This window comes from Wyeomyia smithii, chromosome 2 (genome assembly GCF_029784165.1).
Source record: "Wyeomyia smithii strain HCP4-BCI-WySm-NY-G18 chromosome 2, ASM2978416v1, whole genome shotgun sequence".
NCBI classification, from domain to species: domain Eukaryota; kingdom Metazoa; phylum Arthropoda; class Insecta; order Diptera; family Culicidae; genus Wyeomyia; species Wyeomyia smithii.
Genome location: NC_073695.1, coordinates 74,250,126 through 74,322,214, shown reverse-complemented (window position 1 = coordinate 74,322,214; position 72,089 = coordinate 74,250,126). Strand labels below are relative to the sequence as shown.

Below are 72,089 nucleotides of genomic sequence, written 5' to 3'. Positions count from 1 at the left end.
TAATTCATCTTCACAAAATGCAAACTGTTACTAACACTTCTAAAGAAGTGCAATCGTATTTATATACGAAAACAGATATTATGAATATTGGTAGCGTACTTTACAGGAAGGTAGTGTTGCACGACAAACATATTTTTTTATAAAACATTCGGCAAAGGAGAACATGTAGGTAGGCTAAGGTACAGCACCTGAGTTATTTATAAAATCGTTCTGTTGTCAAAGAATGAATTGTATATTTTTGATCAAGCAGTCCAATAAACGTATGGTTTTTGCTGGAGAACTACGGACAAATTAAGAAAAACGTGTATTTTCCTAAATTTTAATAATTTTCCGAGATTAAATTAGAAATAACTCGAAAACCAATGCCTTTAGAAAGTTAACTACCAAGAGCTTTTTGATTTAAAATGACTCTCTGCATCTTTTAAAATCATCAGAATATATTTTTTTTGAAAAATGTTTGAATTATTATTTTTATAAAAAAATCAATCTACCATTAAAACCATTTTTCATTTCTCCATCTTGGACTTTTTTTAAAGTTGCGTTTTAACGTCAAGTTTATTTAAAAAAAAAATAAAAAAAAATCATTTTATTTTAAATTGAAATTTAATGTTTATTTTAAATTTTTTTTGGTCAAAACAATTTTTTTTGTACAGTGTATAATTTTTTATGGTGCATTTTTAATTCTCTACAACTCATTCTCAGACAGTTTCTCTATACAACCAACGCCAAAAGACATACGCCCTTTTAGAATGTATCTCATGGGCGTAAAAAATCTTTCCATCTGTGAAAAATGCTCAGTTTGCTAATCCAAATACGTGTGCAAAGTTTCATTCAAATCAAAAATGGTCGATATTCGGCCATCGGTCGTTTGGCGCGATTTGTCTTAATACAGAAGGCTTACGTTTGAAAACGGTGTTAATGTTTTACTAGGTACAATTTTTGAAAAATTAAATCCTAAGAGCATTAATCTCTACTGAAATCTTATCTATGGACAAGTTGTAGAATTTTTCGAAATAAAATTTTTCAATGAATTTTTTCTACTGAAACTGATTCTTTTTGTAAAAAAATACTTGAATTGAAATGGTCCCATTTCCTGTGGAATTTCCTTAATATTGAAATGCTTAAAGTGCTATAGTCACGATCTCACAAATATTTAAATTAAAAAACCTGAAACCATTAGCCCATTTGCTATTTTACTTACGTATTTACACATTTAAACGATGTTTTGTGTATCGGTAATATTTTTTTGTCCTTATTTTCGAGGCTTTCAGCCTGCGACTGGTTTGTCTTATATCACAAGTAATGGGTAACAACTAAAAATTTGTATTTTTTTCTACTGCTGTCAAAAAAGGTGGATGAACTTAAATGATAAATTTACATTCATTATGAATCAATAAAAAAAATTGAACATTTGAGGAACTTCCGTTACCTGCCGATCAAGGTTTCTTATGATGCCGGAACAAGAGCGTTGTACGGCCTTCAAGTCTGCTTTTCGAATGCAACTTACTGTTTTAAATTCGTTGATCTCCAGTTATTTTTGCACCAAAAAAACTTAAAGTCCCAAAGAAATCTTCGATTGGACGACACTGAGGTAGATTCGTTGGGTTGCGTATTTGGGGTGACAACTAAAAATTTGGAATTTTTTAGAGGCTCTCTTGATGCACAAAAACATGCTCAGAGAGAAATGAGAACATGTATATGAAAGCTCTCTCTCTCCTTTTCATGCCAGCATTTTTTGTTTTGTTTATGCGTGTCCAGTTCTGTTCAAAATGGCATAAAAACAAGGGGCTTCATGCAAGCGTATTGTAAGTTCCCGATCAGGAAGAAAAAACAAAAATGTAACAGAAGTTGTTATTTTGTTACGGGAAAAACTTTACAGGCTGTGTTTTCAATTTGGTCCCGTTAGGTGTTAAAGAAACAGAAATTATAACAGAAATGATTCCACTAGTATCAAACACATATCAAAATTTGTTACTAATGTATCAGCTTTCTAACAAAATAAGATAGTATATAGAACAATATAATAACAAACATTGTTAGAAACAACAGGTTTTGATGAAAACGAAAAATTAGTTAGACTTGTTTCAGAACTACTTCATTTCACGTTTTGTTATTATAACTCATTCAGAAACAATTTTGTTATCAAAATTATATGGAAAAATACAAAATTTTATCAAAATATGTTATTTGTATCTCACGTTGATAGAATTTTGTAATTTTTTAGTTATGCTCTTCTGATCGGGTTGCTATGAACTGCACAACAATTTTGGTAAAAAGTTCACGGTAAACCATGTTGAAAGCGAGAATTTTCCCGTTTTTGTTGTATATGATTGCAAATCTCAACTTTAATCCGTCAAGAAGGTAATTATCAAAAAACTAACAAAACGTTCCGGATATTATTTTAAATTTCCTTTTTTTAAGAAAGTGCGAAATATCGCAAAATGTCGAGTTTTCCACCATATTGATTTTTTTTTCAGAAAAAGTGTTTTTTGAATAGGTGTTAACACACCTTCTCCTAAACTTCTTCCACAATCAGAAACTTCATACTTTTCTACATAAAATATGTTGAAATCAGAGATGTATGTCGTCTAAAACAAGAATTATATTAAAATTACCAAACCTGTTCGATTCGACCGTTCGTTTCTCGTTGAATTTTATTTGACTAAAATTGCTGTAACACAAGATATTCTTCATAAAACATTTTCAACCGACACATCATTGGGAAGGGAATGAAAAGTACATTATTTTGTTTATTTATATACACACACAAATTTTATCAAAGTTTCTTTGATATATTTTATTTGTATTGCTTGTACGGTCTTATCTCTATAACTGAGAGCGATGTGCATGGATCGTTGACTCCAGTCAGACGTGAACAACTTAGTTTTATGCTACGTAACTGTTTTTTGACCTTTGACTATAAGAGCCCCTGACTGGTCGAAATAAATGTTGTTCACTTGCACATTTATGTTTACACCAGCGTCTTCCTTCGATTAAAGCTTTTCCGAATCGGTAAGGTCTTCCAGGGATAACGCTGCATCTACTTCTCCTTCTACGTGCATCTGCTTGCACAGCAAACCCTCCCAGATGATGCTTGCAAAAGAAGGCCCTATTTTTTCCCTTTCCAATGATATCTTGGTTTAGATAATTGATTAACCTATACAATTTTTAACTTATTCATTCAGCATGGGCTTTCTAACAAACATAACATAAATCGTTCCCAAATCTTCATGAAAATAGTGGGCCGTCCTCAACAAGAGTTGCTTTCATTTCAACCTAGGTTCGGGGTTGCTCCAAAGTTTTATTGCAGACCCCGTTTGATTTTGACAAAACGCCCGAATATTTTATGATGTAAAAATCAAACTGTTGGCCACGACGGCCTGTGCGCACCTCCTATAAAGAACATAGGTTATAGAATGCTGCTGTACCTAAATGACAGCAGAACGACGTATGACAGTATGCTGCTTGACCGACCGGACAGTAGAATGACATATTTGTCAAAGGTGTAATGAATCAGCACAAATAGCAACGCTAAGTTGATTTTGCTACGATCTACAGGTTTACTTAAAATTATTGAGTTCTTATTAAAATATTATCAAAATTATTACCATCTAACGCTAAGTGAAGGTTTAAGGAGAATTGTTTCGAATTAAAGGTTGATTAAACAAGTAAGCTAAAATCTAAATAAAAACTGAAAGTTCTAATCTCTAATAATAATTGTAAAAACTAGGAAACATCGTATTGATCCAGCTTTCTACTTTTCTACTTCAAAGTTCATGAGTTGCATTACCATAGGTTTACAGTCACTTATTATAAAGTAATCTTCGAGGCAAATATTCACGTAGAATTTATATAAAGAAGACGAAACGTGGGTAATGAAAAAGATCTAAAAATTAACCTATATTAAGCTGAATCTAACAGTATTATTATTTGTCAGCATGATACATATTTTAGGTAAATTATATTCGCTTATGACCGGAGACTGCGTTTTATTTATTACCGGCTGAGAATATAGTTTCGAAAATCGTTCTTCGTCGAAATCTATTCAGAAATTTCAACATCATATAATTTACGTTTTTGGTTCGTACGAAACCGTCGGTTTGCCTTGAAATGCCGGGTCGTGGTGATAAAGCGAGGAGTGAAAACGAGGTCTCAGAAAACGCGTTACAGTGTGGTTTGGCGGATGCTGGTGATGGTGATCTGAATGTGGGAGCACTGGCGAAAACCTTGTAGGTTATGCCTGCAGAACTTGTCATGAACCTGACACCGAAGAGATGGTTCAGTGCGATCTGTGTGACGGAGGGCACCATTTTTCCTATGTAGGTGTATCGGAGGAAGTTGCAAATAAGAGCTGGAGTTGCACAAACTGCGTAACTGCGAAATGGGTCCAGCGAACTAAGGCAGCTTCAGACGAAGCATCAATAAGAGAGGACGTCGGCGATGACGGGAAAGCATTGCACAGTTTCAATATCGAGAAGATTGTGACAAGTACCCGTAGCAATCCAGTGATGCCACCCTTTATGCAAAAGACCACCGAACTGCTAACAATTCCGTCGAGATGTTCGAAAGTTAGTCAACGAAAATCATCCAAATCGCTAAATGTTTCGGCGACCAATCAGCAGCTAGTCCCTCCGATCCTAGTACCCAATCAACAGTTATCAGATGTACCGCCGAGCAGGCAAAATCCTGCGCACGAAAAGCCTGCAGCAGATATAAACATTCCGTCGGGTATCCTATCCGTGATTGACGGAGTGGAATCGCTTTCAGAAGTGTCTATCTCATCTTCGCAAAGATCTGCTCGCAATCGCGCCAGGCTTCAACTACTTAGGTTGGAGGAGGAGCGAGCTTATCAGCAGCAACAAGAAGATCGCCGAAGACAAGAGACAAAAAGAGCAGCACAGGAGTACAAGGCATATCTGGACAACAAGTACAGAATCCTAGAGGAGTTGGCAAGTGAAAGAGGATCGAGTCGAAGATCCGATGCTTCCCGGAGACGGACAGAAGAGTGGCTTCAAACAACGAATGGTGCGCCGGGAGAGACCATTTACTCAGTCGAACGGGAACCAACTACATCTCGTATACCGAAAGAGACAAATACCCATGACCCGCAAGAGCAAGTGCGTCAAGATCAGTTGATGGAGCAACAACGGTTGCGAGCGGAACGATTACACCAGCAACAGCAGAAACAGTTGGAGAGAGAACAGCAATTTCGAGACTACGAGCAACAACAGCGGCAGAAGCTTGCGGCACAGGAGAAGCAGCTAAAAGAGCAACAAGAAGCGCTACGAACCGAATCAGATGCCATCCATCGGATATGGGAACAGCAATTGGAACACCAGAGGCATCCAAAATCAACACGGATTCATCCAAGAGACTCAGATATTTCCCCAAGGCTTACTGCGAACACAGGTAGACAGTCAACACTAAATCCGTCGATTGAAAACGACTACGGCGATGATCAGCTTCAACTCTCCCGCTCCCAGATTGCTGCTCGACAAGCGGTTTCAAAAGATTTACCTATATTTTCTGGAGATCCTGAAGAGTGGCCCGTTTTTATATCAATGTACAATCGCACAACGACGATGTGTGGGTTTACAGAGGATGAAAACATAGTTCGCCTCCAGAAAAGTCTTAAAGGAAAAGCCTACGATGCCGTGAAAAGTCGGTTGATGCATGCCGAAAACGTTGTTGGCATACTGTCAACCCTGAAAATGCTGTTTGGGCAACCCGAAATCATCATACAGTCACTGATAGGGAAAGTGGAATCTTTACCATCAATTCGAGAAGACAGACTAGAAACGTTAGTGTTAGTGGACTTTGCAGTGCATGTTCAAAACTTCTGCGCTACTGTAACTGCGTGCGGAATGCAGGAATACATGTACAATGTAACTCTACTGCACCAACTCGTTGGTAAGCTATCGCCATCGATCAAGCTCAACTGGGCGCAACATCGCCTGGCAAGACCAACGGTCAACCTGGCGACCTTCAGTGATTGGATTTACACCCTGGCAGAAGCAGCAAGCATTGTTGTATTTCCAACACGTGATGGAAAGCCTACTAGACAAGATCCACGAGGTCCCAAGAAAGGAAACGCCTACCTCAACACTCATTCCGAAACCGTTCGTTGTAAAGAAGACGACAGCAGTGATGCTGAGGAACAATCCAGCATAGCACCACCGCCGTTAAACGAAACTTGCCCGCTGTGCAAAGGAAGTTGCAAGTCAGCCGAAAAATGCAAACGCTTCCTGGGGTTATCCAGGGAGTCGCGATGGGCTGTTATCAGAGAGTTTGGGTATTGTCGCACTTGTTTACGCATTCATAAAGGATACTGCAAAGCCAAACCGTGCGGCAAGGATGGGTGCACTTGCCGACACCATGAGCTCCTGCACAACGATATGAAGGTGAAGCCAAAGGGCACTGGGACTACAGCTGAACGCGAAAAATCTCCCCAACCAGGAACCAGTAAGTCCGGCTGCAACACTCACCAGACAACCGTCAGTTCCGTCTTGTTCCGCTATCTGCCAGTAGTGCTTTACGGGAATAAAACAGCGATCCGTACGTACGCATTCTTGGACAAGGGCTCCGCACTTACTTTGCTTGACCAAGATCTTGCTGACGAACTGCAGCTTGATGGTGTTAGAAGCCCTTTGTGTCTTCGCTGGACTGGAGGAACCGAACGGCAGGAGGTTGGCTCTCGCATCTGCAGTCTCCACGTTGCTGGTGCCAAAAACGAAAGCAAGAAATTCCTCATGAGCGACGTCAGGACGGTTAGGGAGCTGCTACTGCCCCAGCAATCGATGGACATGACCGAGCTATCGAAGCTATACCCTCACCTCCGCGATTTACCGATCGAATCGTATCGCGACACTCGCCCACGAATACTAATAGGGATGAAGCATGGCCAACTAAGCCTTGGACTAAAGAGCCGCGAGGGAGAAATTGGGCAACCGTTAGCCGTGAAGACTCGCCTTGGATGGACCGTGTGTGGTGGTTGGAGTTCTGAAAACGATGCAAGTTTTCATCATTATACCTTCCATATTTGTCCCTGTATAGCGCAGCCAGATGAGGACTTACATCGAGCAATGAAGGACTACTTTTCGCTGGACAGCCTAGGGGTGACTAAACCGGATAACGTGCTGTTATCAGTCGAAGATCAACGTGCTTTATCGACGCTTCAATCGCTTACTCACCGCAAGGATGGCCGATTTGAGACGGGTCTAATTATTCGACACGATGATGTACGCTTGCCTGACAGTCGATCGATGGCGCTACAGCGGTTCCAGTGCCTAAAGAAGCGGATGGAGAAGGACCCGGAGCTGGCAAGAACTCTTCGAACTAAGATTTCCGAGTACGTGGAGAAAGGATACATTCGGCAGCTCACCGATGAAGAAATCAACCGTAAGGTTCCGCGGCGCTGGTATTTGCCAATATTTCCCGTAACCAACCCTAACAAACCTGGAAAAATACGGATTGTATGGGACGCAGCGGCATTCGCCCACGGTGTTTCATTGAATTCGGCGCTGCTAAAAGGTCCAGATCTGCTGAGCTCACTACTTATGATCCTTCTTCAGTTTCGAGAACGCCGCATCGGCCTGACCGGTGATATTAGAGAAATGTTTCACCAGGTTTTAATACGAGCTGAAGACCAAATGTGCCAGTGCTTCTTCTGGGTGGACGCCAAGGGAACTACCATAGTATATGCGATGCAGGTGATGACGTTCGGGGCATGCTGCTCACCTAGCACAGCTCAATTCGTGAAAAATAGCAATGCCGAGCAATTCGCGGATAAGTATCCAGCTGCTTACGATGCCATTACCAAGTCTCACTACGTAGATGATATGCTAGTCAGCGTCGATACTGAAGAGCAAGCTATTAAACTGGCGAAGGACGTAAAGCATGTGCATAAGCAAGGTGGGTTTGAAATACGCAACTGGGTTTGCAATTCTCCGAAGGTGCTGGCAGCGCTGCATGGTGCAGAAACTGACGAAAAAAGCCTCAACTTGTCACTGGAGGTGGCCACCGAAAAGGTGTTGGGGATGTGGTGGAATACGATTGACGATGTATTCACCTACAAGGTGGGATGGAGCCGTTACGACTCGGCTTTGTTGGGAGGTCAACGCCGTCCCACTAAGCGAGAGGTGCTGCGTGTCTTAATGACAATCTTCGACCCACTTGGCCTGATCTCACACTTTCTGTCATACCTAAAGATTCTGCTCCAACAAATCTGGCGATCCGGTATACAATGGGACCATGAAATCGACCATGATGCGTACGGCAAATGGATAAAATGGCTGCAAGGTTTACCTCGGGTTGAAAACGTTCGAATTCCTCGGTGTTATAACTCCAAATACACTCCGACGGAGGCCGATGAAATCCAACTCCATACGATGGTGGATGCCAGCGAGAACGGCATGGCCGCCGTCTGCTACCTGCGTTTCATCAAGTCCGGAGCCATTAGCTGTTCCATCGTTGCCGCCGAAACAAGAGTCGCACCACTAAAGTTTACATCGATTCCAAGAATGGAACTGGCAGCTGCTGTCCTTGGCGCTCGTTTGGCTCGCACCGTTGAAGAAGCTCTGTCATTTCGGATATCCAGCAAACTGTATTGGTCAGATTCCAGAGACGTTCTATGTTGGATCAACTCGGATCATCGACGACACACCCAGTACGTCGGCCACCGAATTAGCGAGATTCTGGAGATTGCGGAAGCACATGAATGGCGATGGGCTCCGAGCAAACTGAACTGCGCTGACGACGGAACCAAGTGGAACAGCTTACCAGACATGCCTTCCGATCACAGATGGTTTAAAGGAGCAAACTTCCTCTGGCACACTGAAGAAAATTGGCCACCGTCTCTAACTCTGAAGGGCTCGACAGGAACAGTGCTTCTTCTGGGTGGACGCCAAGGGAACTACCATAGTATATGCGATGCAGGTGATGACGTTCGGGGCATGCTGCTCACCTAGCACAGCTCAATTCGTGAAAAATAGCAATGCCGAGCAACTCGCGGATAAGTATCCAGCTGCTTACGACGCCATTACCAAGTCTCACTACGTAGATGATATGCTAGTCAGCGTCGATACTGAAGAGCAAGCTATTAAACTGGCGAAGGACGTAAAGCATGTGCATAAGCAAGGTGGGTTTGAAATACGCAACTGGGTTTGCAATTCTCCGAAGGTGCTGGCAGCGCTGCATGGTGCAGAAACTGACGAAAAAAGCCTCAACTTGTCACTGGAGGTGGCCACCGAAAAGGTGTTGGGGATGTGGTGGAATACGATTGACGATGTATTCACCTACAAGGTGGGATGGAGCCGTTACGACTCGGCTTTGTTGGGAGGTCAACGCCGTCCCACTAAGCGAGAGGTGCTGCGTGTCTTAATGACAATCTTCGACCCACTTGGCCTGATCTCACACTTTCTGTCATACCTAAAGATTCTGCTCCAACAAATCTGGCGATCCGGTATACAATGGGACCATGAAATCGACCATGATGCGTACGGCAAATGGATAAAATGGCTGCAAGGTTTACCTCGGGTTGAAAACGTTCGAATTCCTCGGTGTTATAACTCCAAATACACTCCGACGGAGGCCGATGAAATCCAACTCCATACGATGGTGGATGCCAGCGAGAACGGCATGGCCGCCGTCTGCTACCTGCGTTTCATCAAGTCCGGAGCCATTAGCTGTTCCATCGTTGCCGCCAAAACAAGAGTCGCACCACTAAAGCTTACATCGATTCCAAGAATGGAACTGGCAGCTGCTGTCCTTGGCGCTCGTTTGGCTCGCACCGTTGAAGAAGCTCTGTCATTTCGGATATCCAGCAAACTGTATTGGTCAGATTCCAGAGACGTTCTATGTTGGATCAACTCGGATCATCGACGATACACCCGATACGTCGGCCACCGAATTAGCGAGATTCTGGAGATTGCGGAAGCACATGAATGGCGATGGGCTCCAAGCAAACTGCACTGCGCTGACGACGGAACCAAGTGGAACAGCTTACCAGACATGCCTTCCGATCACAGATGGTTTAAAGGAGCAAACTTCCTCTGGCACACTGAAGAAAATTGGCCACCGTCTCTAACTCTGAAGGGCTCGACAGAAAACGAACTCCGTCCTTCACTAATGGCGGATCACGTACCATCGAAACCTGTCATCAGAGTCATTGACTACTCTAACTGGAAAAAGCTGATCAGAATTGTAGCGCTCGTTTATCGTCTCGCGTATAACTATCTTCGGAAGCGCGCCAAAAAATCGATTTTCACGGGACCACTAACAGCAAACGACCTTCTGGTCGCTGAGCGGGCGCTGATACGACTTGCGCAGCGGGAATCGTACCCCGACGAAGTTGCTGCTCTCCAGAAATTGTCACAGACTGAGTCTGTTACTAACAGAATTCCTAAAACCAGCTCGCTATACCAGTTAACTCCAAAACTGGACGAACACGGGATCATGCGCATGAGAACTCGCATCGCCGCTTGTCATTACGCCACTGAAGACGCCAAGCAACCGATTATATTGAACCGGAAACACCACATCACCACTCTGATTGTAGCACACTACCACTCCAAGTACCACCACCAGAACCACGAGACTGTAATCAACGAGATCAGGCGAAAATTCCGTATCCCCCAAATACGCGCCTGTTTTAATCAAGTGCGAAGGGAATGTCAGCAATGCAAGATCCATCATGCCACACCTAAGCCACCGTTTACGGCCGACCTTCCTTTAGCCCGCCTCGCTGCTTTCTCACGACCGTTCACGCACGTGGGAGTGGATTATTTCGGGCCGATTGAAGTCGTCGTCGGAAGGAGAGTGGAAAAGCGGTGGGGAATGTTGGTCACTTGCTTAACGGTTCGGGCCGTTCACATCGAGGTCGTGCATTCACTCACTACTAGCTCGTGTGTCATGGCCATCCGAAACCTTATCGCACGGCGTGGAATTTCACAGAAAATATATAGTGACCGTGGTACAAACTTTGTGAGTGCCAATCGGGAGCTAAAGCAAGCCATCAAAGCAGTCGATCAATGTGAACTAATGACGGAGTTCGCCACAAATGGCGTCGAATGGGTATTCAACCCACCATTATCTCCGAACATGGGCGGCAGCTGGGAGAGGTTGATTCGGACCGTCAAGAATAACCTGATGACTGTCTGCTCCTCGCGGAGGCCGACAGATGAAGTTCTTCGTAACCTACTGACCGAAGTGGAGAATACGGTAAACTCTCGACCGCTGACGCACGTGCCGATTGACGATGATTCGGCCCCAGCATTGACCCCAAATCACTTCCTGCTTGGTTCATCAAACGGCTTAAAACCACTCAGCACTCTTGACGATAGCGCCATGGTCTTACGACAGAATTGGCACACGTCACAGATCCTAGCAAATCAGTTCTGGAAACGTTGGTTATCAGACTACCTGCCAGAGATGACCCGCCGCACCAAGTGGTTCCATCACGCCAAACCAATCACCGTTGGCGACATAGTGGTCATCACCGACCGTAGCATGCGTCATCAACACCAAGGTCAGCAAGAATGGCCAGGTCCGCTCCGCAACCGTGAGGACGAAGAATGGAGTTTACGACCGTCCAGCCTCAAAGCTCGCCGTGTTAGACGTTCGGTGCGACGGTAAGTAAGCCAGTCACTACGGCTGGCGTACCCCGGGGGAGTGTTGGCCACGACGGCCTGTGCGCACCTCCTATAAAGAACATAGGTTATAGAATGCTGCTGTACCGACATGACAGCAGAACGACGTATGACAGTATGCTGCTTGACCGACCGGACAGTAGAATGACATATTTGTCAAAGGTGTAATGAATCAGCACAAATAGCAACGCTAAGTTGATTTTGCTACGATCTACAGGTTTACTTAAAATTATTGAGTTCTTATTAAAATATTATTAAAATTATTACCATCTAACGCTAAGTGAAGGTTTAAGGAGAATTGTTTCGAATTAAAGGTTGATTAAACAAGTAAGCTAAAACCTAAATAAAAACTGAAAGTTCTAATCTCTAATAACAATTGTAAAAACTAGGAAACATCGTATTGATCCAGCTTTCTACTTTTCTACTTCAACGTTCATGAGTTGCATTACCATAGGTTTACAGTCACTTATTATAAAGTAATCTTCGAGGCAAATATTCACGTAGAATTTATATAAAGAAGACGAAACGTGGGTAATGAAAAAGATCTAAAAATTAACCTATATTAAGCTGAATCTAACAGTATTATTATTTGTCAGCATGATACATATTTTAGGTAAATTATATTCGCTTATGACCGGAGACTGCGTTTTATTTATTACCGGCTGAGAATATAGTTTCGAAAATCGTTCTTCGTCGAAATCTATTCAGAAATTTCAACATCATATAATTTACGTTTTTGGTTCGTACGAAACCGTCGGTTTGCCTTGAAATGCCGGGTCGTGGTGATAAAGCGAGGAGTGAAAACGAGGTCTCAGAAAACGCGTTACAGTGTGGTTTGGCGGATGCTGGTGATGGTGATCTGAATGTGGGAGCACTGGCGAAAACCTTGTAGGTTATGCCTGCAGAACTTGTCATGAACCTGACACCGAAGAGATGGTTCAGTGCGATCTGTGTGACGGAGGGCACCATTTTTCCTATGTAGGTGTATCGGAGGAAGTTGCAAATAAGAGCTGGAGTTGCACAAACTGCGTAACTGCGAAATGGGTCCAGCGAACTAAGGCAGCTTCAGACGAAGCATCAATAAGAGAGGACGTCGGCGATGACGGGAAAGCATTGCACAGTTTCAATATCGAGAAGATTGTGACAAGTACCCGTAGCAATCCAGTGATGCCACCCTTTATGCAAAAGACCACCGAACTGCTAACAATTCCGTCGAGATGTTCGAAAGTTAGTCAACGAAAATCATCCAAATCGCTAAATGTTTCGGCGACCAATCAGCAGCTAGTCCCTCCGATCCTAGTACCCAATCAACAGTTATCAGATGTACCGCCGAGCAGGCAAAATCCTGCGCACGAAAAGCCTGCAGCAGATATAAACATTCCGTCGGGTATCCTATCCGTGATTGACGGAGTGGAATCGCTTTCAGAAGTGTCTATCTCATCTTCGCAAAGATCTGCTCGCAATCGCGCCAGGCTTCAACTACTTAGGTTGGAGGAGGAGCGAGCTTATCAGCAGCAACAAGAAGATCGCCGAAGACAAGAGACAAAAAGAGCAGCACAGGAGTACAAGGCATATCTGGACAACAAGTACAGAATCCTAGAGGAGTTGGCAAGTGAAAGAGGATCGAGTCGAAGATCCGATGCTTCCCGGAGACGGACAGAAGAGTGGCTTCAAACAACGAATGGTGCGCCGGGAGAGACCATTTACTCAGTCGAACGGGAACCAACTACATCTCGTATACCGAAAGAGACAAATACCCATGACCCGCAAGAGCAAGTGCGTCAAGATCAGTTGATGGAGCAACAACGGTTGCGAGCGGAACGATTACACCAGCAACAGCAGAAACAGTTGGAGAGAGAACAGCAATTTCGAGACTACGAGCAACAACAGCGGCAGAAGCTTGCGGCACAGGAGAAGCAGCTAAAAGAGCAACAAGAAGCGCTACGAACCGAATCAGATGCCATCCATCGGATATGGGAACAGCAATTGGAACACCAGAGGCATCCAAAATCAACACGGATTCATCCAAGAGACTCAGATATTTCCCCAAGGCTTACTGCGAACACAGGTAGACAGTCAACACTAAATCCGTCGATTGAAAACGACTACGGCGATGATCAGCTTCAACTCTCCCGCTCCCAGATTGCTGCTCGACAAGCGGTTTCAAAAGATTTACCTATATTTCTGGAGATCCTGAAGAGTGGCCCGTTTTTATATCAATGTACAATCGCACAACGACGATGTGTGGGTTTACAGAGGATGAAAACATAGTTCGCCTCCAGAAAAGTCTTAAAGGAAAAGCCTACGATGCCGTGAAAAGTCGGTTGATGCATGCCGAAAACGTTGTTGGCATACTGTCAACCCTGAAAATGCTGTTTGGGCAACCCGAAATCATCATACAGTCACTGATAGGGAAAGTGGAATCTTTACCATCAATTCGAGAAGACAGACTAGAAACGTTAGTGTTAGTGGACTTTGCAGTGCATGTTCAAAACTTCTGCGCTACTGTAACTGCGTGCGGAATGCAGGAATACATGTACAATGTAACTCTACTGCACCAACTCGTTGGTAAGCTATCGCCATCGATCAAGCTCAACTGGGCGCAACATCGCCTGGCAAGACCAACGGTCAACCTGGCGACCTTCAGTGATTGGATTTACACCCTGGCAGAAGCAGCAAGCATTGTTGTATTTCCAACACGTGATGGAAAGCCTACTAGACAAGATCCACGAGGTCCCAAGAAAGGAAACGCCTACCTCAACACTCATTCCGAAACCGTTCGTTGTAAAGAAGACGACAGCAGTGATGCTGAGGAACAATCCAGCATAGCACCACCGCCGTTAAACGAAACTTGCCCGCTGTGCAAAGGAAGTTGCAAGTCAGCCGAAAAATGCAAACGCTTCCTGGGGTTATCCAGGGAGTCGCGATGGGCTGTTATCAGAGAGTTTGGGTATTGTCGCACTTGTTTACGCATTCATAAAGGATACTGCAAAGCCAAACCGTGCGGCAAGGATGGGTGCACTTGCCGACACCATGAGCTCCTGCACAACGATATGAAGGTGAAGCCAAAGGGCACTGGGACTACAGCTGAACGCGAAAAATCTCCCCAACCAGGAACCAGTAAGTCCGGCTGCAACACTCACCAGACAACCGTCAGTTCCGTCTTGTTCCGCTATCTGCCAGTAGTGCTTTACGGGAATAAAACAGCGATCCGTACGTACGCATTCTTGGACAAGGGCTCCGCACTTACTTTGCTTGACCAAGATCTTGCTGACGAACTGCAGCTTGATGGTGTTAGAAGCCCTTTGTGTCTTCGCTGGACTGGAGGAACCGAACGGCAGGAGGTTGGCTCTCGCATCTGCAGTCTCCACGTTGCTGGTGCCAAAAACGAAAGCAAGAAATTCCTCATGAGCGACGTCAGGACGGTTAGGGAGCTGCTACTGCCCCAGCAATCGATGGACATGACCGAGCTATCGAAGCTATACCCTCACCTCCGCGATTTACCGATCGAATCGTATCGCGACGCTCGCCCACGAATACTAATAGGGATGAAGCATGGCCAACTAAGCCTTGGACTAAAGAGCCGCGAGGGAGAAATTGGGCAACCGTTAGCCGTGAAGACTCGCCTTGGATGGACCGTGTGTGGTGGTTGGAGTTCTGAAAACGATGCAAGTTTTCATCATTATACCTTCCATATTTGTCCCTGTATAGCGCAGCCAGATGAGGACTTACATCGAGCAATGAAGGACTACTTTTCGCTGGACAGCCTAGGGGTGACTAAACCGGATAACGTGCTGTTATCAGTCGAAGATCAACGTGCTTTATCGACGCTTCAATCGCTTACTCACCGCAAGGATGGCCGATTTGAGACGGGTCTAATTATTCGACACGATGATGTACGCTTGCCTGACAGTCGATCGATGGCGCTACAGCGGTTCCAGTGCCTAAAGAAGCGGATGGAGAAGGACCCGGAGCTGGCAAGAACTCTTCGAACTAAGATTTCCGAGTACGTGGAGAAAGGATACATTCGGCAGCTCACCGATGAAGAAATCAACCGTAAGGTTCCGCGGCGCTGGTATTTGCCAATATTTCCCGTAACCAACCCTAACAAACCTGGAAAAGTACGGATTGTATGGGACGCAGCGGCATTCGCCCACGGTGTTTCATTGAATTCGGCGCTGCTAAAAGGTCCAGATCTGCTGAGCTCACTACTTATGATCCTTCTTCAGTTTCGAGAACGCCGCATCGGCCTGACCGGTGATATTAGAGAAATGTTTCACCAGGTTTTAATACGAGCTGAAGACCAAATGTGCCAGTGCTTCTTCTGGGTGGACGCCAAGGGAACTACCATAGTATATGCGATGCAGGTGATGACGTTCGGGGCATGCTGCTCACCTAGCACAGCTCAATTCGTGAAAAATAGCAATGCCGAGCAATTCGCGGATAAGTATCCAGCTGCTTACGATGCCATTACCAAGTCTCACTACGTAGATGATATGCTAGTCAGCGTCGATACTGAAGAGCAAGCTATTAAACTGGCGAAGGACGTAAAGCATGTGCATAAGCAAGGTGGGTTTGAAATACGCAACTGGGTTTGCAATTCTCCGAAGGTGCTGGCAGCGCTGCATGGTGCAGAAACTGACGAAAAAAGCCTCAACTTGTCACTGGAGGTGGCCACCGAAAAGGTGTTGGGGATGTGGTGGAATACGATTGACGATGTATTCACCTACAAGGTGGGATGGAGCCGTTACGACTCGGCTTTGTTGGGAGGTCAACGCCGTCCCACTAAGCGAGAGGTGCTGCGTGTCTTAATGACAATCTTCGACCCACTTGGCCTGATCTCACACTTTCTGTCATACCTAAAGATTCTGCTCCAACAAATCTGGCGATCCGGTATACAATGGGACCATGAAATCGACCATGATGCGTACGGCAAATGGATAAAATGGCTGCAAGGTTTACCTCGGGTTGAAAACGTTCGAATTCCTCGGTGTTATAACTCCAAATACACTCCGACGGAGGCCGATGAAATCCAACTCCATACGATGGTGGATGCCAGCGAGAACGGCATGGCCGCCGTCTGCTACCTGCGTTTCATCAAGTCCGGAGCCATTAGCTGTTCCATCGTTGCCGCCGAAACAAGAGTCGCACCACTAAAGTTTACATCGATTCCAAGAATGGAACTGGCAGCTGCTGTCCTTGGCGCTCGTTTGGCTCGCACCGTTGAAGAAGCTCTGTCATTTCGGATATCCAGCAAACTGTATTGGTCAGATTCCAGAGACGTTCTATGTTGGATCAACTCGGATCATCGACGACACACCCAGTACGTCGGCCACCGAATTAGCGAGATTCTGGAGATTGCGGAAGCACATGAATGGCGATGGGCTCCGAGCAAACTGAACTGCGCTGACGACGGAACCAAGTGGAACAGCTTACCAGACATGCCTTCCGATCACAGATGGTTTAAAGGAGCAAACTTCCTCTGGCACACTGAAGAAAATTGGCCACCGTCTCTAACTCTGAAGGGCTCGACAGGAACAGTGCTTCTTCTGGGTGGACGCCAAGGGAACTACCATAGTATATGCGATGCAGGTGATGACGTTCGGGGCATGCTGCTCACCTAGCACAGCTCAATTCGTGAAAAATAGCAATGCCGAGCAACTCGCGGATAAGTATCCAGCTGCTTACGACGCCATTACCAAGTCTCACTACGTAGATGATATGCTAGTCAGCGTCGATACTGAAGAGCAAGCTATTAAACTGGCGAAGGACGTAAAGCATGTGCATAAGCAAGGTGGGTTTGAAATACGCAACTGGGTTTGCAATTCTCCGAAGGTGCTGGCAGCGCTGCATGGTGCAGAAACTGACGAAAAAAGCCTCAACTTGTCACTGGAGGTGGCCACCGAAAAGGTGTTGGGGATGTGGTGGAATACGATTGACGATGTATTCACCTACAAGGTGGGATGGAGCCGTTACGACTCGGCTTTGTTGGGAGGTCAACGCCGTCCCACTAAGCGAGAGGTGCTGCGTGTCTTAATGACAATCTTCGACCCACTTGGCCTGATCTCACACTTTCTGTCATACCTAAAGATTCTGCTCCAACAAATCTGGCGATCCGGTATACAATGGGACCATGAAATCGACCATGATGCGTACGGCAAATGGATAAAATGGCTGCAAGGTTTACCTCGGGTTGAAAACGTTCGAATTCCTCGGTGTTATAACTCCAAATACACTCCGACGGAGGCCGATGAAATCCAACTCCATACGATGGTGGATGCCAGCGAGAACGGCATGGCCGCCGTCTGCTACCTGCGTTTCATCAAGTCCGGAGCCATTAGCTGTTCCATCGTTGCCGCCAAAACAAGAGTCGCACCACTAAAGCTTACATCGATTCCAAGAATGGAACTGGCAGCTGCTGTCCTTGGCGCTCGTTTGGCTCGCACCGTTGAAGAAGCTCTGTCATTTCGGATATCCAGCAAACTGTATTGGTCAGATTCCAGAGACGTTCTATGTTGGATCAACTCGGATCATCGACGATACACCCGATACGTCGGCCACCGAATTAGCGAGATTCTGGAGATTGCGGAAGCACATGAATGGCGATGGGCTCCAAGCAAACTGCACTGCGCTGACGACGGAACCAAGTGGAACAGCTTACCAGACATGCCTTCCGATCACAGATGGTTTAAAGGAGCAAACTTCCTCTGGCACACTGAAGAAAATTGGCCACCGTCTCTAACTCTGAAGGGCTCGACAGAAAACGAACTCCGTCCTTCACTAATGGCGGATCACGTACCATCGAAACCTGTCATCAGAGTCATTGACTACTCTAACTGGAAAAAGCTGATCAGAATTGTAGCGCTCGTTTATCGTCTCGCGTATAACTATCTTCGGAAGCGCGCCAAAAAATCGATTTTCACGGGACCACTAACAGCAAACGACCTTCTGGTCGCTGAGCGGGCGCTGATACGACTTGCGCAGCGGGAATCGTACCCCGACGAAGTTGCTGCTCTCCAGAAATTGTCACAGACTGAGTCTGTTACTAACAGAATTCCTAAAACCAGCTCGCTATACCAGTTAACTCCAAAACTGGACGAACACGGGATCATGCGCATGAGAACTCGCATCGCCGCTTGTCATTACGCCACTGAAGACGCCAAGCAACCGATTATATTGAACCGGAAACACCACATCACCACTCTGATTGTAGCACACTACCACTCCAAGTACCACCACCAGAACCACGAGACTGTAATCAACGAGATCAGGCGAAAATTCCGTATCCCCCAAATACGCGCCTGTTTTAATCAAGTGCGAAGGGAATGTCAGCAATGCAAGATCCATCATGCCACACCTAAGCCACCGTTTACGGCCGACCTTCCTTTAGCCCGCCTCGCTGCTTTCTCACGACCGTTCACGCACGTGGGAGTGGATTATTTCGGGCCGATTGAAGTCGTCGTCGGAAGGAGAGTGGAAAAGCGGTGGGGAATGTTGGTCACTTGCTTAACGGTTCGGGCCGTTCACATCGAGGTCGTGCATTCACTCACTACTAGCTCGTGTGTCATGGCCATCCGAAACCTTATCGCACGGCGTGGAATTTCACAGAAAATATATAGTGACCGTGGTACAAACTTTGTGAGTGCCAATCGGGAGCTAAAGCAAGCCATCAAAGCAGTCGATCAATGTGAACTAATGACGGAGTTCGCCACAAATGGCGTCGAATGGGTATTCAACCCACCATTATCTCCGAACATGGGCGGCAGCTGGGAGAGGTTGATTCGGACCGTCAAGAATAACCTGATGACTGTCTGCTCCTCGCGGAGGCCGACAGATGAAGTTCTTCGTAACCTACTGACCGAAGTGGAGAATACGGTAAACTCTCGACCGCTGACGCACGTGCCGATTGACGATGATTCGGCCCCAGCATTGACCCCAAATCACTTCCTGCTTGGTTCATCAAACGGCTTAAAACCACTCAGCACTCTTGACGATAGCGCCATGGTCTTACGACAGAATTGGCACACGTCACAGATCCTAGCAAATCAGTTCTGGAAACGTTGGTTATCAGACTACCTGCCAGAGATGACCCGCCGCACCAAGTGGTTCCATCACGCCAAACCAATCACCGTTGGCGACATAGTGGTCATCACCGACCGTAGCATGCCTCGTAACTGTTGGCCGATAGGAAAGGTCATCAACACCAAGGTCAGCAAGAATGGCCAGGTCCGCTCCGCAACCGTGAGGACGAAGAATGGAGTTTACGACCGTCCAGCCTCAAAGCTCGCCGTGTTAGACGTTCGGTGCGACGGTAAGTAAGCCAGTCACTACGGCTGGCGTACCCCGGGGGAGTGTTGGCCACGACGGCCTGTGCGCACCTCCTATAAAGAACATAGGTTATAGAATGCTGCTGTACCGACATGACAGCAGAACGACGTATGACAGTATGCTGCTTGACCGACCGGACAGTAGAATGACATATTTGTCAAAGGTGTAATGAATCAGCACAAATAGCAACGCTAAGTTGATTTTGCTACGATCTACAGGTTTACTTAAAATTATTGAGTTCTTATTAAAATATTATTAAAATTATTACCATCTAACGCTAAGTGAAGGTTTAAGGAGAATTGTTTCGAATTAAAGGTTGATTAAACAAGTAAGCTAAAACCTAAAAAAAAACTGAAAGTTCTAATCTCTAATAACAATTGTAAAAACTAGGAAACATCGTATTGATCCAGCTTTCTACTTTTCTACTTCAACGTTCATGAGTTGCATTACCATAGGTTTACAGTCACTTATTATAAAGTAATCTTCGAGGCAAATATTCACGTAGAATTTATATAAAGAAGACGAAACGTGGGTAATGAAAAAGATCTAAAAATTAACCTATATTAAGCTGAATCTAACAGTATTATTATTTGTCAGCATGATACATATTTTAGGTAAATTATATTCGCTTATGACCGGAGACTGCGTTTTATTTATTACCGGCTGAGAATATAGTTTCGAAAATCGTTCTTCGTCGAAATCTATTCAGAAATTTCAACATCATATAATTTACGTTTTTGGTTCGTACGAAACCGTCGGTTTGCCTTGAAATGCCGGGTCGTGGTGATAAAGCGAGGAGTGAAAACGAGGTCTCAGAAAACGCGTTACAGTGTGGTTTGGCGGATGCTGGTGATGGTGATCTGAATGTGGGAGCACTGGCGAAAACCTTGTAGGTTATGCCTGCAGAACTTGTCATGAACCTGACACCGAAGAGATGGTTCAGTGCGATCTGTGTGACGGAGGGCACCATTTTTCCTATGTAGGTGTATCGGAGGAAGTTGCAAATAAGAGCTGGAGTTGCACAAACTGCGTAACTGCGAAATGGGTCCAGCGAACTAAGGCAGCTTCAGACGAAGCATCAATAAGAGAGGACGTCGGCGATGACGGGAAAGCATTGCACAGTTTCAATATCGAGAAGATTGTGACAAGTACCCGTAGCAATCCAGTGATGCCACCCTTTATGCAAAAGACCACCGAACTGCTAACAATTCCGTCGAGATGTTCGAAAGTTAGTCAACGAAAATCATCCAAATCGCTAAATGTTTCGGCGACCAATCAGCAGCTAGTCCCTCCGATCCTAGTACCCAATCAACAGTTATCAGATGTACCGCCGAGCAGGCAAAATCCTGCGCACGAAAAGCCTGCAGCAGATATAAACATTCCGTCGGGTATCCTATCCGTGATTGACGGAGTGGAATCGCTTTCAGAAGTGTCTATCTCATCTTCGCAAAGATCTGCTCGCAATCGCGCCAGGCTTCAACTACTTAGGTTGGAGGAGGAGCGAGCTTATCAGCAGCAACAAGAAGATCGCCGAAGACAAGAGACAAAAAGAGCAGCACAGGAGTACAAGGCATATCTGGACAACAAGTACAGAATCCTAGAGGAGTTGGCAAGTGAAAGAGGATCGAGTCGAAGATCCGATGCTTCCCGGAGACGGACAGAAGAGTGGCTTCAAACAACGAATGGTGCGCCGGGAGAGACCATTTACTCAGTCGAACGGGAACCAACTACATCTCGTATACCGAAAGAGACAAATACCCATGACCCGCAAGAGCAAGTGCGTCAAGATCAGTTGATGGAGCAACAACGGTTGCGAGCGGAACGATTACACCAGCAACAGCAGAAACAGTTGGAGAGAGAACAGCAATTTCGAGACTACGAGCAACAACAGCGGCAGAAGCTTGCGGCACAGGAGAAGCAGCTAAAAGAGCAACAAGAAGCGCTACGAACCGAATCAGATGCCATCCATCGGATATGGGAACAGCAATTGGAACACCAGAGGCATCCAAAATCAACACGGATTCATCCAAGAGACTCAGATATTTCCCCAAGGCTTACTGCGAACACAGGTAGACAGTCAACACTAAATCCGTCGATTGAAAACGACTACGGCGATGATCAGCTTCAACTCTCCCGCTCCCAGATTGCTGCTCGACAAGCGGTTTCAAAAGATTTACCTATATTTTCTGGAGATCCTGAAGAGTGGCCCGTTTTTATATCAATGTACAATCGCACAACGACGATGTGTGGGTTTACAGAGGATGAAAACATAGTTCGCCTCCAGAAAAGTCTTAAAGGAAAAGCCTACGATGCCGTGAAAAGTCGGTTGATGCATGCCGAAAACGTTGTTGGCATACTGTCAACCCTGAAAATGCTGTTTGGGCAACCCGAAATCATCATACAGTCACTGATAGGGAAAGTGGAATCTTTACCATCAATTCGAGAAGACAGACTAGAAACGTTAGTGTTAGTGGACTTTGCAGTGCATGTTCAAAACTTCTGCGCTACTGTAACTGCGTGCGGAATGCAGGAATACATGTACAATGTAACTCTACTGCACCAACTCGTTGGTAAGCTATCGCCATCGATCAAGCTCAACTGGGCGCAACATCGCCTGGCAAGACCAACGGTCAACCTGGCGACCTTCAGTGATTGGATTTACACCCTGGCAGAAGCAGCAAGCATTGTTGTATTTCCAACACGTGATGGAAAGCCTACTAGACAAGATCCACGAGGTCCCAAGAAAGGAAACGCCTACCTCAACACTCATTCCGAAACCGTTCGTTGTAAAGAAGACGACAGCAGTGATGCTGAGGAACAATCCAGCATAGCACCACCGCCGTTAAACGAAACTTGCCCGCTGTGCAAAGGAAGTTGCAAGTCAGCCGAAAAATGCAAACGCTTCCTGGGGTTATCCAGGGAGTCGCGATGGGCTGTTATCAGAGAGTTTGGGTATTGTCGCACTTGTTTACGCATTCATAAAGGATACTGCAAAGCCAAACCGTGCGGCAAGGATGGGTGCACTTGCCGACACCATGAGCTCCTGCACAACGATATGAAGGTGAAGCCAAAGGGCACTGGGACTACAGCTGAACGCGAAAAATCTCCCCAACCAGGAACCAGTAAGTCCGGCTGCAACACTCACCAGACAACCGTCAGTTCCGTCTTGTTCCGCTATCTGCCAGTAGTGCTTTACGGGAATAAAACAGCGATCCGTACGTACGCATTCTTGGACAAGGGCTCCGCACTTACTTTGCTTGACCAAGATCTTGCTGACGAACTGCAGCTTGATGGTGTTAGAAGCCCTTTGTGTCTTCGCTGGACTGGAGGAACCGAACGGCAGGAGGTTGGCTCTCGCATCTGCAGTCTCCACGTTGCTGGTGCCAAAAACGAAAGCAAGAAATTCCTCATGAGCGACGTCAGGACGGTTAGGGAGCTGCTACTGCCCCAGCAATCGATGGACATGACCGAGCTATCGAAGCTATACCCTCACCTCCGCGATTTACCGATCGAATCGTATCGCGACGCTCGCCCACGAATACTAATAGGGATGAAGCATGGCCAACTAAGCCTTGGACTAAAGAGCCGCGAGGGAGAAATTGGGCAACCGTTAGCCGTGAAGACTCGCCTTGGATGGACCGTGTGTGGTGGTTGGAGTTCTGAAAACGATGCAAGTTTTCATCATTATACCTTCCATATTTGTCCCTGTATAGCGCAGCCAGATGAGGACTTACATCGAGCAATGAAGGACTACTTTTCGCTGGACAGCCTAGGGGTGACTAAACCGGATAACGTGCTGTTATCAGTCGAAGATCAACGTGCTTTATCGACGCTTCAATCGCTTACTCACCGCAAGGATGGCCGATTTGAGACGGGTCTAATTATTCGACACGATGATGTACGCTTGCCTGACAGTCGATCGATGGCGCTACAGCGGTTCCAGTGCCTAAAGAAGCGGATGGAGAAGGACCCGGAGCTGGCAAGAACTCTTCGAACTAAGATTTCCGAGTACGTGGAGAAAGGATACATTCGGCAGCTCACCGATGAAGAAATCAACCGTAAGGTTCCGCGGCGCTGGTATTTGCCAATATTTCCCGTAACCAACCCTAACAAACCTGGAAAAGTACGGATTGTATGGGACGCAGCGGCATTCGCCCACGGTGTTTCATTGAATTCGGCGCTGCTAAAAGGTCCAGATCTGCTGAGCTCACTACTTATGATCCTTCTTCAGTTTCGAGAACGCCGCATCGGCCTGACCGGTGATATTAGAGAAATGTTTCACCAGGTTTTAATACGAGCTGAAGACCAAATGTGCCAGTGCTTCTTCTGGGTGGACGCCAAGGGAACTACCATAGTATATGCGATGCAGGTGATGACGTTCGGGGCATGCTGCTCACCTAGCACAGCTCAATTCGTGAAAAATAGCAATGCCGAGCAATTCGCGGATAAGTATCCAGCTGCTTACGATGCCATTACCAAGTCTCACTACGTAGATGATATGCTAGTCAGCGTCGATACTGAAGAGCAAGCTATTAAACTGGCGAAGGACGTAAAGCATGTGCATAAGCAAGGTGGGTTTGAAATACGCAACTGGGTTTGCAATTCTCCGAAGGTGCTGGCAGCGCTGCATGGTGCAGAAACTGACGAAAAAAGCCTCAACTTGTCACTGGAGGTGGCCACCGAAAAGGTGTTGGGGATGTGGTGGAATACGATTGACGATGTATTCACCTACAAGGTGGGATGGAGCCGTTACGACTCGGCTTTGTTGGGAGGTCAACGCCGTCCCACTAAGCGAGAGGTGCTGCGTGTCTTAATGACAATCTTCGACCCACTTGGCCTGATCTCACACTTTCTGTCATACCTAAAGATTCTGCTCCAACAAATCTGGCGATCCGGTATACAATGGGACCATGAAATCGACCATGATGCGTACGGCAAATGGATAAAATGGCTGCAAGGTTTACCTCGGGTTGAAAACGTTCGAATTCCTCGGTGTTATAACTCCAAATACACTCCGACGGAGGCCGATGAAATCCAACTCCATACGATGGTGGATGCCAGCGAGAACGGCATGGCCGCCGTCTGCTACCTGCGTTTCATCAAGTCCGGAGCCATTAGCTGTTCCATCGTTGCCGCCGAAACAAGAGTCGCACCACTAAAGTTTACATCGATTCCAAGAATGGAACTGGCAGCTGCTGTCCTTGGCGCTCGTTTGGCTCGCACCGTTGAAGAAGCTCTGTCATTTCGGATATCCAGCAAACTGTATTGGTCAGATTCCAGAGACGTTCTATGTTGGATCAACTCGGATCATCGACGACACACCCAGTACGTCGGCCACCGAATTAGCGAGATTCTGGAGATTGCGGAAGCACATGAATGGCGATGGGCTCCGAGCAAACTGAACTGCGCTGACGACGGAACCAAGTGGAACAGCTTACCAGACATGCCTTCCGATCACAGATGGTTTAAAGGAGCAAACTTCCTCTGGCACACTGAAGAAAATTGGCCACCGTCTCTAACTCTGAAGGGCTCGACAGGAACAGTGCTTCTTCTGGGTGGACGCCAAGGGAACTACCATAGTATATGCGATGCAGGTGATGAAGTTCGGGGCATGCTGCTCACCTAGCACAGCTCAATTCGTGAAAAATAGCAATGCCGAGCAACTCGCGGATAAGTATCCAGCTGCTTACGACGCCATTACCAAGTCTCACTACGTAGATGATATGCTAGTCAGCGTCGATACTGAAGAGCAAGCTATTAAACTGGCGAAGGACGTAAAGCATGTGCATAAGCAAGGTGGGTTTGAAATACGCAACTGGGTTTGCAATTCTCCGAAGGTGCTGGCAGCGCTGCATGGTGCAGAAACTGACGAAAAAAGCCTCAACTTGTCACTGGAGGTGGCCACCGAAAAGGTGTTGGGGATGTGGTGGAATACGATTGACGATGTATTCACCTACAAGGTGGGATGGAGCCGTTACGACTCGGCTTTGTTGGGAGGTCAACGCCGTCCCACTAAGCGAGAGGTGCTGCGTGTCTTAATGACAATCTTCGACCCACTTGGCCTGATCTCACACTTTCTGTCATACCTGAAGATTCTGCTCCAACAAATCTGGCGATCCGGTATACAATGGGACCATGAAATCGACCATGATGCGTACGGCAAATGGATAAAATGGCTGCAAGGTTTACCTCGGGTTGAAAACGTTCGAATTCCTCGGTGTTATAACTCCAAATACACTCCGACGGAGGCCGATGAAATCCAACTCCATACGATGGTGGATGCCAGCGAGAACGGCATGGCCGCCGTCTGCTACCTGCGTTTCATCAAGTCCGGAGCCATTAGCTGTTCCATCGTTGCCGCCAAAACAAGAGTCGCACCACTAAAGCTTACATCGATTCCAAGAATGGAACTGGCAGCTGCTGTCCTTGGCGCTCGTTTGGCTCGCACCGTTGAAGAAGCTCTGTCATTTCGGATATCCAGCAAACTGTATTGGTCAGATTCCAGAGACGTTCTATGTTGGATCAACTCGGATCATCGACGATACACCCGATACGTCGGCCACCGAATTAGCGAGATTCTGGAGATTGCGGAAGCACATGAATGGCGATGGGCTCCAAGCAAACTGCACTGCGCTGACGACGGAACCAAGTGGAACAGCTTACCAGACATGCCTTCCGATCACAGATGGTTTAAAGGAGCAAACTTCCTCTGGCACACTGAAGAAAATTGGCCACCGTCTCTAACTCTGAAGGGCTCGACAGAAAACGAACTCCGTCCTTCACTAATGGCGGATCACGTACCATCGAAACCTGTCATCAGAGTCATTGACTACTCTAACTGGAAAAAGCTGATCAGAATTGTAGCGCTCGTTTATCGTCTCGCGTATAACTATCTTCGGAAGCGCGCCAAAAAATCGATTTTCACGGGACCACTAACAGCAAACGACCTTCTGGTCGCTGAGCGGGCGCTGATACGACTTGCGCAGCGGGAATCGTACCCCGACGAAGTTGCTGCTCTCCAGAAATTGTCACAGACTGAGTCTGTTACTAACAGAATTCCTAAAACCAGCTCGCTATACCAGTTAACTCCAAAACTGGACGAACACGGGATCATGCGCATGAGAACTCGCATCGCCGCTTGTCATTACGCCACTGAAGACGCCAAGCAACCGATTATATTGAACCGGAAACACCACATCACCACTCTGATTGTAGCACACTACCACTCCAAGTACCACCACCAGAACCACGAGACTGTAATCAACGAGATCAGGCGAAAATTCCGTATCCCCCAAATACGCGCCTGTTTTAATCAAGTGCGAAGGGAATGTCAGCAATGCAAGATCCATCATGCCACACCTAAGCCACCGTTTACGGCCGACCTTCCTTTAGCCCGCCTCGCTGCTTTCTCACGACCGTTCACGCACGTGGGAGTGGATTATTTCGGGCCGATTGAAGTCGTCGTCGGAAGGAGAGTGGAAAAGCGGTGGGGAATGTTGGTCACTTGCTTAACGGTTCGGGCCGTTCACATCGAGGTCGTGCATTCACTCACTACTAGCTCGTGTGTCATGGCCATCCGAAACCTTATCGCACGGCGTGGAATTTCACAGAAAATATATAGTGACCGTGGTACAAACTTTGTGAGTGCCAATCGGGAGCTAAAGCAAGCCATCAAAGCAGTCGATCAATGTGAACTAATGACGGAGTTCGCCACAAATGGCGTCGAATGGGTATTCAACCCACCATTATCTCCGAACATGGGCGGCAGCTGGGAGAGGTTGATTCGGACCGTCAAGAATAACCTGATGACTGTCTGCTCCTCGCGGAGGCCGACAGATGAAGTTCTTCGTAACCTACTGACCGAAGTGGAGAATACGGTAAACTCTCGACCGCTGACGCACGTGCCGATTGACGATGATTCGGCCCCAGCATTGACCCCAAATCACTTCCTGCTTGGTTCATCAAACGGCTTAAAACCACTCAGCACTCTTGACGATAGCGCCATGGTCTTACGACAGAATTGGCACACGTCACAGATCCTAGCAAATCAGTTCTGGAAACGTTGGTTATCAGACTACCTGCCAGAGATGACCCGCCGCACCAAGTGGTTCCATCACGCCAAACCAATCACCGTTGGCGACATAGTGGTCATCACCGACCGTAGCATGCCTCGTAACTGTTGGCCGATAGGAAAGGTCATCAACACCAAGGTCAGCAAGAATGGCCAGGTCCGCTCCGCAACCGTGAGGACGAAGAATGGAGTTTACGACCGTCCAGCCTCAAAGCTCGCCGTGTTAGACGTTCGGTGCGACGGTAAGTAAGCCAGTCACTACGGCTGGCGTACCCCGGGGGAGTGTTGGCCACGACGGCCTGTGCGCACCTCCTATAAAGAACATAGGTTATAGAATGCTGCTGTACCGACATGACAGCAGAACGACGTATGACAGTATGCTGCTTGACCGACCGGACAGTAGAATGACATATTTGTCAAAGGTGTAATGAATCAGCACAAATAGCAACGCTAAGTTGATTTTGCTACGATCTACAGGTTTACTTAAAATTATTGAGTTCTTATTAAAATATTATTAAAATTATTACCATCTAACGCTAAGTGAAGGTTTAAGGAGAATTGTTTCGAATTAAAGGTTGATTAAACAAGTAAGCTAAAACCTAAATAAAAACTGAAAGTTCTAATCTCTAATAACAATTGTAAAAACTAGGAAACATCGTATTGATCCAGCTTTCTACTTTTCTACTTCAACGTTCATGAGTTGCATTACCATAGGTTTACAGTCACTTATTATAAAGTAATCTTCGAGGCAAATATTCACGTAGAACTTATATAAAGAAGACAAAACGTGAGTAATGAAAAAGATCTAAAAGTTAACCTATATTAAGCTGAATCTAACAGTATTATTATTTGTCATCATGATACATATTTTAGGTAAATTATATTCGCTTATGACCGGAGACTGCGTTTTATTTATTACCGGCTGAGAATATAGTTTCGGAAATCGTTCTTCGTTGAAATCTAGTTAGAAATTTCAGTGCAAACCGTGACAAAAACGAACGATTTTTTTTCATAATTTTTTAAGTCCTAGACAGTAGATATGATATATACCAAGTCGTTGGAGGTGTCACTTGGTGGGGTTTGGTTGAATAATAAAATAAGCACAGGACAGGTCCGCATGCTGCTCATGATGACCTCAACACTTTTGTACACTATTTATTAATAATCACGAGCACTTAGAGGTATCACATTATGAGCACGCCTAAGGACTGGCTTGTCAGTCAAACTACCCAAAACAATATCTTTTTGCGGAATCAACAACCAGGGGAATTCTTCAATTTACAGAAAAAACGTATAAGTTTGGATGCATATCTACTAACTATTGTCTGCTTTATTTAGTCTAAGTGATGTTGGTAATGTGCTCTGATATGATAAATTAACGTTGTTGCTACTGTTTTCGGGTGTCTATTTGCCCGTCACGAGGCAGCTACTGAAGGCGGCATTCACGCGGGTCACCGTATCCTGGATGTCGCCCTGTACCATCTGTATGCATCGGTTGACTCGGAAAGATATCGACTGTATGGGGGACCACATAAGACTGGAGAGTCCATAGTTCAACGAGCCTATTGATTGTTGATTGGAAATTTGAGACAAAAACTGTTGAAAAAAATATGATTAAAATTGTTAAATAATTAAGTAGACTCTGTTGAATTACCGTATTGATACAGTTCACCGATGGCGTCGTTTGGGGATTGGTGGAATTCATCGCGGCAGCCGTGGGTATGTTGCAGAGTTGCATCAGGCTGTAGAAACTCTGAGATACAATCATGTCATTGTTGACTTGAACCGTGATGTTCGCTCCCACGTTCGCGATTTTGGTTATCTCCGGCGTAAGACAGTCATTAAATCGAGTGAGTAGAATTGGGGCAGCAGTTAGGTTGGCGCCGTATTTGCGAAGGCAAACCAGCGACACGTTGTTGGCACAGGTAGCATAACTGCTTAAATTATAAGCTGCCTGGAGTACTGTATTTCCTGTAGTGTTTGCTAGTTGCCATACGGTATTGAACAGGTTCGGCAAAGTGTAAGTGTCTGTACCCAACAATAGCGCCTGCGCAGCGTTCGAAGCACTAGTAAGGCTAGAAATCGAATTGTTTAGCGAAGTTGCTGCATTACCGAGGTTACCTGTATAGTTTTGGAATCGGTTAACCAGAGCAGTAAGATTTCCTATCGTATAATTCCTCCATCTAGTTACTGCAGCTAGAGTTACTGTATCAGTGGTATTTATTGTAGTATTGATTAAGTTAATCGTTTGATTAATGGCCGTCAAGGCAAGGGAAAGATTTCCGGCTACATTGAGCGAAACAGTACTTTGTGACTGCGCAATAGTAGGAGTACTTTGTGCCTGGATGATGCCAACGAGGCATAGAGTTCCAACAACAGTTAGAAACAATTTCATCTTACAGCAATTCAGCACATTAACCGATGAGAACCAACTGATGGTAGAGGAATGCCTCAGGGCTGCTTTTATATTATATTATCAGTTCTTTTAGAATGGGATCCATTGTAATAGTGATGTTGACACATATTTTTGGGTGATCCGTATTAAAAATATATGATGAAATGAATGGCTGCGAATTGCACAAATGTGAGGGTATTAAAAATTGTATATTTGTTGATTATATAATACATGTTTGGTTTCATATGTATTCAGTAATTTTATGCAGAACAATCAAAAAAATATATCTAATTTTATTAGAGTCTATTCCAAGGTAATTTTATAACATTTGATTTTTAACATAAGCTACTCAAGTATCATTATACCAAATTTAGGGTAATTATTTCAACACAACCAATACATCAACGTAAAACAGAGACGCTTTGTCTTTGAGTTCTTCTTCGTTTTCACCAACGGAAATAGACTATCGAACCATACTTTAAGTGAAGGCTACGTTTCACGGCAAATAAAAAGCTAAATTGTGACTACCATTTAACATGGCGCTGTTGTTACGCTATTTTCAAGTTGTTCAAATAAGCTTGAAAACCAGTATCCACAGGAACAATGATCCGATAGAATCAATTACAGATTCCAATAACTAGCATGATACTTTTCTTTCAGTGATGCGGTGCTACTACCTAATATAGGAAAAAAGAAAATCAATACATTGTATGACCCGTTCGATTGTACGCTTGTAGTAACTAGTACTGTAAAACTGAGTTTCTTTTTTCGAACTTTGTATTTCCTTGTTTTTAATTCTGTAAAGAATCTAAACCGGTTTGAAAAACTGATTATGTTAATAAACTTGTTTGAAAAAATTTTCAAAGCTAAGGTAAAATGTTTTTTGACCTGTTTCAACATTTCCACTATTTCGTACTTTGATCAAAATGTTGAAGATCCTCTAGCTTTTGAAAAACAATTTTGTTGGTAAAAAGTCTTGAAAAAAACGTAAAGGTTAAGTTTAAGAAAGCTTTTTTGTTGAAAAATACATTATGTAACCAAAATTTTATAGATATTGATCTTACAAAAAAACGGAAAAAAGGATGCTTTCAAACTCATTTTTTTTAGATAGAATAAAGCGAATATATCGAAGAGTGCTAAATGTAGTGAATGAATCAATGCTAATTTTCAATGTTTGTTCAACAAAGTACATTTAATGGAATAATTGTGACGCTTTGATACCATGGGGCAGCATGATCGCTATAAAATTAAATAAATAAATATTGTTAGATAAGGAAGATTTTTTGTTAGAAAGAACTTTTCTCTAATAATTTTGCAATGTTCAAAACAGTTTAAGGTGGTTTCGGGCAACTCAATTGTTTAACTAAAAAGTTGTCTTTCTTGAGATTTGAAATTACCGTTGGTTACTATCAATTTATTTTTTTTAAATCAAATTTTTTGGTGCTGGATCTCAAATTGTTAATTTTTCAATATTTTCAAATGAACATACACATTTACTAAATGCTATGCCTAGACATATTCTACCTAGTTGTTTTTGTACATTTTTACTTTAAAAAAGGGGATCTCGAAACTTCAAGGTAACAGAGTACGCTTTGACATAATAGCTCCAATTTTTCTCAAAAACTTGGCATTAGAACTATCTACACCTTTACTACACCTCTTAAATATGTTTCTGAAGAATGAAATTTTTAGAGATTTGAAAATTTGCACTAAATATGAAGTTTTTCAGAGTTCTGGGAAAATTCCATTCTTCAGAGACATATTAAAGTGGTGTAGTAAAGGTGTAGATAGTTCTAATGCCAAGTTTTCGAGAAAAAATGGAGCTATTCTGTCAGGTCAGGGACATTTCGTAGCGTCTAAATTTTTAAGTGCATTCTGAATTTCGAATCCAGATATTTGATTGACAAATAAAGAATTCGAAAATCCATGAAAATACGAGAGATATTCGCGGTCGCGATCTGTTGTAAAACCGTTATGGATATATTTATTACTCCCACAAACATCCACCCACCAAATTTGGTTCTATTAACTTGGTTAGTTCTCGAGATGTGCAGAAATTTGTGTTTCATTTGTATGGAACCCCTCCCTTCCAGAAGAGGGAGGGGTGTCGAACCAATATGGGCATATTTCTTACTCCTAAAAACACCCACATGCCAAATTTGGTTCCATTTGCTTGGTTAGTTTTTGAGATGTGCAGAAATTTGTGTTTCATTTGTATGGGGGCCCTCCTTTCCAGAAGAAGGAGGGGCCTCAAACCATCATAGGAACCTTTCTCGACCCCTAAAACCCATGCAAACAAATTTTCACGTCGATCGGTTCAGTAGTTTCCGAGCCTATATGGATCAGACAGACAGACAGACAGACAGACAGACAGACAGACAGACAGACAGACAGACAGACAGACAGACAGACAGACAGACAGACAGACAGACAGACAGACAGACAGACAGACAGACAGACAGACAGACAGACAGACAGACAGACAGACAGACAGACAGACAGACAGACAGACAGACAGACAGACAGACAGACAGACAGACAGACAGACAGACAGACAGACAGACAGACAGACAGACAGACAGACAGACAGACAGACAGACAGACAGACAGACAGACAGACAGACAGACAGACAGACAGACAGACAGACAGACAGACAGACAGACAGACAGACAGACAGACAGACAGACAGACAGACAGACAGACAGACAGACAGACAGACAGACAGACAGACAGACAGACAGACAGACAGACAGACAGACAGACAGACAGACAGACAGACAGACAGACAGACAGACAGACAGACAGACAGACAGACAGACAGACAGACAGACAGACAGACAGACAGACAGACAGACATACAGACAGACAGACAGACAGACAGACAGACAGACAGACAGACAGACAGACAGACAGACAGACAGACAGACAGACAGACAGACAGACAGACAGACAGACAGACAGACAGACAGACAGACAGACAGACAGACAGACAGACAGACAGACAGACAGACAGACAGACAGACAGACAGACAGACAGACAGACAGATAGACAGACAGACAGACAGACAGACAGACAGACAGACAGACAGACAGACAGACAGACAGACAGACAGACAGACAGACAGACAGACAGACAGACAGACAGACAGACAGACAGACAGACAGACAGACAGACAGGCAGACAGACAGACAGACAGACAGACAGACAGACAGACAGACAGACAGACAGACAGACAGACAGACAGACAGACAGACAGACAGACAGACAGACAGACAGACAGACAGACAGACAGACAGACAGACAGACAGACAGACAGACAGACAGACAGACAGACAGACAGACAGACAGACAGACAGACAGACAGACAGACAGACAGACAGACAGACAGACAGACAGACAGACAGACAGACAGACAGACAGACAGACAGACAGACAGACAGACAGACAGACAGACCGGACTGCATTTTTAAAGGTATAGATAGAGATAGATTTTCTGATATAATTTGATTAATTATTTCATAAAATTTTGGTACTTCTTCGTTGACATTTCCTTCTTTACAAATTATGCTACACCAATTTATCATGCGTAGTCTACGTTCGACTTGTCCAAAGTCAGTTTTGTGGTATTCCGGTACATCCTTGTACTCGCAGTCGCTAGGGTACGAAGTGTTATTCATTATTCATCTACTGTCACTTTGGCAAAACCCCAAATTTGGTGTCGATTGGAATACCCCCCGTGGTAGTGGTCCCCGTGGGTCTGTGGTTAACGATGTCGGTCGGCTAGCTCTCTCACACGGTTGTGATATCGGGTTCGATTCCCGATCAGGTCGAGGATCTTTTCGAGCTGGAAATTTTCTCGACTCAGCACTGGGGCACTGGGGCACGGTGTATCGTTGTACTTATCCTACAACATGCAAAATGTGCCAAAAAAACAATATCGATAACGAATTCTCTCAACTAATCTAGTTGATCGGGACCGCATTAGCCCCCCAGGCTAGCGTACGATATATATAATGGAATACTGTGGGACCCCCCTGTTTATTGCAATGTCACGCATATTATGTTGAAAATCTCTTTTTTCTTTTTCTTACAATTCATAGATGTAAGATGTCCGAAAAACACTGATAGAAGGTTTTTGAAGGAAATAAACCAAGGAATCCAGGAAAAACATAAGTTTTGACCGGAAGTGTTGCCAGGTAAATTATTTTTGTATTTGAAAACTAAATTTACATTTTTTGCCAAATGCAGCCATTTTTATTTTGAATTTAATAATTTCATCGTGTTCCTAGGAAAATTTCACATAAGAAACAACTATCATCCCGAGGTAATATGAGCCAATCTCGAGATATAACATTTTTTCGAAAAAAGTTCTAAACTTCGTAATTATTTTATTTTATAATTTATAGACGTGAGACACTCGAATAACAGTGACAGGTGAGTTTTGAAGAAAAAAAACCAAGGAATCCAGAAAAAATATTGTTTTTGACCGGAAGTGTTGCCAGATAGATATTTTTTGTATTTCAAAATTAAATTTGCATTTTTCGGCCTATGCAGCTAATTTTATTTTAAATTTGATGGTTTCATCGTATTTCTCGGAAAATTTTACGTAAGAAACACTTATCACCTCGTGATAATATGAGCCAATCTCGAGATATAGCATTTTTACGAAAATAGTTTTGAATTTCGTAATTAATTTTTCGTAAAAATGTTCTATTTCAAGATTGGCTCATATTACCACGAAGTGGTAAGTGCTTCTTACGTAAAATTTTCTGAGAAATACGATGAAACCATCAAATTTAAAATAAAATTAGCTGCATAGGCCGAAAAATGCAAATTTGATTTTGAAATACAAAAATAATCTATCTGGCAACACATCTTGGTTTATTTTCCTCAAAATTCACCTATCACTATTTTTCGGGTGTCTTACGTCTATAAATTATAAAATAAAATAATTACGAAATTTACAACTTTTTTAGTAATAATGTTATATATCGAGAATGGCTCATAATACCTCGGGATGATAGTTGTTTCTTATGTGAAATTTTTCAAGAAACACGATGAAATTATCAAATTTAAAATAAAAATGGCTGCATTTGCCGAAAAATGTAAATTTAGTTTTGAAATACAAAAATAATTTATCTGGCAACACTTCCGGTCGAAACTTATATTTTTTCTGGATTCCTTGGTTTATTTTCTTCAAAAATCATCTATCAGTATTTTTCGGACATCTTACGTCTATGAATTGTAAGAAAAAGAAAAAAGAGATTTTTGACAAAAATTGCGCGACTTTGCAATAAAGACGGGGGTCCTGGAGAGCGGGGGGTATTCCAATCGACACCAAAATTGGGATTATTACCAAAGAGACAGTAGATGAATAACTCCCCCAACTTGGAACAAAATCTGTGATGGTCGTGTCCAAGTGGCATGTACACATCGTATGGAATGACCCATATTCAATTGCTGTGTGGAATGCTTCATTTTAGATTCCTTGAGCGCTTTAAATTCAGTGATTAGCTCCTGCGCCGTTGTACTGCAGTTTGTTTTCTTATTTTGTATGGCTTCTAATTGGTGTTCATATCGTCAATTTTTGATCCTATATTAGTGAATGCTTTTTCCAGCTGCTGTTGTATATTTTTTGTATGCTGCCTATTTTCTTTGCTAATGTTCGATATGTCCGATATGAAGTCATGGCCAAGTTCGCCGAACAGCGTCGAAATGCGATTCATGGTATTTGCCGACGCATTGTATGCGATGATGTTTACATTTTTAATTTCCGTCTTCAATTCAGAAAGCAGTGTATTAATTCTGTCCAGTGTGTCGTGTGTTACATTCAGTATAGGAGATTGACTGATTATGGAATGATTTAATTTAATTTGTGATTCTATGCTTTCGGTTAAAATTTCCTGGTGCTGGATAAGTTTCTTCAGTTGGAGCTGGTCCATGAATTGTTCCTGGCATTCTATGCATAAAGGCAGCATGAATGAACGCAGTAGTTCTTCTTGGTTTTTATGGGTTCCTACGCAGACAGTGTGGAAGTGTCTTTTACACATTCCTTCGCATTGCCACAGGAAACGGTTGTCGGTCGAAGTACAGTTGTTGATTCCACACTTTTCCATAGCACTGATCAAAGAATGTTACGCGGCGAGTACGAATTGTCGAGAAAAGGTTGAATACACTCGGTAGCGCGACGGTCAAAGATTGTTTATAAATAAATAAATTGTTGCTTACGTGCAATCGCGACGTTGTCAAGGGCCGCACCTGAACTGCGGCCAATCGAGAAGTATTGGGTCAGAAGCAGGTACTTCGGAAACATCGTAAGAAAGTAAAATCGGAGGAGATAAGAAGAGAAAATGGATTTCCCCACAAAAACAGTGGGTCCAAACATTGTACAAGCCATTATGAGCAGTGTTAAGATGAAAGTTCGTGCATTTGGATGTGGGGATGAAATTGAATAAAACGAACAGTGAACAAACTAAATAACATGTTTAATTTTCTTTTTTTACTATCCAAAGGTTAGAAAGCGATTGGTTGTGTTAGCGGAATTCACCAAATTTTTTTTTGTGATGCAATTTGATTCCGTACACTTTTTAGTGGAAATGGATTGGTTCCGCCGTTTCAAGCACGGTGAATCCGACGTTGGCGACTATCCTCGTGAAAGGAAAGCTAAAAACCTTCAAAGGCGCTGGGATTAAGGAATTGCTCGACGAGGATCTATGCCAAACGATGGAACAGCTTGCTTCGTCATTGAAATAAGTTTTATTTAGAACTTGGCCTCATACTATCTCCATGAGGAATTTTTTTCTATAGCATCAATATTATTCTGCTTGTACCATTCCAATACATCCCGGGCGTAGTGGCAGCTAGCCCTATCGGGCCAGAGCTTCACAGGGCCCTCGTGTGACTGGATGAATGATATTTCAATTTATATTTCTGCATTTAGGTTTCAACGGCAATATTTTTTTACACAACATTGATTTGACATGGTACAATGTTTATAGTCTTTAAATACGAGCGGCTTTATATAATAAGAAGCCACTTATTTTATGTTCGAATTTCGACTTGGGAGAAACTGTTAGTGTCAATAGTGCAACTGTCATGTTTCCGATAAGTAAAAACTAAGTTGAAGTTATTCGTAAATGTATTAGCTAAGCATAAATAATAATTCTTTATCTTTTCACATCAAAAAGCTTTCCAACAATCTGAACCTAATCAAAATATTGAGTGCACTTATTTGTTAAAAAAATTAATCATGATTTTTAAATTTAATACATCAATTTTCTTTTTATAGCGTTTAAATTTTACCTTGCATTATTCATTGCAGGCTTTTCTTGCCTGCTGAAAAACTACTTATTTGTTCAATTTGCGCTCATAACAATATCATCGGTGCTCACCAAAACTGAGCGACACAGCGAACCAAACAATTAAAACATTCACTGCAGATCAACACCATCTATATATACATCTACATCTATATCTGACGCACGAGCTTCAGTAAAACATTGAAACAAAGGATGAATTCACCCTTAACCGATATAAAAGCCCTCAGCAGTTATCACGTTGATCATCAGTAAGTTCTCGGTGTCCACACGTGTAGAACCCAGAAGGCGAAATTATGAAGTTTTGGTTGACGGTAACCTGCATTCTGGGATGCCTCGGAGGGGCTTTCACACTATACACGGCCATTTCGGTAGGATCGAATGGCCTGGTAACGATGAGCACTGCGTTGCAACAGATCTCTACTGCCCTTACAGCTTATAGTACTGCTTTAAACACCGCGCGTACTTCAGCTTATGCTATCCTTACCGATCTGATGGGATACGCGAATATTACGTACACGGCTATGAACAAGACCTGGAGTGTCAATCAAACAAACCTACAAAGTTTTTTACAAATGGTTTCGTCCTTCAATCAAACTATTGGTTACGGTGAAGCTTCTCTTACTTCTCAAATCAACCAGAACCTCTATTCTTTGGATAGTGGATTGCAGTTGGGTATTGACAACATCATGCAGTACTACAACAGTCTGGTGTACCAAATGTCGAACACTAATGGAGACAACTGCACGTTGCGTAATGCCACCCAAATGGCAAATGTGCCCGTTTCGCTGGCTAAATTTGCCACGTGTCTCCAGCTGGATACTGCTGCGGTCACTCAGTACTTGCCTTCCGTTTTGAACATGTTAGCTTATTCCAAGACTGAGTTAGTATCATATATTGGACAGCTGAAAAATTGCAGCTCCTACTCGGCATCCTGCCAGAATGCTGTAAGTAAAAAGAAACATAACATTGTAAATGTCTTTTATGTCTACTAACTGAAACATTCCATTCTAGTATTTCCAGCAAATATATTCGGAATTGAGCAATACGCAATATTTGCTATCGAGTGCGGAGATGTTCATGAGCTCGGCATTCAATGAAGCTGGACAACGTGATCAATTTTGTTCCCAGTTAATTCAGTCCGACATTCAGGACAGCACCCAGAACTTAACCAACGCGTTTTCGCTGTGTAGCTGGCCTTAATTTTACGTCGTTCTTTCAAAATGAACCATTAAAATATTATGCATCATCTACTATAGTTACTGTCTGCTAGTCAATAAATGTGTTCTACATGAGCTGAGTATGTCAATTTGAGAAGTAACTCCATTACAAATTCGTTCGCCCTTGAAAAGTGCAATCCTGTTGTTTGTTTTTACCCTGTTAGCTACTGTTAATGTTACGAGTTACCAACATGTGGTGTAGTTTGATGCAGTTGTCGAATTATTTTATTTTATTTAATATACTGTTGTGGTCCTAAAATGAAGCGAATTTGATCTATTATGTAGGTACTTAGTGTTTGATATCGGACCGTGTAGAGTCTGGAAAATCTGGAATAGTCCTATTAAAAAATGAAATAACGTAATTTAAATCACAAGTAGCTCATTTATTTTTGTTTGCATTGTTATGAAAGTAAATAATTTTAAATAATATGACATATTTGATGAACATAAATCAAATGTTCACCTTGCGACAAATCCTCGACAAATTTCGGGACTTCAACTTGAAGACTCACCATCTGTTCATTGACTCCAGGGAAGGGTACGATTGAGTTAAGAGAAATGAGTTATGGCGAATTATACTCGTACATGGTTTCTAAAAAAGCTGACTAGACGACAGTTTTTATTTGGATAAATTATTTTCGAACGCTGATTACACAGCATTTATGTTCATGCACAATTAGCCCAAACTCTATTGACATGGATTGAAAATCCTCTCGGCTGCTTGAAACAAGGTTTTACGCTTATTACTCTCACGTTTCGACAGTTATTGCATTTCGGAACAAATTCATGGATCATCAATTTCTGGATTACGGAGACGAAAAAATCTCATTGTCGTAGGGTAATCGCTCCATTATTCATCTCAACAGCCAACTGCACCTATATTCATCTTATTTTATTTTTATTTATACGTTGAAAATGGTAAAATTTGACGATAAATTGATCAAAAAGGCGTGATGAGATGAATACAGGTACTGAGATGAATATAGGAGCGATTACCCTATATTTAACATTTTCGGTTCCAATCTTAAGTAGCGTTTTAGGCGTATTTTTGCTTCAGCCGATAATTGTGAGAATTACACTGGCCAACACAGCTGTGGCCCTGAAGCTCAAACTAGTAAAATAAAGGATTGTAGGTTTTCAGCTATTCTGGTGTCCCCAACCACTAACATTTTTTCAGAGACTAAAATAAATTTTCTCGTAAACATAGCGTTGAAGCGACGAACCCGGCAGGTAATTACTATGCGAACTCTCGCGTAAATTGACGCGTCAAAGCTTATTTCACGTTATTTCAAGACTAGTTGAACGTTCCCGGCGATGCTCGGGTTCAGAGGTTTCAAAACTATGAATCATCAAAATTAGGAATCATTTTTTATAATTCATTGCAATATTAGCACAACTCACTTCAAAAATATTTCACATCTTGTACGTCCATCATCACTTTAAGTACTTTATAATCTGAAAACGCACAGAACGGAAATACTCATACTGGATTGCAATTTGTTATTTTGGGCTGTTTTACAGAAACTGAAAGTCGCCATTTCGGATATCAAAATGAAGTATGGAGTTCCACTTTCGGAAGTATTGTTGGCCGAATACTACTTCAGGTTATTTCCTGAAACCAGAAGTCACCATTTTGGAAAATGTTGTGTGGGGTTATCCCAGTTCCAATATACCAAATTCGAGTGATGTCCGGATATTCGATAATCGTTTATAATAAAAACTCTTTTCATGTAACTTTTGAAAGAAAGAAATCGAAGTAATAAGAATTGGGCATGACCATTCATGCTTAGTTTTCCTGTTTGTTGGTTTCCAAATGAACACGTCTGAGAAGAAGTTAATGCTTTAATCCACAAAAATTCGTAAAAATTTAAAACAAAAATGTATAAGTCGCCTCCTAATCGATGTTTAAACCAATGAAATGCGGCCTTTCCTCCAGCTAAATGTCTCAAAATCTAGTTTAGGTAAAAGTAAAAAAACTAAATCCAATCCCGTAATGTGTTACCATTCACAAAACTACGTAAACATCAGAGAATGTATTTTTTTCTGCTCGATTCGCACATAATCAAAACATGGATATTTCTGCAAGAAAATACTTGCAGATGTTGAAGGAACAACAAACATTTTATTGAAAAAAAAAAAAAATCACATTTCATCGCTCAGAATTTTGATTTAGAGGCGAATTGGGTTGTTTAGCTATTCACGGATTTCCGATTGTTATATATCATCTGGAAAAGTGTAATTTTTTGAGCGAAACGTGATTTTTTAAAACTTTATATCATTATCCTTCGATTTTTAAATGAAGAATGAAAATCCACTCTAAATCGCTACAATGACAGTTGGTATATAAGCGAACTGTCATTGTAGCGATTTCGATCAGATTTCGAGCAGTTTTAAATCGTGATTTAAAAAACGAAGGACAACAATAGAAAAAAATTATTAAATCACGTTTTACTTAGAAAATGCAGATCTTTCAGATGATATAAAAAACTGATATGGCCAAACAACCCTATTGAGCTTATGCTCAAAAAGTCAAAATTTTTCATGCATTATATGTATAATATATATATATATATATATATATATATATATATATATATATATATATATATATATATATATATATATATATATATATATATATATATATATATATATATATATTTATATATATATAGAAATATATATAGAAATTTCATTTCATTTCAAACATTGAAGTATGTTACGCACGTAATTTTTAAAGTAACATCTCAACTTTTATCAATAAGATACCTATTATTTTTCCTCAAATGTCTTTTCTGAACATTAACAAACATTTCAATGAAAAATAATTACATATCATGGGTTTGATTTTTGATTTAGAGGCAAATCGAGCCCCAATATTCACGATTTTGCATGTTTTACATAGTGTTATTTTTACTCAAAAGCCTTTCCTGAACATAAACAAGCATTTTAATGGAAAAATAATACATCACAGCTGTGAGGCAAATAGAGCCTAAAAATCATGGTTTTGCATTTTTCATGTGCTTTGTGAAAAATATCATAATTTTGCATGTTTCACGTGGTTTTGTGAATCTCGAGTAAATTTTTTTCTCAAATGTCTTTCTTAAACATCAACGAACATTTTAATGGAAAAAAAAAATCAAATGTCATCACTTTGAATTTCGATTTGGAGACGAATTAAGTATAAAAAGTCATTTTCCTGCATGTTTCACGCAGTTTTGTTAATATTATCTCTAGGTTTAGTGATCCGATACTAAATATTTTTCCTTAAATGTCTTTCCTGAACATAAACAAACATTTTAATGTAAAAAAAATCATATGTCATCGCTTTGAATTTTGATTTAGAGGCAAATTTAGCACAAAAAGTCATAGTTTTGCATGCTTTACGTAGTTTTGTAAATAATATCTCAAGTTTTAGTTATCAGACAACCATTATTTATTCTCAAATGTCTTTCCTGAACATCAGCGAACATTTTCATATAAAAAACCTACATGTCACCGCTTATTTTTTTGATTTAGAACGATTCAAAATGATGATGATTACTGTACACCTCAGAGACGGAGGGAATAATATGAATAAGATCAAGCGTTACGGAATTCCATTTTTATGTAGTAGATATGAGCGATTCTCGCTGAAACTAGGCCACTAGATGCACAAGGTCTTTGATATAAATGGACATAGTTATTAGAAATAGAGAAAAAATGATGATGCCATTTTTGTTTGATCGAATTTGTTGACCCCTTGGTCACCAAGGGGCGAAACAGTTTTCAGAAAAGTTGAAATTTAAGCAATTCTTGATGTATTATTTGAGTTATATCTCTAAAATTCGTTATGTAAAGTACTACAAGTAGCACTTTTCTGTAAAGAGGAATGATTGGGCATTCATTTGAAGTAATCAGAATTTAGGCCGCCATCTTGAATTTGGCCGCCATCTTGGATTATATCAGAAAAATGCAAATTTGACCGTGTTCGCAACTACTGATTTTCGATCTGAGACCAGCATTGGAAAGCTGAGTAAAAATGCTACAAGATGCAGAAAAAAAGTTAGGTGAGCATCAGTGTTAACCCATCAATTGAACCTATTTTCCAAGCTGAGTTTTAAAATATTCAACGTACACCGCGCGATCAATGCAGTAACCTGTCTACTAAGACCAAGTGGATGCACATGTTATAACCCTACTAGCTCCACATATCATAATTGATTAATGCAACAACTAGTACGCCACTACTGTTTTTTTTTGAGTTTAGTGAGAATAATGAATACAACAAAATGAGTCGTGTTGCACAAAATTGAACCAGTAGCACAAAATGGCATCTTTTGCCTATAGAAACGACTATGCAAAGTTTCAGCTAAATTAAAAATGGCAATTTAAATGAAAAATTAAAACTGGGACATTTTTTGTGGAACTGCTCAGTAATAAAAAACCTATCGCTTTGTTAGAATTAAACCTTCTAGTGTTGTATTCATTATTCCCACTAAACTTAATGAAACAGTAGTGGCGTACTAGTTGTAGCATCAATCGATTATGATATATGGAGTATGGTATGGTTATAACATGTGCATCCACTTGGTCTTAGTAGACAGGTTACTACGATGATCGCGCGGTGTACGTTGAATATTTTGAAACTCAGTTTTGAAAATAGGTTCAATTGATGGGTTACCACTGATGCTCACCTAATTTTTTTCTTGCATTTTGTAGCATTTTTTCTCAGCTTTCCAATGCTGGTCTCAGATAGAAAATCGGTAGTTGCGAACACGGTCAAATTTGCATTTTTCTGATATAATTCAAGATGGCGGCCAAATTCAAGATGGCGGCCTGAATTCTGATTACTTCAAATGGATGCCCTATCATTCCTCTTTACAGAAAAGTGCTACTTGTAGTACTTTACAAAACGAATTTTAGAGGTATAGCTCAAATAATACATCAAGAATTGCTTAAATTTCAACTTTTCTGAAAACTGTTTCGCCCCTTGGTGACCAAGGGGTCAACAAATTCGATCAAACAAAAATGGCATTATCATTTTTTCTCTATTTATAAAAACTATGTGCATTTATATCAAATTTGAAGGACCTTGTGCACCTAGTGGCCTAGTTTCAGCGAGAATTGCTCATATTCAAAAATAATTTTATTTTAAAAGATCTTCTTTTCGATATCATTATTTTTTTTAAATGCTTTCAAATCGTTAGGCATACGAATGTGCTTTACTTCAAATCATCTACTCACAAAAATCATTTTCGAATTTAACTTGGAACGTACATACAGGAATGCGATTGTCACGGTCACGTAACAACTAATTCCTACATTTCTATGCATAACTTATAAGAAACATGTTTAATAATAAATCTTCTTCTTGATAAAACCATTCAAATTCAACTAAAAACCGGTAATAATATAATAATAATTTTGTTTAATAAATTGAATTACATTTGCCGCATTTCAGCTCTTTTCAAATATTTTCCAAAGAAATTTAAAAAAATGTTCTAAATATGTCAGTCTATAATTCTACCAGTATGGAGTTGAGTATATTTATCACTGACCATTTAAATACGAGCACTAGATGAATACCCCCATTATTACCTATCAGATATTCTGCTTTATCCTACCTTATCGACATGTGAAGTTACTGTATACACATGCAGCGCTTCAGGCGCAATGAACAGTAGGTATTGGAAGTGATGAAATTTCACATGAGATGGATTTCGCGCCACCTCGACTGAGCGACTGGCAGCACTCTTTTAAAATTGAATTAAAAAAACGTGTTGGCCTTACTAAACTAAGCCACTTTGTTCACTTCATATCTCAGAAATGTAAAAGCAAAGCCTTGATGCTACATTCCGATTCGGAACTTGACCTTTTGTTTTTTTATACACAGACTTCGCAGCCAACTGTTTAGTGTACAGGACAATTGCGGGGCTAGCGCTACGATCCTACTGACGCTAACAGTCTCTCCCGAGCCGAGACTTGAACCCACGACGACTGGCTTGTTGAGCCAGCATCGTACCTCGCGACCATCTGGGAGATCTCAGAAATGTATCTAGACTAAAATTTGGAAAGGGGTGAAGTTTTTTCATAAATCGATATATCTAAACAATGATATAAAAATAATATAGAAAAATGCTGTCAAGGGATAACTTTTAGGAAACTATCTGAATTTTCATGTAAAAATATTAAGAAGAAATAATTCTGTTTCCACACAGGAAAAAATGACTTTTAAAACGGAAAGAGATTGTCAAAAAATTGGTCAACTCAGACCTTTTTCAGATTAATTCATTCAGCATCGTGTTCGAATTTGTCTCTGGCGTGTTGGGATAGCAAGAAATTGGATTGGGTATCAATTGGATGGAGGGTAATCATACTCACCCACGATGTGAGCTGCCCTGCTGTAGACCTTTCGGAGTTTTGATAACCATCAGGTATTGGTAAGCTTTCTGCAACCCTGCGAGATTTTTGATTATTTTTAGGTAAATGTCAATCGCTTGTAGATTTTTGAGAATGGTAGTAACTGTAGTGAGAAAAGAAGACTTTCATTTTCGAAATGCGACCTTGTCTCCGGCAGAAGCTAATTTACGTATGTAATATATGAAAACCGACTATTTTCAACGACCGGTTTCTGGTTTTCACGGAATTTAGGTTGTGACACCCGGTTCTCAAATTTTGCCTTCAGGTTCGTGCTTATAATTTGCGTCCAGCGCTAGACGAAATAAAAAAAAGGAATTCTGCAAAATGAAGTGAAACGACATGCGCTGGATTCGTCCAGCCAAAAATTTCCACACCAAGCACCGCATGCGGGAATCGGATACTCACCGTGTTTTTCTTCCTGATAGTAATACTCTCTTGCTTTCACGAACGAACTCTTTTTAATTTTTTTCTATTTTTGCTCGATACTTGGGGCGTGCATTTACTCATTTTTTTTTTCAAACCACCCTTGTTACCTTTTATATCTCTTTTATATTCTTTTTTTAGAGATATGCGTATATTTCTTTTCTTATTGTTATTATTTTCTTGTTTTTTTTTTTAATTTTTTTCCTATTCGGAACTTTTTTTTCCGAATGATTTTTTTTATTATTTTTTCATTTTTCCCTAGCCTGACTCTTTCTCCTTCTACCCCCGTTTTTTTGTATCGCTAAAAGGAGAAACACATTCTGGTTCGTTATTCGGTGACACAATCCTTTCAAGCGCTGCTGGACACATAATTTGAAAACTGCTGAAATCAATTGAAATGCACTCACAAACTCGCATTGACAAACGAAAAAAAACGACAGTGGCGAACGACTCGAGCAGTATCTTCCCTTCTCCCCAGAGATTAAATATTCACTGGAGTGAAAGAGTTTTGGACTTTTTGCTATAAAAATGGTTCAATGATCAACTTGTACATTCAAGAAAAAAAGATTACCCCCTCGAGTGCCCAGTGCCGCCTTCAGACACGCTTTAGTTGGACCTCTAAAAAGCTTCAATAGATACTTAAGATTCATAGTTTTCACCGAGGTCTGAAAAATTACTTGGACACACTGGTCTGCGTGGCAAACACAACACAGTAGAGTCCCCAAGAGATATATGAATTCCCTTCGAAAAAGTAACAGCGCTTTTTGCTTCGACCATGCTCAAAATCGCTGCAGTTGATCTTTGTTAAAAAAACCTTACACCCATTTTTTGGTTTGATCCTTTCTTAAAAAGAGTGGCCCAAAAATCAACTTTTTCCAGAATTTTCAATGTTAATATATTTTGAGGCGCTTTACCGCTTTTTAATTTTCTGACGTCAAACTGAAGGAAAATAATAAGCCAAACTGTACATTAAATAATAAAAAACTATGGAAAATCATGATACGAATCGTATTTTGTCTTTTTAGAGGGTCCAGAAAACCCTATCGCTTGATTTTTTTTGGATTCCTCAAGCAGCTTTACATAAAATATTAAATTTTGACGGATGAACTTTTTTTTTAATTCTTGAATTCTTCAATTGAATCACCATGCGTCTCCATTCAACAGTTACTGCAATGCTTGATGGAGACGCATGTGATAAATTTAGTGGCATTAAAGATTAAATGAAACTTGCCAAAATAAGAACAAAAACATTTTTTATATAATATAGCATATACATTGTACAAACAATAACTTTTTCCTTGAGGAACATATTGCTGATTCTTGTTTTCCCTTACTCACTTTTCTTGCCCAGTACTACTGGGTAGCTGGCGGTTCACTTTTTTTCAGTCACAAAGTATACCACCAGAATACCGTGAGATACTTTGGATCACACAATACTTTATTTGGAAAATTTTTTTACCGCTTTCTCTTCCTTTTTTTAAATAAAACAATTCGTTGATATTCTTGATCATATGACAACCACCGCTCCAACACTTTACTTCAACCAACAAAACACTGGCGGACTCCTTTCTTCTTTTTGTGCAGCGATCAACCTGCTCTGCTGCGATAACGATGATTACTTCGGAACTCAAATCTTTACTTGGTTTTTTATCTATGCTACCTTCATTCGCACTTTTTTTTGTAATTCCGTCACATTTATGCACGCTATAGGCGCAAGTTTCTAGCACCATGCCTTCCAAAGCGGGTTTATACCTTTCAAACACCAATAAACACACTTGCACTATTTTCGCTTTCTTACAGCTGTTGAAGCTGATGTTTCACAATTTTTGTTGCTGTTTGCGGCTTTTTAGGGTAAATTTGACTTTTGAATTCACTTGGCGTTTTTTCACCATGCGTCTCCAATGAACAGTTACTGCAATGTTTGATGGAGACGCATCTGATAAATTTAGTGACAATTAGAATAGAAAAAAAATTCATCGCCAAAATAGGAACAAAAAATATAATTTTTTATATAGTATAGCATATATATTATATCATTAATAACTTATTGCTTGAGGAACATATTGCTGATATTTGGTTCCACTCACTAACTTTTTTTAACCAGTCCTGGTAGCTGGCAGTTCACCTTTTTCAGTCACAACCTCTTTCTTCTTTTTTGTGCAGCGATCAACCGGCACTGCTGCGATAACGATGATTCCTTCGGAACTCAAATCATTACTTGGTTTTTTTATATATGCTACCTTCAGTCGCACTTGTTTCTGTAATTCCGTCACATTTATGCACGCTATAGGCGCAAGTTTCTAGCACCATGCCTTCCAAAACGGGTTTATACCTTTCAAACACCAATAAACACACTTGCACTATTTTCGCTTTCTTACAGCTGTTGCAATTGATGTTTCACATTTTTTTGATGCTGTTTGCGGCTTTTCGGGGTAAATTTAACATTTGACCTCACTTGGCTTTTTTTTTCGTTTTACTTAACACCTCTTCTGATTACTTTTTATTTCCCCCCGGTTATAAAGCTTCTAATTTCACTTTTTTTGCTCATGCTCTGAATTTTTCTACCTGTTGGCACACTCGGAACACTTTTTCAGCAGAACACTTGAACAACAGTATCTGGTAATTTCCTGTTTTTCAATCTCGGCGATGCATTTTCTTCCTTAGTTGTATCCTCCGGGTAATCCAAGATCAGTCAAACGTTAATCCGACAATTGTTTTATTGTACAATTCATACTAATTCTAGTTCTAACACAAATATGTTAGCTGCTTGCAAACAATTTTATTCGGTAATCCACGTTAACGATAATCGATTTCAGCTTGATTGTAAATTTCCATTTTACCTTGTTTTCTACAGTATTTATAGAAAATCACGTATATTAATCGCTATGGCACATTCGGTATCTCTTTTCCACTGCCCTCAGCGCTTTTGCAAAGTTTGGAAGGATCTTTACTAACAACACTTACACTTAATATGTACAACCGCACGGAACTACCTCTAACAGAAGATTAAGTTATTCATCGTTAACTAGCTTACGGCTAGCCTGGAGAAAAAATTGGTGAGGGACAGTCATCTCGTTCTCCCTGTTGGCATTCTTTGCTGGTCTCTTTCTTTTTAGTACTTAAGTTTGAGTAAAACTCAATCGACTAAGAGAGCTAAGAACAAATAACTTTGCACTCACGCTCTTTCTATCTCTGTGCCCCAGGAATAGTATCTGACGCTTGCGGACTAGGTGAGATACCGACTGATTCCAACGTGCCTTACTGAAGGTGCTTTTCAGTTACCTTTGATAATCCCACTTTTTCTCGCCTAAGCCTTGGATTAAAATGAGTCTGTTCACCTGACAAGAATATGCAGGTTTTATCGTTTCTTAATGGATACAGGACCATTGCAGAAGGCTGTGTACTAGATTTTTTTTTCTGTAAAGTGAAGTGAAAACGTCATTCTAAGCGCGAAATAAAAACAATCTCACTGTTGAGAGTTTATTTATCATTACATTAAATTTCCAATTGCATGTTTGATAGTACATTTTACTAATTTAGTCTGTAATCAAGTTAAACAAAATTATTGTTTTTAGTTTTGGTTGGGCTTTTTAATCCAGTAGAAATAATGCGGTATTGAACATTGTTTGAAAAGTACAGAGAAGCTTTTTTTCTATCAAAACGTTTATTTGACACGGCACTAAGGTACCGAGAAGTTGTTACAAATGCAGTCAAAATATCATGCAATATAATTGATTTATGATAAAAAACTAGGTAAAACAGAATACAATGCTTTTTCGATTTTATCACGGTCAAAATATTCATGAATTGTCGAAATCGTGAATTTAGCGAAATGATAAAAATTGATTTTTTTTTGTGTTAAAACCAATTGAAATTTTGAGTGAAATGATGCACTTTCATAGTTCAATGGAATATAAGTTCAAGATACAAACGAATGAACGAAAAATAAATTCGATCATAATACTTTTCTCCGTAGCATTCTCGCGAACTTTCTCAAGGCAATTATACATGCAATATCTATATGATTCGTACTGCTCATTCTTTAGCATAGTTAGGAGAGTCTAATGCTTGTTTATGTGAAATTGTGGAACCGCTAGATTTTCCAATTTTCAAAACGACGTTCTATGAGCACCAAGCTATAGAACTATTGAGCAAAATCATTTCAAATCGACTGGAAATACGCGAAAATTTAATCGACCATTTTTGATTTGAATGAAACTTTGCACACGTATTTGGCTCAGCAAACTGAGCATTTTTCACAGGTGGAGAGATTTTTTACACCCACACTGAAAATATTTTTTCGTTATTCTCTGCACGCACATTTCGTAAACATGAAATTCGTAGATTGTACAGCACTTTTGCTGGATCTATAGAACATTCGTACTGCAAGTTATCGAATAGAATTGCAACTTTACGCATAATTTGTACAATTCACGAATGTACTTTCATACGAACGTAGATAACAACGAGCAAAAAAAACAGAAGCACGAGTATTTACTTGAACGAAATTTTTGTGTTCTGTTATTTTTGATTTCGTATAATGTACATGTTATTTCGTAAGCTTACTAATTTTTCGTACTATTTACATTAAGCAGCGTTTGTTTGTACGATTGATTGCGTTCATTTCTTGAACCTTTCGTTACGTATACGAATAGAGATCTGCAACCATTTTGACAGTTCTGACGAAAGTACCTTCATATATAATACTCATTGTTATTCCACTCACGCACATTTCGTAAACATGGATTTCGTAGAGTGTACAGTACTTTTGTTGATTTTATAGAACACTCGTATTGTAAGCTATCGAATAGAACTGCAACTTACGCATAATTTGTCCAATTCACGAACGTACTTTCGTATGAACGTGGATAACAACGAATAATTACTTGAAGGTGTTCTGTTATTTTTGATTTCGTATAAACAGAGCTGGTAGCCACATGGTTACAGAGTCCGCTTTGATAAGCAGATGGTCGTGAGTTCCACTCCTTCACTTGGACCGAATCCGTTGCTTTCCCACGATGAGGTAGAGAACATTTATACGCTTCTGGAACAAACATCACTCTCGCATCGATAGAACCGCCGCGACACATGCTCAGGTTTCGTATTGAAATAACTTTCATGAACATTTGTTGTACGTCTCTGGGGTTAAGTTGGGAAGGCGCGTGACGTCGCTCTCTCGCAATCGATAGAACTAGAATCGCGTTGTGGCAAACCGGTGATGATCAATCAAGCTCTCTCTTTCTCTTTTATTTTTGATTTCGTATAATGTATACATTATTGCGTGAGCTTACTAATTTTTCGTACTATTTACATTAGGCAGCGTTCTGTGTACGAATTATTTGCGTAAACTTATTAGTTTTTCGTACTATTTACATAATGCGGCGTTCTTTGTACGAATTACTTGCGTGAGCTTACTAATTTTTCGTACTATTTACATTGTGCAGCGTTCTTTGTACGAATTATTTGCGTGAGCTTACTAATTTTTCGTACTATTTACATTACGCAGCCTTTGTTTGTACGATTGATTGCGTTTATTTTTAAAACCTTTCGTTACGTATACGAATATAAATCTGTAATAGTTTTGACAGTTCTGACGAAAGTATCTTCATATTGATTACGCATTGGTTTCGTTGCAGAAAACAACAAAAGGATTTGTTTATAAAACATACGTTTTCGCGGAATAAACTAAAATATATTTTCAGTGCATGAGTTACATTCTAAAAGGGCGTATGCCTTTTGGCATAGGTTTTATTCAAGCATTGTAGCCCAGAAACCGTTGGTTGTAAAGAAAAACTGTCTGAGATCCAGATTTTTGACCAAAAAAAATTAAAAATAAACATTAAATTTCAATTTAAAAAATAAGAGCTGATTTTTTTTCTTAAGAAACTTGACGTTAATACGCAACTTTAAAAAAAAGTCCAGGAAGGAGAAATGAAAAATATTTTTGCCTTTCTCCTAGAAAGGTATAGCAATCACTGGAAAAACCAAAGGTATAAAAGTGGTCCCAGTGGCCGAATGTCATATACCACTCGACCCCTTTCGACGAACTGAGCATTTTCTGTATGTATGTATGTATGTGTGTATGTGTGTATGTGTGTGTGTATGTGTGTATGTGCTACTTTTTCTTCTCACTCACTTTTCTCAGAGATGGCTGGACCGATTTTCATAAAATTAACTGCAAATAAAAGGTCTAGTTGCGCCATAGGTTGCTATTGAATTTCATTGTAATCGGATTTTTAGTTTAGAGGTTATGTATCAAAATGTAAAAATCACGAAACATCAATATCTCAGAAACTACACAACCGATTTCAAAATGAAAAAATGGTTTCAAATGATCGGGCTGTCCCCAAAACCCCTAAATTTTAAATTTCGTTATGATTGAACATATGGTTCAAAAGTTATGTAAAGAAAAGATATCCTGAGGTTGTTTAAACTCACTCATTTTTCTCAGAGATGGCTGAGCCGATTTTCACAAAATTAGTGTCAAATGAAAGGTCTAGTTACCCCATAGAATGCTATTGAATTTCATTGAAATCGGATTGTTACTTTGTGCGTTGTTCATAAAAATGTGAAATCACATAATGAAAATCAACATATTGACTTTCTCCTAACGATCACTGGCTAATTAAAAGGTAGAAAAGTGATCCAAATGGCCGAATGTCGTATACCACTCGACTTAGTTCGACGAATCGAGCATTAGCTCATACCTTTATTGGATTTAAGCATTCATGTAAATCTATTTTTACAAATAATAAGTTTAAATGAGAAAGGCTGAGTCTCACCGCTAGGTGGATTAATTTAGGTTTTTTATGGTAGATTAATTTTTTTATGTAAATTATAATTCAAATACTTTCTAAAATATTTGTATTCTGATGATTTTAAAAGATGCAGAGAGTCATTTTGAATCAAAAAGCTCTTGGCAGTAAACATTCTAAAGGCATTGGTTTTCGAGTTATTTCTAATTTAAGCTCGAAAAATTATAACTATTTAGGAAAATACATGTTTTCCTTAATTTGTCCATGGTTCTCCAGCGAAAACCATACGTTCATTAGAATGCTTGATCAAAAATATACAATTCATTCTTTGACAACAAAACGATTGGGCGGGGAAACGGTTCTCAAGAGAAGAGTTAAATGTTCTAAGTGATATAAATATATATAAGAATCAAATATTTATGTTCGAGTTTTATTATCTTAGGAACATATTTTTTTATGACATAGATACTTTATAGAACTAGTTTCACCTTATATTTTATATACATCTTAAGTAAATGATTCGTCATCTTTTGAAAACAGCTTCGTTTGTATCTTATTTTCTGAAATCGGAACAAAAGAGTATTACTTTTTGTGGCAGCTATTATTATAGATTTTTTGAAAATATTGCTCCATTCTGTTACTTCTTGTTCATATTCTTCATATGATACCAAACTAAATGACATTTTTGATTAATGTTTTTCACTTTTCTGATTAGACCAATCATACAATTCTTTTGCGCTTGTAATGGGATGTTCATGTTCTTTAGCTAAACTTGCATTTTCTGCCATTCGTTTTAATATGCCACCAATTGCATCGCATGGGCCTTTACCATGAGAAGTCGCAAAAAATGCCACTCTGCACCGACGTTATATTTTGTTTTGAACTTGCAAAGACTTGCAAAGTTTTTTCTATTTTTATATTGTGAGGCAGCTCCATCAGACATTAATATCGCTTTTTTCAACTCTCTTGTTGTTTTAAAAAAAAAACTCATTAATTTGGCAATGAACACTTGAACCGCAACAGTATCATGTGGAGTACTTCCGATATTATGATGAAGCTGATATTCTTAAGTGTTCCAGATTCTGAATAGTAAACAACGAAGGGATGAATGGTGGCTTGACTATTATTCCAACAACTACACGAATCACAAATTGATAAAGACGTATTAAAATGAGCTTGACTGTTCAATATTTTCAATTTTGCAATAACGTTTTCGTTTAATTTGAGTAAGCTTGATGAGCACCGATGACCAGGAAAGGGTTTACAGCATTTGGGCTTGGTGTATTCCATTTTCACTTTATTCATCTTCGCAAAATGCAAACCTGGACTTTTTTTTAAAAAGTTGCGTATTAACGTAAAGTTTCTTAAAAAAAAAATACGAAAAAGTTCAACTCTTTTTTTTTAAATTGAAATTTAATGTTTATTTTTAATTTTTTTTGGTCAAAAAAATTTTTTTTTTGTACAGTGTATATTTTTTATGGTGCATTTTTTATTCCCTACAACTCATTGTCAGACAGTTTTTCTATACAACCAACGGTTTCTGGGCTACAATGCTTCGAATAAAACCTATGCCAAAAGGCATACGCCCTTTTAGAATGTAACACATGGGTGTAAAAAATCTCTCCATCTGTGAAAAATGCTCAGTTTGCTAAGCCAAATACGTGTGCAAAGTTTCATTCAAATCGAAAATGGTCGATATTCGACCATAGGTCATTTGGCGCGATCTAGCTCTATTTGAACTATTATTAGATCTTCTGTCTCAACTGATCGAATAATACGTAATTTTCGCTCTAAAATCAATGAAATTCGTACTTCACGGTTCATTTTGCACAAAATTATGACACAAGTAAATTGTTACAGATATGACACTTGCCTACTTAATCCAGAAAATTGATCAAATCAATTGAGTTCATGAAACTATACACATCAAACTATACTCATGCAAAGACACACGGCACTAGTGAAAATTATGTATCAAATACACTACCTACAACTGGAAGCACATTATTTTTGATTTGGATATATTTTAAAGCGTGATAAAAACGAAAAGAAGCGTTTGAAAATCGAACCTGAATTTAGCGAGAAGTGATAGAAACGATTGTAGATAAAATCGATAAAACACTGTAATGATAGAGTTGAATAAGGCAAAGGTAAATTCAACCCTGACTTCCTAATGTCAATAATGATCCGACATTGCTGCTGTGAATTTCCAAAAAAAAAACATCTTTGGACAAAGTCCATATCTGCACTGATCCGTAGATTACCAGTTATGCACTGCATAAAAAAATTAGAAATCCAACATGGAATGCTAAAAATTTTAATCGGATGTGAATGAAGGGTTTTTTCTTGCGATGTGTCACGAAAAAGACACATAAGCTCACTCTTTGTTTTGCCTTATCAGTCTAAAGTTATTAACAGTTTGATTCAGTAATTCCTTTAGTAACCGAAACGGTTTATCCAGTTAACATAGCGCCACCTGAACAAAGAGACCACCGGTACATGTAATCTATAAATATTTTTTTGTTGGTCATAAGTGTTTGAAGTGTGTTACGCAGAGATGACAAGCACTATTCTATGTGAAATTTGCTATATCCTCCTTCCAATCATTGTTTAGTAAAATGAGCAAAATTGGCGCACCTGCTAGGTGTCTCGGTAGAGGACAAAGAACATCAGTCTTATCTCATTGTGTACACTCAAAAAGTTAGTTACTAGGGTTTGCAATATTCTCGAGAATAGATTTCCCGGGAAACGGGAATGAAAAATCTCATTTCCCGGGAATTCCCGGGAACCGGGAAAGGAAAAAATCCTTAGCATAAATGAGATTTCAAATAAAGTTTATTCATAAAAAGTTTCAAACAATCGTTTACAATTTAATTATCAATTGAAGAACAAAATTTATTCAAGTTCACTCCAGAAATTCATGAACAATCGTCTATCAGTCGCCTCAGTTCCGCTGACAATTTTTTGTTAGGCCCAAATAATGTAGTTCCCTTCTGTAAAACTTTACTTGCGATCGCTGAATCACCGCTGGTGTCTGATTTCTAAAATACTTCTAAATCACCGATTCCAGCTCTTGCTACATTTCATTAGAAACTGAAGAGTCCAATACTTTTAGTTTTGTTGAAGATAAAACTGAGTGTTTGGCAGCCAGATTTTAGAGCATTTGAATGTCTTCGTAATTAATGTGAAATCGCGGCCACGACCGAAGTTACACTGACTGAGTTTTATTAATTTATTTATTTCTGGTCGCATTGATTTACGGGTTTCAATTTATTTTATCAATTTACAGGTTTCAAATTTTTTTATCAATAAACAAAGAAAAAATCAAGCAACTATCCGCTTAGTAGTAAACTCGCTAGCAAAAAAGGCATGAGACGAAGAAAATATTTCTTAATTTATCGTTTACTGAATAAGACAGCATATATTTTTAACAAATAAATTAAGCAAATAATTTGATATTACACGGCAAGCAAATATTGATCGTCGTTTCAAGCAAATATTTGCTTCGTATAATGCACACTATGAAGCTGCTCTACACTTCTACGACGTAAGTTTCGTGTTTCGATACGATATTTAGTTTTATTGCAATATTGTATGGAAAATTTTCCGAGTTGCTCGGGAATCCCGGGATTCCGGGAATCAATATTCCTATTCCCGGGATCCGGGAATCCCGGGAAAAGGCAATTCCCAGGAAATCGTTCCCGGGATTGCAAACCCTATTAGTTACCCATTTCTTTCTTCAAATAACCTTTGTTTCAGTATAACAAGGTAAAAGACCTTGTCGATGGAAGGTTTGTGCCCAAAATATGCAACCCAACGAATCTACCCCAGTGTCGCTAAATGATTTCATTTTTCTGGATAGTTGATTCGTTTCGTTTCGTTCCACCGAAACGAAGCAACTATCCACAGAAAATAAAGTTACACGGTGCTCAAAACCACAAATGGTCGGCGTGCGACCAGACCGAGCCAAGCGCCAAACACATTGTTTCGAGTAATTAGCATTTGAAGTTTGACCACCCATAAATCAATCGTATTTGCACTTATCATTAATTCAATGCTAACACGTTATGAACAGGGCTTAATGAATGTCCTGTTATTATAAATACACGAAAAATAGCAATAAGTGATAAAATATTTGGTTTTTATTTCTGACACCTATGCACTCAGTTCACTCTGGTCGAACAAAAATTTTGAAAAATGGTCTTCAGTTCGGTCTTGTCAAACGTATTTACTACAACATATCAACTTTACTATTAAACAAGCTATTTTTTCTTACTAGTCAAACGTAAGACATAGATATCAACGCTGCTTTATCTCTCAGTCCAATCTGTATCGAAAATTATACAGCTGATAGACAAGCAAAGTTTCATTTCTGTTGCTCTATTTCCTGGTGCCGAAGCGCACCAAGTGGTAAGTGTTGAGATAGTATCAATATAAAATGCTCTGGTATTTTGAAGCGGGTATTGTCTAATTTTATTGATTTACCGTATATTAACCCAGTCCTGACGTTTGCTACAAGAAAAAATTTAATTTTATTTGAAAAATATCAAATGAAAATAAAATGCACTTGGTTCGGTCTGGCTCAACAAGATCTTGAAAAAAAGTGAAGTGCCCATTGAAACGAAGTTCGGCTCAACGAAAACCACCTGGCTGTTTATTTATCTAATTCTGATGACAGTCGTATTAACGAGCTGTCCGGAGCGGAGAAATCAGTTACTGGTTGATATAAATCGCAAAGTTTGCCTTTAAATCACAAACAATCACTTTCTTTAGATGCCATGTCTGGGTTTACGGTTCACTCTGGTTGAACGCAATTTCGTTCTTTTCACGAAGTGCTACAGAGATTTTTTATTATAACACGCCTATGAACTGTTCAAATGATTACATTCTTCAATGGAACATAGATTATCAGTTTGCACATCCACTGGTGCTAATAACTCAATTTTAAAGAAAATGGCGCTTGGCTCGGTCTGGTCGCACGCCGACCAAATGGTAATCGAAGATTTCTTTGGAATTTAAGTTTTTTGGTGTACAAAAATAACTGAATAACAACAAACTGCAAACAATTGTTTTGTAGAATCGAGAGCTGCATCGGAAAAGTCGGCGTTTTGTTTCGGCATCTTGAGAAAGCTTCATCGGAAAGTCGTTTACGGACCTTTCTCAAGTGTATATTATTTTTTTCCGTTGATAATGAATGTATTTCCATGAAAAATATTTTTTGTAAGTACATCTACCTTAGTGGAAAATTTTTAATTACCACCCGTTAGCAATATTTTCAGTGACTGATCAACAAAACTGAGCGGCACTTTGAACCGTACAATAACAGTACCTATTCATTGCAGATAAAAAAAATGTAATACCGTCTATGTCTACTTCTATACATGACGTACATGCGTCAGTAAAGCTTCGGAACAAAGGATGAGTTCAGCTCAAAAATTTCTTGGCCAATATAAAAGCACTCGGCAATTGTCATGTTGTTCAGTAAGTTCTCAGTGTCTTCACGTGCAGAACCCAGAAGGCGAAATAATGAAGCTTTGGTTGACTATATGCGGCCATTAGGATCGAATGGTCCTGGTAACAATGAGGTTATAGCGCCGTGGTGTTTAAGCGTATTACGTAGGGGAGAACCGTACAAGACGCACCACTTGGTTAAGATGGCCCACGCTATTAATTTCTTAAAGTACTCACACATGTGTTTTTAAGACAAAATTCTTTGCTGTTTTTTAGGACAAATTTCTTCGCTTCGCGTGTACCATTATGACTAAAATACTTGAAAAGAAAAAAAACAGTACAATTGGCTGTGGCTTTGTCCAACATGTAATTATTCATTACCTAGCCTTAGGTAAAAGTTAACGAAAGATATTGAAATTTATTGAAAATTTCATAGTAGGGGTAATAGGGGCATAATGAGCACCCTAACTTGGTTGCTGATTTTAGCATGGAAAACGACAAAAATTTTAGGCTGTCTTCAGTGCAAAACTTGAATTAACTATCTATAATTAAAGGTACACTATTCACAAATTGAAAAGTTTATCGTATTATGTTGAAAAACACAAATTAGATTCATGCATCAAAAACTAGCAATCAGTCGATGTGTGGGGCACAATGAGCACCCCACTGCACTCTTATAGAACATATCTGGAAACTGTGTAGAAGTACAACTAATGGGCCAACGTTTGTCGCGAGATGCCGTGATACTTGGTGGCTTGTTTTGTGAATGTCCCATCGCGCCTTATGGCGGCCAATTCTGCCTGCAGTCTCTTTTTCTGACCGATTCGGTCTCAAAGATTTTCTAATATATGTTCGCACCATTACTGTAAACAAACACTGACTATGGAAACAGACAAACTCACAAGTCACAAGATGAATTTCAGGTAAGTTTATGTGACAAGGTGTGCTCATTTCACCCCACCTAAAGGTGACCATTTCGCCCCAAACGAATTAGTTAAAGTTAACATGAGATTTTATTACTAATTATAGCTTAAAATCATAACTTCAATGATGGTGAAATTTGGGGACGACCCATACGTCATATTGATGTGTCTACATACTTAATTGAGCCTTTTAAACGAACGTAGTAGCTTATTTTGTAGTGCGCAATAATAATAATTTTTCCAACATCCGGAAAACAAATTAATTTTTTCCAATATATTTCCATATTTTAAACAGACAAACCACTTTTGTTCTACATAGAGAGATACTGTAGTAACTACGGAAGAGTTCCACATACCATATTGTATTAAAAAATGCGTAGTTTCGCATAAAAGAGGGGTGCCCATTTCGCCCCGTCTGCTCATTATGCCCCTTATCCCCCTACTATTGATTCCAAAAGTGTGAAGGCTAGGGTAACGACAGTTTTTTGTATTATTTACAAGTCAGTTATTCATAAAAGCTTATAAAAAATTCATGAATAATTACATGTTTGACAGAGCCACAGCCAATTGTATAGTTTTTTCAAGTATTTTAGTCATTATGGTACACTTTTAATATTAAAACTGTAGGAAAGCTGGGTGTTTATGAGAAAAGTGAAGAAATTTGTCATAAAAAGCCACATGTGTGATAATTTTGGGTTTTGTAGGTTCTCCCCTATGTTTCCCTTGAATCCATCCATGCCCAACTCTATCCCCATTCCCTTCTGCCTACATCCAACGAAACGGCAAGAACACATTTAGACCCCGGAATTTGAACCAGCAACTAGACCCCGCACGAATCCGACAGGGCCCGAGGAAAACAGGCCTTCCATGATTTCTCGGCTCAGTGGAACATCAAGGTACTCAGTAAACAACGAACCAGCGTTTGAAAAAAACATGTCAGTTCTAATTCTAGAAATCTATTGAGCTCGTAGTCGGCAGCGAGGATAAAAAAGTTGCTTTAGTTTTTAAGATACCTTAAAAATTAAGACATTAGATCTAACTGGCGCCCTTTAATTTTTTTTCTTTCTATTGTGCCGTGTCAAATGAATGTTGTGAAAAAAAAGTTGAGTTGCCAATCAAAAAATGGTTCTTTTAATGAAAATTTTGGTTAAGGTAACCAGTCTGTCTGCCTACTAGCTATGTTGGAATCCTGGCTCGGATAGACTGTTATGTTAGTATCACTAGAAATGTAGCGCCAACCCCGTAATTATCCTGTATGCTAATAGTTGGCTGCAAAGTCTACAGATAGGTAAGACAAGTTTCGGCAGCTGAAGGTATCTAAGCATTGCTTTTCTTGGTCAGTCTTTCAGTTTCCAAATCAACGGTTTTGAACGGTTTTTAACGCGTAATGCCACCCAAACGGCAGATGTGTCTGTTTCGTTGACCAAATTTACCACGCGTCTCCAGCTTGACAATGCTACGGTTACTCAGTACCTGCCTTCCGTTTTGAATAAGTTTGCTTACTCCAAGACTGAGTCAGTTTCAGTAGGCTGCTGAACAGTTGCAGTTCTTACTTAGCATCCTGTCAAAATGCTGTAAGTATAAAAAATATCATAGTAAATGTTAACTTCACTAATAGTAACATTTAATTTTAGTATTTCCAGCAAATGTATACGAAAGTGGCGAACACTAAAAGTTTGTTATCGAGTGCCAAGATGTTCATGGAGCACGTAATAAATTCTGCTTTAAGGGGTTATATCTACCAAATGCTCAAAAAAGCAAGGCTTTTTTCATGATTTTTTTTTTACAGGGCATTTGAGATGTAAGGTATATAAATAATATATCTTTGGATTGAGCAACTCTTGCAGAACAGAAAAAATATTTTTATTGCTATTTTTGTTACAAAATGGCGGCTGTGCAGCGATTGCCGTGAACCGCTCTTTTTAAAAGTTGTTCCGCGGCGAGCAGTAGAAGTCGTGCTCAACTCCACCTATAACCAAAACAAAAACTTTTTCATTATCTACATAAGTGTCGCTAGTGAAGTACGCATGATTATATTTTTAGAATTTCTCTTCGCAAAATGGCAACGCAACGGTTTGAATAAAAAAAGTTCTGTTTCGACAAAAAAAAATCGACTTTGATTGTTTATAACTTTGGTTGTTGTAAATCAATCGCTTAAATCGTGTGTACTTCACTAGATAATCTGCGCCGTAAAATTGTCCTTCCTGGGTTTTATTTTCCACTTCTTCCTTTTTGTCATCTGATGTATGGCTGCGCCTAGCCTATTTCGCGATTTCGGACATGCGATGCTTAGCGACTTTGACACAGTTGGCGTCCGATCCCACGCAAAACTCAAACTTGTAACTCATATTTAAGTACTTTTGAATATAACTCACAGTTAAAAAGTATAGAAAAACTCAAACAAAGAATGTACACAACGAGAACGGCTGATCGACTAAACAAAGGGAAATTGTGAGTAAACACGTTCCCAGAGACGCTATAACGCTCGAAATTTGATGCAGAGACCTCTAAGCTTCAAATTTGAAACACGATGACGATCGTAGGTAACTTCTGCTAGTTTATAAAGCCTCGAAATAAAAAGAAAACGAGCATCGCCAAACTAAACGAAAAATGTGATTTTGGAGTATAGAAGTTGTTCGGTAAAAATTGATTTAAACGAACTTTGAGTTTAGATCTGTACTTGGGCGATGCAGATTTGGATTCTTGGATAGTTTTAGCATGATTTAGGCCAATAAAAATAAATGGCGAAAAAAAAATTTTTTTGGTAGATATAACCCCTTAATTCAAGCCGGTATTCGTCGTCGTAGCTGCAGTAATCTACCATCGTTTTATGGACTATCAAAATATTATCGCCAGTGAAAAGTGCAATCCTGTTGTTTGTAACCCATGGGAATTTGAAGACTGTTAGCCAACGTTTACTTTACACACTCGACGGCATAATTTTATGCAATTCGTTAAATGTTTTTCGAATTATTTGATATAGTGTATGTGATATCTAGTTTATTCGTATGGCCCTAATATTTGCATAATCTATCTAGGGCGAAAAAACCCATTTTAGTTTGCTTATTCACCCTATGTGTATTGAGATGAAATACTCGAAATGTGTAAGGTAAAATACCAGCATAAGTATTTCAACTTTTTATTATTTCGATTTTTCTATGACAATAGAACATGTACTATATTTCTAATTTCCAATTATCAATTCTCCCAGTTAGTACATTTTTTATTGTCAACCGCACATTTATTATTCAAAACAGAAAAAGTAGCTAGAATTGCATTACAGTCAACAAAATAAGAAAGATACATCAACTTGTTTACTATCTTTTTCACGGTCAGTATTCGTTTTCAGATTATAAAACTGGTTTACAAACATTAACAATAAACAATTGATGTATCCAATCGAGGGACACTATTTGAATCACCCCGAGGCGAACTTATTTTGAGCAGTTGTAGGGGTAAGCGGGGTAAGACCGCCCCCTTAAGCAATTCTGTTTATAGAAAAAAAAGTTGCGGCTGCAATTTTATTTTTTCTTCGCTAAGAGGTTCTTCTATTCAAAACCCGCATTTAAAAAATAAGAACTGAAATTTTTTTGTTTATTTTCCAGCTTTTTTTTTAAATTTCAAAAATTTATTGAAAATGTGCAGATCTTTTTCATGCGCCCACCATTTTTTGAGGATAAACAATATTTTAAGGGCCGAAACGGTTGATTCTATCGGTATAGTGTCTCTGACAAAGTTGTAGAGGTTTTTTTTTCTATTTAAATAAAATATACGCTGTGAAAAATCTGAAATTTTTTTTATTTTCTAAGTTTTAACTTATTTTGTTTTCTGATTATTCAAGTTCAAATCAATGTTTAGGTAACTTTTTTGGTTTTTAAAATAAATATATTTTTCAGAATTGGGGTTTTTCAAGATATTGAATTCATAATATACCTATCTTTAAGCTAAAAATTAAAACTCATTAAACCTATCTGTATGATTCTTTTGAAGACTTACTAGAAAAATACTGATAATTATTATTTCTTTTATTTATATTTTTAATTTTCTATGTTTTTTTTTGAAGAACAAAATTACCAACGACTCTATACACCAAATGAACCGTCAAAAAAAAAAAAAAATTCTTCACAAAAATTGAGCAATACATATTTCTATTACTCCATGATCCAACAACCATAAAATTTTAGCTTACCTTTTGTAGATTTTACAGGCAAAAACATGTTTTTTTCAAAAAAAAATTGAAAAAAACATATACTTTTAATTCTATTTCTATATTTTTTCTTAAATTTTTTTTAGAGTGTGTACTTTTTTCGAAAGTAAAAAACTACTATTTTCAATTCTGCCGGAGACGTCATACCTATCATACCTATCAAACAGCTCTAAAATTATTTTAGTTCATTAACACCATTTTCACACAGGTTTACTTTTTTCAAAAATAAGTCTTGTTAACATATATTACAAGAAAAGCTTAAACCAAATCGAAAATGGTCGATTAACATCGATGTCTTATGTGGCTTCAAGTTGCTTTACTGATCCTGTAAATATTCCCTTTGTAGTGTCGAGGCATTTGGGTCTTGAAGTAAAACAACAAGCAGTTGGATTCGTGGCGGTTTTACCCCTTGTATAATGGGCGTCTTTACCCCCAGTGGAACATTTTCATATTTGACCGAAAAAGTAGTCAAAATTACAAGATTACTCACGGCCTTCGATATTTCCGAAAGAAGATAGATTCAGGCAAGCAATTAAACGTATATTCACGAACAAAACAATAGATTTTTAGACTGAAAAACCTTAAGTCCCGTTGCCGCAAAACAATAGCGCATTGACTGGTTGCCAGCTGAAAGGTTGTTTTTGATTATTTCTGCGACCGTTCGTGCACTATCAAAACAGAAAAACGTGCAAAATGTTATGTAATTATACTGTAATAGACACGTTAGAGAAATTTTTCAATTATTTTATAACTTGGTAGTAAAACTACGGTGGGCGGTCTTACCCCGCAGGGCGGTCTTACCCTGTTTACCCCTATATGTTTTGTAGAAGATTTTTTGCAGCATTCAAGAAGCGCCTGAATGGCGGCAATTTAGGTTGATTTTTTCCGATTGAAGTTCATTGAAAGATTTCTTTAAAAGATTTAAAGATTTATTTGAATAAGGGGGGTTGTTAGTAGTTTAAGTATTTATGATAAATATTAGTAAATAATGAGTATGTGTGTCCAATCAAAAATGGTGACTTCTTTTCTCAACACTGTTAGAAAAATTGTAATTTTAATTGTTCGTTTTTTTATGCTTTCGCAATTAGGACTTATCATTCGTAACTACTTGTAAAGAAAGGGAAGTAAACTTACAACTACCTTAATTGCTAGCTTATTGGCTATAAAGAGAGCTTATCGTAGCAATTGAGGAATGCAACGGTTTTTGTCGAAATTTGTTAATAATTTTATTTGACATATCTTCTAATGTTTCAACACCAGTAAGTCTATGTAATTCGAGTATGCCAAACCAAGGAGGACGCTTCAAAATCATTTTCAGAATTTTATTCTGAATCCTTTGAAGCGTTTTCTTCCTTGTTAAACAGCAACCTGGATAACACTGGTAAACTCCGATTTTGCTCTAGAGCTCAAACTGAACACAAAGAAAGATTCTAGCTTTTTAACTATTCCTGTGAATTTTGGTGCTTCTAGCTTAGATAACTCGGAGCCTTAGGTGACTTTTCCGTAAGCCAGCGAGCAATTCCTCTGCAGTCTTTTGACGCACTTACCAGGGGTAACCGTTTCCGTTATTGGAATTGTTGGAATTGATCAAAATTCAAAAGTTTGAGTCTTATTTTCTTCGACTGAAAAAAAGGTGCCACTGATTATGCCATTCCTTACTCTATATCAAATATTTTGTAGGGTGAGAAACGGCTTAAGCAGCGGCGCCTATTCTAATCAGTTGAGATAAACGGGCCTTGATCTCCTGAATTTTGATCAATATCGACATTTTCAATGATGAGAACGAAAACTCTGATTGACTAGCTGTCTTACGAATACATAAAATTCCGTTCAACACGGAAAAAACTTAAAAAAAAAACATTAAACGAAAATTGTTGCAGCTATCTATTTAGGCGCTTTTTGGGTGCTGAAATAAATCCTCCGCAAAACAGATGCAAACTGCCTAAAAGGTTCGGGGTGATTGGAATAGCGTCCCTCGATAGGGAGCTTTAATTGATCATTGTTAAAGTTTGCTAAATCGGTTTTAGAATCTGAAAACAAGTGCTGACAAAGAAAAAGATAGAGAACAAATCGATATACTCATTTTTGTATTTCACCTTATATTTTTCAAGTATTTCGTCTCAATACACAGGCGGCTCCTAAATCTGCTTAAAATATGTTCCCTACCATACCCACTTTTATTACTTTGGTAAGGAAAATTTTTTTAGCAGTAGAAACAGTTTTTGGCCTCTTTTTAAAGAAAATTCAGTATTTCAGCGGTTATTTATTTCTGAATGTTACCCAATTTGCTCGACTGTTTTATTTTTCCTGTTTTCCACTTGAATTCGCAGTTGGAATTTAGTCTGCTTTTCATTGAAATTTTTTTCAAGGTAATACTAGAATGCGCACTGATTTTCTCGCAGAGTTGTAAAAGGCGACTTTAGTAGAGAACAGAGGACAATAACATTTTGCAGAAAAAAAAATCAATTCTCGAATTTCTATACTTTAAAGAAAATAATAGGCCACAAATTTGTACGACGATCATGTTATAACATTCCAAGTTTACCAAGAATATGCTCATGTAGAACTCTTACCGTACTCGAAAACCCCTATGCACAAATTTTCGTTATAACACAGCAGTTCAAAAAGTTCAAAAAGTTCAACAGCTCAAAAATTTAGAATTAACTTGCGCCTTCACTTTAGTCAAGCTGCTGGAATACAACAAAATCAATATCACATCATCTTTGTATTCTACTCACTAATCTCTATAAATCTGTTCAAACATTTTAAAGTATTTGATCACTATTTATAGTGAGTTTAGCATGATAGCACAATATTTTGCATAATCCCAGATTTTTCAAAAGAGGTAAGTGAGGTAAAAAAGTCCGCCAAAAATTGGTTTCCTACTGCTGAAAACTAACAATTACTATATCTTAGAGTAAACCCAATCGATTTTCCTGAAAATTGGCATGTTTATTCCACCCTCTCAAGGGTACAAAATGGCGGTTTTTGGAAGTTGCTGATGTAACATGATAAGAAATTCGCATTTTACTGAAAAAATGGTGATTTTCACAGCTACTTTTCTCTTACTACCTGATCTAGGTTCAAAATCCAAATAATACGTTTTTTAGCGCAACTTAAGAGCTTTCATTTGATATATGACACATTCCTAACTCTTCTACGCCAAGACATCAAAATTTCAAACTGCATATTTGACCCAGAACTGTTATGTATGTGAAAGAGGATAAATTGAAGTTCACGGAAAACGTTTGTTTCATTTGAATTTACATGCAAAACTTGACTAAATGATTGAATTAAAGCACTCATAAAAGATTAATAAAATCATAGTTTTGACACTATTTTAAAAAAATAGCGTATTTTTGATACTATTTTGAAGCTATGGGCATGTGATACATCAGAAAGTAAAGGGTTTTTATGGACGTATTCATAGCCTAAACGCAGTTGTTGCTGCTATTTTGTAGATTCAATTGGTAGGTCATTGAAAAACAGGTCCCTTATTATGGTGTCGCGTTACAAAAATAGTAGTTTTTTTTCGTATTGTGCAAATGTTACATACTGTAGAAAAGTAGTATTCAGGATTTTCTTAGTACTCAATGAGACCTTTCTTAGCATATGCTGGTATGTGAAATTGGTGCATTCTACTCAAAGTTACAATAGGGTCAAAGTTATGGTGTCGCGTTACAAAAATTTTATGTGTTTTTATAAAATTACCAAAAACGAGTTTTTGAGCTCTTGTCAGTGTGTATTGATAACACAACATGGAATCATGATGAATAATAGTCATCTGCATCAAATTATATCCACCTAGAAGTGAGGAGTTTGCTTTCTACTGGAATTAGATCATTACATATTCAATGCCAATGAAAACCCAGGGAAATTACTAGAATGGTTTTCAGATAACATTAAAAATGTAAAAATGTCTTTGTGCTTGGAAATTAAAATAAATTATGGAAAAGCAAATAAATTATAATTTCAAAGATAGTGTAAAACAGTGTATCAATTTTTTTACTAAAATGACCGCCATTTTGGCAATTTTTGGAATTTTCAAAAACGGCTACGTAACAAGATAGATAATATATGTTTCTATATACTGAAAAAAAATTTCAGCCCGATCGGTCTACTAGAAGCTGAGAAAAACTTACCACCAGTTAGGAACTGATTTAGAGAGAGCATCCACGTTCCCAGCTGCCAACAGTGTAATACTCACTATATTTACATTCACGACATGGAAAATACATCTTCAAATATACCTTAATCAATAGCCAAAATAGCCAAACACTTCACTTTACTCTAGACAGCCAAAAAAAATATGAAAATTCATGATTTTTCGACCTTCTAAAGTAGGGTCCCCCCTTAACCAATTATGTTATTTACGAAAAACACATCAACAATAATTATTGCCACATGACAGAGAATAAAACACAAACCTCACGTACACTACATATACTCTGGTAATGTTTTTACTTCTAGTCAAAAATTGAAAACTTATTATACCCAAACGATATACCTAAATATTAAACGATGGAAATTCGTTGTTCTTCAATGCTTAAACCTCCGAAACACGAAAACAACCAGGCCAATTACACTTCACTTCGTTCCTTGGGAAGTTGCTGAATAATACCTTTTCAATACACGGTGGCGAACTAGCTTGTGGCTGACAGCCACCTTAATAAAGCAATAAAAAAAAAACTTTTCAACATTTATTCAAACTCATCAAACTCTAGGTATACACTGGGGTCTTTTTTTACGCGGTTGGTTGTACCGCGTTGAAAAATGATATAAAAATGGTAACGAAACAAACAAAATGAGTTTTAAGTGCTTCTAAAATGAAAATTCGTTGAAGAACATGACAATAACTTTTTTATAATAATTTTGCTACATGTTTAAGCTTTCGTTTCTTGAACGGAATCGCAACGACCCTGACTCGTATCGTCGTACAATTATTAATGTATTTTTGTTCCTTCTTCCCGAATTAACGGAAAATGCCTAGTTTTTAAAAATAATAGCAAATATATTAAAAATATGCATTATTTAGATTATAAAACAGAATATCTTATTGTCATGAACCATAAGATTGATTTTTACTTTATTGGATTTACTTATACTAAACTTATTCAATACCGCGTAAAAATAATCTTCCAAATCGCGTAAAAATAATCCGCGTTATTTCAAGAAACCGCGTAAAAATAATCCGCGTTATTGTAAAAAATCGCGTGAAAAAAGTAGCGTATAAAAAAAACGCATAAAAATAACCCGCGTAAAAAAAGACCCCAGTGTATTATAAATTAACAATATTCCTACCAAACTCACTCAATACCTAATGGTTACGACACTACCTAATAATCCAAATAAAGCAACAACAAACCCCAAAAAAACGGATTTATTCGTGTTTTTCACATATCTTTTCTTATTTCAAGTACATTTTAATATTATTTTTCTTGGAAACTTCAACAAATTTGCAATTTGAGTGCAATTTTGAGTAAAATTGTAGCAGAAAAATCCAAACGAGACGAGTTGCTCGCCGAGGTTCAGTAAAAGGCCCCAATGTTTCATAAAGATTTTTTTTTTTGTTTGCCAGTCGAAAAGTGGAGGGTGCTTAGAGTGATAGCTTTGCATAAACTGCCGTTCCAAGTTGTCCCATGTTCTACACAAACCTTATGCACGCTGGGACAACTATGCTTGGAACGGCAGTAAACTACTCGTTTCCCCTTGACTTAAAGGAAAACTGTATCAAAAAAGGTTAAAATCTGAATGAATCTTTTTTATGAAGGAAACCATTCTCAGTACGATTAGTGGTAAAATAATATAAATCTGAAACGCCCCCATCGTCGTAACTTTGAACTAAATGTAAATGTCATAGCATAAACTTATTGGTATTAACCTAAACAGCAACTTTGCCGAAGATAGTATGACTAAAAACTAATCATGATGCCCACATTTACAAAGCTCGCATTTTCGTAACGCGACACCATTTGCAGGAGACTGTTTTGCGAGACGCGACACCATTGACACACCAAAATGTTTTTGGGAACGTTTCGCCGAAAATTCAGTGTTTTCTATGCTGTAATATGTCATTTTGTTGGATTTTGTCTCCGGAACAAATGTCTAGAAGAAACTAGGGTTCAAGAACTTACAGCAGAGCAGATATCTGAACGTATGCCATCGAAGGTTGAAAAACCGAAATTCAGCGATGGTGTCGCGTTACAAAATGTATCGGGTTGAAGTGCATGATACAACTATCTAAATTGCTAAACCAACCCGTAATAAGAAAATACATTTAGTTGGCATTATTTACGACCTGTTTAATCATATGCTTTTTAAGCTAGTTTCTTATATCCAGCCTAAAATGTACAGCAAAGCCGGTTCCTCATTGTGTCGCGTTACGCTAGAATGTGTCATATACAAAAAAATGCACCGTTATAAGATGCGTGAAAAATCTAATTTTTCTATAGCATGATTTTGAATAACGTTTTAAGCCCATTGTGCGAGAAGTGAAACTCCGTTAAATTCGATTTCATTCAATTGGGCTGTAAATTCCAACTTATATTTGTTGATGCAATAATGCAATAGTTTGCCCAATTTGAAGTTTTTTAAAAAGGGGCTAGTGGAGTAAATAGGCCCTCCAAAATTTTGTGTTCAAAAACTGCTCACATTGTAAAATAATAACTCTCGGCTGTGTGATAGTGTTTCATTTTTTATCATATATCTCTGTTCACGACCGATACCTCACTGCACTACATTGATATCCCTCATGAAGTACATGGGTCGTTGGGGAATTAATTCTGCATAGCGATAACCTGGGATACCGTCAGCCGGGGTGAGATTGTGCCAGTGGGGATGAGATTGAGCCATCTTACCCCGAAACTTGGCAGCCATCTCTTCTGGGTCCGAAGACTTGTTTTTTTTTGTGTAAGTATTTGAGGAAGCTTAGTTAAGAAGTATTGGTGTTGTGATCACCATGGGATGGCTGACAAACAATGGGTTTGTATGGCACAAACTCACCCCTACTGGCACAATCGCGCCCCGGCTCACGGTAATTACTTTTATAGCTACTACTGCGCAATTGGGTATCATTGCTGTTATTTGTAAAGTATCGATATCATTACCAAGTGTGGGATTTTCGGGTAAAAAAGGACTGATTTGTAAGTTTTGTCATTAGGATTGTCAAACTTTACATCACATATTTTAAAAGAATAGGACGTTTTGTAGACCTTCTAAGTAAGAATATGATTATGGGACGATTTTCATAGAAGACTAAACATCTGTGAAAGGGGCGACAGTTCACCGTTATTATTACAAAACACAGGAAAAACTACTAGAATTCTCGAATCTTTCGTCAAGCCTATAGCGAGTTTGTAACGCACGATATGTAACGTGGAGAAAGAAATTTGTTGAGGGCAAGAATAAGGACTATAATCAGGTTTTGTTTGAATTATGTGTCGGTATGTCGATATTGTCAAAGCATTTTTTGATTTTATTTTCTTGAATACTTCACTGCCGTTATTTACATGTTTCACATGGTAGCATCCTCAAACACCCGTGGATAAGCATGATGTAAAACTGTTCTGCACACGGGCTACCGCGTCCTGGATGTCCAAACTTACAAGTTTTGCGCAACGCTGAATTCGGAAATAAACCATGCCGGTTTGTTGATAACGGACGGAGTCAACTGCATACCCCCAATAGGTAATTTGCGAACGGCTTAGATTATTCAAGAACTGTAAAAAATAAAATATATTGGTTGTGGAAATGATAATGGGTGAAAATGTTTCCATACCGTCGTCAAGCACTGAAGAGATGGTGGCTGTGATGAAGCTAAGGATGCGACTGTTGGTATATTGCAAATGTTTAGCAAATTCAGGTAGGTTTGCACCGTGGCCATAGTGCTGTTGATTTGACCAGTGACGTTAATTCCAATGTTGGCGATGCGTGTATTTTCTGCTGTTACACAGCCCACGTAACGACTCAGTAAGATCGGGCTGGCGGTTAGATTAGCACCATATTTCTTATAGCAGCTGGCAGCAAAATCATTGGTGCAAGTTATTTGCGAACTCATGTTGGCAGCAGCCGTAAGAAGCAGACTTCCGGTATCGTTAATTTGCTGTGAAATTTGAGGTGCATAATTGCTGAACAACGAAGTGTCACTCGCGAAAAGCGTGGGTTGCGAAGTGTTCAATGTAGAAGTAAGACTAGATATAACACTAGTTAGTGAGGTAAAATCAATGGGGTAGGTTTTGAAGCGGTTATAAATAGCTGTTAAATTGTTTATGGTTGTGTTGCCCCAATTGTTCCAAGCTTTGATAGTATTTTTATCCGCAGCGGTGATCGTGGCATTTATCGTTGTAAGCGAAGTGGTAAAATTTGTTAACTGAAGCGTTAAGTTGCCATTGATCGTGTCGGTTAGTGAATCGGCGTGGATTCCGCCCACGAGGCACAGAGCGCCAATTAGTGCCAGCAAGTAGTTCATCTTACTGATACAGCACAACGATTGATAGCAGCAGACGGGAATCGATTCGCTTTTATAACCCCAAACTCCGCAAAATATGACGCATTATTTTTGGGGTTCCCCAATTGTAACACCACAGTACAGTATTGTCTTTGTTTGAAAAACTTAAGGAATAATTGATTCCTTTATATTTCGACTCTCAGTACGTCTGCAAGATGAAAGATCTATAGAGTTATGTGTTGATCCGTAGCCGTATCCGTTTGCACATCTTTGCTACACGTCATTTTCCTTAATAAAAGCATTTTCCTAAATCAAATTTTTTATTTTGTTTGATGATAAGTATAATAATTATAATACCGTTGTACTTTTTGTGATTTTTCTTACGGAAAAATTTTGTTCATGAAATAAATTGGACCACGGGGGGGGGGGGGGTACGGGGAGTGTAAAAAGTGATCAAAATATGACCACGTGGTTTAGAAACGGCCCCTAAGACCCCGATCAGAAA

General features: G+C 39.7%; 3 protein-coding genes across 3 annotated transcripts; 1 reads left to right on the top strand and 2 right to left on the bottom strand.

Annotated features, from left to right (window-relative positions):
- Positions 1 to 29,342: 29,342 nt before the first annotated feature.
- On the bottom strand, positions 29,343 to 30,498 carry LOC129725294 (uncharacterized). Its single transcript, XM_055680916.1, has 2 exons — positions 29,699 to 30,498; positions 29,343 to 29,640 (listed from the first exon to the last, which is right to left on the bottom strand). The coding sequence occupies exons 1-2, from the start codon at positions 30,437 to 30,439 to the stop codon at positions 29,449 to 29,451; spliced, it is 933 nt and encodes a 310-aa protein (XP_055536891.1). The 5' UTR covers positions 30,440 to 30,498; the 3' UTR covers positions 29,343 to 29,448.
- Positions 30,499 to 37,995: 7,497 nt separating this feature from the next.
- Positions 37,996 to 39,052, top strand: LOC129725295 (uncharacterized). Its single transcript, XM_055680917.1, has 2 exons — positions 37,996 to 38,704; positions 38,772 to 39,052. The coding sequence occupies exons 1-2, from the start codon at positions 38,054 to 38,056 to the stop codon at positions 38,958 to 38,960; spliced, it is 840 nt and encodes a 279-aa protein (XP_055536892.1). The 5' UTR covers positions 37,996 to 38,053; the 3' UTR covers positions 38,961 to 39,052.
- Positions 39,053 to 70,585: 31,533 nt separating this feature from the next.
- LOC129723679 (uncharacterized) lies at positions 70,586 to 71,619 on the bottom strand. The gene is made up of 2 exons (XM_055678028.1): positions 70,916 to 71,619; positions 70,586 to 70,856 (listed from the first exon to the last, which is right to left on the bottom strand). The coding sequence occupies exons 1-2, from the start codon at positions 71,603 to 71,605 to the stop codon at positions 70,668 to 70,670; spliced, it is 879 nt and encodes a 292-aa protein (XP_055534003.1). The 5' UTR covers positions 71,606 to 71,619; the 3' UTR covers positions 70,586 to 70,667.
- Between the last annotated feature and the right edge of the window lie 470 nt (positions 71,620 to 72,089).

What these genes read in the sequence shown, in the direction of transcription:
- LOC129723679 (XM_055678028.1), bottom strand. Translation starts at nt 71,605, where the DNA reads ATGAACTACTTGCTGGCACTAATTGGCGCTCTGTGCCTCGTGGGCGGA. An exon ending in CTCTTCAGTGCTTGACGACG is followed by an intron (nt 70,857 to 70,915) that starts GTATGGAAACAT and finishes TATTTTTTACAG; the next exon opens with TTCTTGAATAATCTAAGCCG.
- LOC129725294 (XM_055680916.1), bottom strand. Translation starts at nt 30,439, where the DNA reads ATGAAATTGTTTCTAACTGTTGTTGGAACTCTATGCCTCGTTGGCATC. An exon ending in CGGTGAACTGTATCAATACG is followed by an intron (nt 29,641 to 29,698) that starts GTAATTCAACAG and finishes TTTTTTCAACAG; the next exon opens with TTTTTGTCTCAAATTTCCAA.
- LOC129725295 (XM_055680917.1), top strand. Translation starts at nt 38,054, where the DNA reads ATGAAGTTTTGGTTGACGGTAACCTGCATTCTGGGATGCCTCGGAGGG. An exon ending in CGGCATCCTGCCAGAATGCT is followed by an intron (nt 38,705 to 38,771) that starts GTAAGTAAAAAG and finishes ATTCCATTCTAG; the next exon opens with TATTTCCAGCAAATATATTC.